Source organism: Bombus bifarius, unplaced genomic scaffold, assembly GCF_011952205.1.
Source record: "Bombus bifarius isolate JDL3187 unplaced genomic scaffold, Bbif_JDL3187 scf7180000008037, whole genome shotgun sequence".
In the NCBI taxonomy this organism is placed as follows: Eukaryota; Metazoa; Arthropoda; class Insecta; order Hymenoptera; family Apidae; genus Bombus; species Bombus bifarius.
In genome coordinates this window covers 28644-100732 of record NW_022884407.1, presented here as the reverse complement: position 1 = coordinate 100732, position 72089 = coordinate 28644, and the positions used below count along the sequence as shown (strand labels likewise).

The 72089-nt window shown below is 32.6% G+C and overlaps 3 protein-coding genes across 7 annotated transcripts; 2 read left to right on the top strand and 1 right to left on the bottom strand.

The window, feature by feature from the left end:
- Positions 1-20080: 20080 nt before the first annotated feature.
- Positions 20081-22966, bottom strand: LOC117207539 (ATP-dependent RNA helicase DDX51). The gene is made up of 6 exons (XM_033447844.1): positions 22810-22966; positions 21904-22637; positions 21452-21664; positions 21156-21366; positions 20595-21029; positions 20081-20514 (listed from the first exon to the last, which is right to left on the bottom strand). The coding sequence occupies exons 1-6, from the start codon at positions 22830-22832 to the stop codon at positions 20148-20150; spliced, it is 1983 nt and encodes a 660-aa protein (XP_033303735.1). The 5' UTR covers positions 22833-22966; the 3' UTR covers positions 20081-20147.
- A 3862-nt stretch (positions 22967-26828) lies between these two features.
- Positions 26829-46178, top strand: LOC117207540 (annexin B9-like). Of its 5 annotated transcripts, none has more exons than XR_004487542.1 (9): positions 26829-27010; positions 28295-28440; positions 29497-29538; positions 32489-32870; positions 35876-35955; positions 39787-40033; positions 44439-44620; positions 45024-45217; positions 45801-46178. XR_004487542.1 is itself a non-coding variant. In XM_033447847.1 (8 exons), exons 3-8 carry the CDS (start codon positions 29509-29511, stop codon positions 45849-45851), a joined length of 972 nt encoding a protein of 323 aa, XP_033303738.1. In that variant the 5' UTR covers positions 26829-27010; positions 28295-28440; positions 29497-29508; the 3' UTR covers positions 45852-46178. The 5 variants fall into 5 exon arrangements, 3 of the variants coding, with proteins under 3 accessions (XP_033303738.1, XP_033303737.1, XP_033303736.1); XR_004487543.1 differs by lacking the exon at positions 45801-46178 and adding an exon at positions 45552-45746; XM_033447847.1 differs by lacking the exon at positions 45024-45217.
- Positions 46179-59916: 13738 nt separating this feature from the next.
- Positions 59917-65674, top strand: LOC117207542. The gene is made up of 2 exons (XM_033447852.1): positions 59917-60186; positions 65394-65674. The coding sequence occupies exons 1-2, from the start codon at positions 59968-59970 to the stop codon at positions 65571-65573; spliced, it is 399 nt and encodes a 132-aa protein (XP_033303743.1). The 5' UTR covers positions 59917-59967; the 3' UTR covers positions 65574-65674.
- The last annotated feature ends 6415 nt before the right edge of the window (positions 65675-72089 follow it).

Genomic DNA, 72089 nt, shown 5'->3' with positions numbered 1-72089 from the left:
ACGTGGTCGAACAAAAAAGCAGCCTTTGGCAATTTCGTAGTTTTGTTATAGCTTTCTTAGACCATTTAAGAGCCCTATGCTTACACAACATTTTCTTCTTAATTTTACTTCTGAAATATGCTGGTGAAGCTTTAAAACTGGAACTATGTTAAGATCATATGAATCGAGTTGAACAAGGTAAACTAAATTTAATTAGTCTAAAGTGGGTTAATTGTAAATCAATTTTAACATAGTTCCATGTTTATTACTGGTTTTTACAGATAACTACAGTGAATATCACAAATAAATAACATTATAATATAATTAATATTACAGATAGCGCGAATAATTACAGATATTTAATAAATCTCACATTACTATGACATATTATGTTGGGACAACTACAAGTATTTGAACAAAAATAAATGATTAACATAAGATAACAAATTTATAAACAATATTATTTAAATCGTATTAACGTATTGAAACTTTGTTAGTTTGAGAATGTACCAATGCAAGAAGCAAGACGTATTTTGATATGTTAATTTAACAAGCTTGCAGATGTTCCCGATCGTTTCAGGAAAAGTTAATTAAATGGTACTGACAATTGCTTTGTAAAACTGATTACTCATCAACGTTTACAATGAAATTGATCTTTAGAAGAGGACAGTCAATGGAAATTAAATTCTTATGGAGACGAAAAAAATATAGGTCTTCCTTGCGTTCGACGTAACAAAGACGAATATATACATATATGTATATTTAGATCTAACGAGATATAGTTATTGTGGCGCGACCAACATGAAAGCGTTTCTCTGAACAATGTACTGTAAATATATGAGTAGTGTTCATGAATTTCAATTTACACATCTGCTAGACTTCAACTGCGTGTAGATCAACAAATTATATTATATTATACACGAACTTCACATAATCGTTAACAAAGTCTTCATATCAAAATAAACATTATTGATATACAAACTAAGAACGTTCAAAACATGAAACAACCAGCTTTAGCGTACTCGATGTGTCTACGCTTTATATTTGCGTTTAAAAAATCTTTTAAATACATTATTTTTCTATATCATACTAATAATTACTTTACGCTAAATTAAAAAGTACATTCGCGCTCATAAGAAAGAAACTACGTGTACATGTACCATGAACCTGGTTTGTTTTGAATCTTCGGTTGTTATTTATTATACAGGATGAAAAATTTCATTACAGTTTGCTCTACTACTATTGTGTATAGAAGTTGATCAAAAAAATTGCACATAACATCTCGACTTTGTATGAAGACTTTTGAAAAATATTCTTACTGCATAACAAATTTTTATATTTTTATTATTTGAACATAAGATACGTGGTCTTTATCGTAGTTTGTACAACGTATAAATTCTATTATGATCCAATGCAATACAGAACGCGTATCATATATTCAAAGATGTATGTATAACTATAATTTTTAAAGTATCTGCCTAAATGTAAAAAGTTATAATGGTTTTGCAACGTGACTAATATCTCGAGCTTCGTGTCGAAACAAAGAGATGCAAAAGTAAACAACTCCATGGGAATTATCCAATTTATTTCAATACATAATTCCTTCCAAATTACAAATTCTTAATTTAAAAATTCAATTAATATAACTCCCAAAAGTATTTTGCATTATTTTCATCGCTTTATATAATTAAGTTAAAAGTTCTCAATTGCCGTAAATTAATTATTAAAATCATATAAAAATTCGTGTTGAGTTATGAACCACGAGCACTAATTGCAAAGAAAATATAGGAATATCAATCTATTACGTACCAAAGATATTTTAACACAAGTTCAACGATGAGGAGTGCAATGTGTGTAGGTGTGTGTACTTATGGAATCACTAAATATCAAAACAATGAAAAATTTTCATATGCGTAAATGTCAAATGAAGCTTATTTTATTTTTAATGCTATGTCAAAAATGCCAGTTCACGTGCAATCTTACCTTACGCTGGTGTACAGATTCGAGTGGGCAGCAAGGAACGTTCAGTGCCATATCACGATATTACTCGGTAAGCAGGGCTCGTAACGAAGAATATTCAAAATCCATACGACGCGCGTGTATCATTCCAAATCTCATCATGTACATACAAGGTGCGACAACTCTATGACATTTAGCGTTGTAAAGTATCGGATAATCTGCCCATTCACTGAAACCCACAGCGACTAATCAAACACCACCTCAAAGGACATTTGAATAGGAAGGGTAAATGTATTCTTTCTTTTTTGCATATAAATCTGCCTAATAATTTTCGTAAATGAGTAAATAATCCTTATGCACATGAAAAAATGCATGTACGAACTGCACACACTGTGATTAGCATATTATGATTATCAACGAGACAAGAAGTATTTCGCATGAAAATAATTCGAAATGGCTACATTCGAACCAACCACTATAAGAATAGTTATGCTGTACAGTGAATCAACTAACGAATCTTCTTGTGTATTTCACTCATACCAATACTTCTCATTCTGAAGCTTACCAAACTGAAATTCAATATCCACACATCGATCACACGTACGTATTTATCGAAGATACCTGATTCTCTCTAATGCAAATAAATGTTCAAGAATAAAGATCGCAATCGAGAAGACATTGCAACGTTAAGTAAAATTTTTCGTAAGAATTCTTGTATCTCAAATATTTATCCCGTTCGCTATTGAATCGCAACGGTTGTGTCGCTTAAGGCCACTATACGCGTTGAGACATGTTGAGACCTCTACATCAGTTTCAGTTCACTTACACAGTACCGATTCCTCTCAGTTTGTGCTGCGATGCCAACATTGGAACACGTGTTTTAAAATGTCTGATTATTTTCCAATTCCAGTATCATTATCAATAATACAAAGTAGGTTGATTATAGAAAATAAAAAGTGAAAAACTAAAAGACTGACTTACATAACTGCAACGACACAACCCAGACTGAAAGGGAATATAAGGCAGGACACGTACAATTGTCATTGTACGATTCCAAGCAGCGATTTACAACAAAATGACTAAAAAGAAATGGGCGAGAAGATGGTTAACTGAGAGAAACAGATTTTCCAATTCCACGTTATTAAAGACGTTAAAAACGAATGCAGCGAGTGATTATAGAGATTATTTGCGTACTTATATTTCTACTCTTCGACATCTGTTGGATAATAAGATCTATTAAATGAACTATTGGCCCAAAGATTGAGGAACAAAATACAATGATGAGAATCTACTACAAATTAAATTTGGTATCGGTGTCACCCTGTACATATTGCAACTAGCATTCCGATCGGACCTCGCTCATCAACTAAGGATTCTGATTGCTGCATCGATGCAATAATCCTTCGATTATTTCCACATCTTAATATCCACGTCTTAATTAATGATAAATTTGTATGATCATGTCATAGCATAGCTATATTTCACGCCTAGCATATATCCAAATATTAATATAATTCAAAAAGAGAGGTAGCCTCAACGCCATTGATCTTGACCATGAGATGTTTTGTAGAGGGAAAGCTTCTGGATGATATGCACTTTGTCCGAGGCGTGACAGGATCGTGGTTCAAAAGTTAGGTTAGGTCTTTCGGGTCTGCGGGCCTTGGCTCCCCAGCTATACATGAAATCTAATCTAACCTAATCTAACCACTATTGCTATGACCCATACTTTATCGCTATTAGAATCGCAATCCTATACAAACGTATATGCAATTTCATCTCTAACCATTTCTATTGAAGTAAATGGAATCTAATAAGTTTCACTTTCTTTTCGTCATAACGTTTGAACGATGATCGTCCCACGCCGCGGACAAAGTGCGTGTTACTCAGGACTTACAACCTGTCCAAAATTCAATAAAATTGGAATTGGGACCCCTTCTTCTGCGTAATTACCAAAAGAGAAAACACTTTGATTTCACATTGCTGCTATATATATCGCACATGTGTTATAATTTGCAATTCCGTAAGTCTCTTTTTTATAACAGTATACATATCTTTCTTTTTGTAACGATATACATATCTTTTTGTGTGACGCACTGTATTATATTTTCGGTATAGTCGACCGTATCTGCGTAAAATGAAACGAGATGTCGCGTGCGTAGGTGGTAAGTATTGTGTGTATCTGAAACTTTTCGTTTGACCTGCTTGCCAGTTAACATCGGGATACGTCGCATCAACATTGTTTCCCGTTTGTCCGAATGTATAATGATTGTATGGATGCATGGATTGAACGAGTACAAGCATTTCTACTACATAACATAAACTTAAATTTTTTATATATCGAAAAAGAAGCCTCAATCGATATTTTTGCAGATGAAATTTCTTCACTGTTTTGATATCTAAGGTTAATCCTGTAAGTAGAGTGCATATACTTTTTAACAGCCGCATAAAACATCTAGTTTTATCTGTACAATATATCTATTTCTATATGAAAATACTATAATTTATTTTTAATTATTTATTAATTTATTATTTTTAATTAATTAATTAATTAATTTTTATTAAGAGGAAACCTTGTCATACTGCTCTCATTATATTTGATTTCGAAACAAAATAAATATGACAAAGCATAACATTTAACATTAATTAGACACAAAAACCCTAAATAAAAATTATATTCATTGAAGATACCTTACAGTTACAAAATAATTTCTATAAAAATTATATTTTTAAGGATACATGGCTATGTGATATCCAAATTACTATCTATACATGACAATTGTGCTACATAAACCACACTGTAATTTAATTATGTTACATAATGCAAACTTTTCAATTAATTCAGTTGCTAATTACTGTAATCATAAGTGTAATTGAATTACAATGTAACTGAATTATAGCTGAAAAGTCTGAAGAAACGAGATAAATATTTACATAATTTATGTATGCGACTTATCTTCCGTTTTTCGTTCGTACGTGACTCAATCTTATGTTTATATTTTTCAGTTAGATTATTCAATTATTTTGTGTAATTATATTTCAATTACAACTACGAATTGCGTTGTAATTTAATTAAATTAGAGATCTGAATTACGAATTACAATGTAATCGAATACAATGTAATTGAATTACTTTGTGATTATAACTCATGGAACAATTTAAATAATTGTAATACTGTATAGTTCTGCTATATAAATCTTACATAAGAAAACTATTATATTGATAACAACGAGAATGACATCGTACAACGCACTTCTAAATCTGTAATTGGTAAGTAAAAGACATGTAAAATTCGTATTACACAAACGTGTCATTCTGGTATAATTTAATTAACACGTCTTACGCTTGAATGAAGCATTTGAGTAAATTTTCAATAGCCATGTTTCAAGTGGCATAGATTGAAATTGAAACCACTGATTTACTTTTGCATCTCTTACACTTCTGTCTGCATTTTGGTTTACATACATTTTGCGAGTTATGCATATTGTTACTAAAATGCAAATACAAGTTTAAATAGATCCTAGTAAATAATAATAGTAATAAAAATAACGATATTAAGTATAATCATCGAGTTGATTATTACTGTATCTTGTACGGTAATAATAATTAAAGGAATTGGTACTGCGATTTTACTTATACGTATAATTTCATCTTATCAATAATGTTCTCCGATATTCTTAAAATAACAAACGTTTTTAAGTTCTTAGAAAATATTGTACACATACACTATGCAACTATTTTAAAAGTTATAATAATACGCACCTATTATGAAAATTATTTATATACATTAAAAGCAATATGTGTAATTTATATATGAACATAACAAGTTTAAATGTAGAAAATATTTTTCACTAGAAATACTATCCCGAAAAGATCAAAGCTTATATTGTTCATTTTTGTCTTTCTTTTTTAACAAAGGAATCAAATATAATATTCATTTCCTCTAATTTCTTTTTTACTGCACCTATTTTTTCATAAACCTTAATAGATTAATTAAACGAAATTTACATATAAAACTATATTACTGAAAATAAGCATGACAGTTTCAAACTTAGTTGCATAATGTATAATATATGTACCAAATTGCGTATAAAATAACTCTTTGAATGAAAATATCTCAGATCTATGTTATACTTATCTACGATGTCATCTTGTAAAATGTTCTTCATTTTAAAACAAATAATCCTTTCCAGTATATTGTAGTTACACGTATAGATACGAATATAAATATTATATGTATTAATTTACTTTTTAAATTTTCACTTTTGGTCCATCCGACATTAGTCATACATTATGCATCTTATGCTTATATTTATATAGCAAAAGCATCATTGAACGTTACATGCTACTCGCCTATTTCGAAGATTTAATGATACGTTAAAAGACGATATTTTTTAATGCTGCTGGTAACATTGAACTTTAAAGAAGGAACTTTAAACAGTTATTAAAACTTTGATTAGATAAGGGTCGATCACTATTATTTTTAACTTGCCCCTTTATTTGAAAATTTACTGAAGAGGATTAGGTGTTTTATTCTTAAAAACTTATTTGTAGATATACATACATAGACTTAATTATAAATTTATTTCAGTCGTTTAGTAAAAAAGTTCATTAGTTGAAGGAAATTATAATACGTAGCAGTTTGCGAAATGAAATGCACGACAATAAGTATAGTATAGTGAAGTTTCATATGATTGAAACTAAAACTTAAAAACCTTCTGGGATATAATATAAACGTTACATAGAAAACAATAATCTTTTATTGTTTGATCATTTATTATCTGTTATTAGTATAATAATCTTCCACTTTTTCAGTTCTGTACGATATCATTTGCTTTTTCTGTATCAATCTTTTCGGACCCACTGAAAAGTGTAAAAGTAGGTTAATTATACCCGTAGGAAAGAGTATACCGCACCGATTTCAATGAGCATGAAATACGTTGTCAAGGTTGCCATTCTGAATAACCTTTTTTTATTCACGTAACCGCCGCTCAGCTTTTGTTTCCAAGATATTTTATTATTATTATATTATTTTAATTTCCAAGATGTTTATGAAAAGGTTTGCTTAAATTTAACTTCACGATGGTCGTATTTTTATATGTAGTTCAATCTAAAGCTAATTCATTGTTGATAATCATTTTTAATATAAATAAGAATATAAAATAGGTAAATTTAATTCCGACCAGACGAGCATGTAGGAATCGAAATTTTCGAAAATCTCGCAAACTAAGGCCATGTATGCATAGCCTCTTTTTTTTTACGTGGAGGAAATCCGCACGGACACCAGGCCGCTTCTGTGAAAAGCGGAGAGCGGAGTGGTAGTGTCGGACTCCAACGAACTAAAACCTCGACGATGACCGTCCCTGATGCGGTCGAGAGCATGTATGCATAGCCTAAACTTGATCCAATACTAACACAACTTTAGAAATACGATATTCAGCGTCGAAAATATTTTTGCCTGTATCTTGGAAACAAAGGCCGAGCGACGATTACATGTACAATATAAGAGAAAGTGTTCAGAATATTGACCTTGGCATCATATTTCGAGTTCATTGAAATCGGTGAAGCGTACCCTTTTCTATATAATTACCAAAATTAGTATAAATACAGTTTAACATTTTACACATTAAGGATGTTGAACAACTTCAACACTAAATATTTTAATATGTTTTACGAAATAAAAATAAATCTATTTTTCTCTATTATTTTCTACATATATTAAAAATATATATGTACGTCAAATTTGTTCCTCTTTCATTTACTTTGTCGCTGAAAATAAAAAATATTATTTCTGATACTGAATTGTAATGCATCTTTACCGTATAATGCTTGATAATTATAAAAGAGTAATCAGTAAATTCTGAAAGTAATACACAAGTTGTTATTTGCAACTGAAACAAATTCTGCGCATGTTTAATATAGTTAAAGTTGGAAAATACATATTCGAAGGCAAAATTAAACGATGTCAAGTGACATACAAGCTATACCAATTAATTTATGTAAATAATATCTTTGATTGTCGAAAAGATTCAGAGAATAGTACTACTTCGTTTAACAGCAAAATATATTTCTCAAGGTCATATCTCTTAAGATTTCACAACCACGAGTATACTTTTTAATAACACAAATAATGCGTATTACATACATTTTGAAACATTTTTTTCTATCTTTCATGTTTTTCGAGATATTTGCCTAAGGCAGAAACACGTTTCAGACGAGAATTGTAATATGTGCAGTAACATACTCGTACATATATGATGAATATACTGAAAGGATAGATGTTAGGATCTATTTAACTTCCACTTCGGAATAACTGAAATCCTTAGTGAAGATTGATTTGAGATTTTTAAATGCCAGCTTTCTCATTATATGTCATTAGCTGATATTATAGCTGGTATCAAAACATTTTCAAAACACTACTTACTTATATACTTTTACTTAAATTAATATTAATATTCGTACACAGCACTATGTCTGTATTTGTTGCTTTGTATAGGAGGCGGTGATGTAAATATCGTGTTGCTTCTTGCAGTTTGAAAATACATAAACAATTTCTTCCTACCAAAAAGAGGTAATAATCGGATATTATTATCGTACCAGGGTACAATACTTCTCCTCATTACAAAAACTGTGCAATTTCTTTATATGTTTTGATACACTTTGTCTTTTATCAAAATACGTAAATCAAAATCATGATACGTAATGCTTGGAAATATTACTTCATACTGAGATAGAATTGTATTCAAGCAGTTTATATAAAAAATGTGCAATTCGAACAGTTTATAAGAATTGTAACAATACAAATCGCAAACAAGCGACCGAATATTAACGCTAAAACTATCGAATTTGTCAAAATGATGGTTTTCAAATCTTTTTTTGCATAGTTACTGAAAACATACAGGTATTTTTACCAAAATTATTGTTGATTTTCATTTAGATAGAGACATAATTATGTCGATCTATTTATCTTATTCGCTCATTCGTTGTTGAATTATACTGATTTATACAGTAAGTGGTTATACATCAGATTATTTTTGTATTTTTTTATTAAATAACGAAATGGAACATTTATAAGCACATGTGTTACATATGCACATTGCAGAATGGTAATTTTAGTGTCAATGCGACATGAAAAGAGACAATTTTTTGTTTAGAATTTATCGTATAATTAAATATTATTGCTAGGAAGAAATTGTTACGAACAAGCAACACGATATTTAGATTATCTCCTCTTATAAAAAGCAACAAATACAAGTGCTGTATTCGGATATTAATGATAATACTGACAAGACAACATTCCGAACCCGCAAATTCAGAAAATTATGAAATTTTGGAGATATATCAGTATTATACGTTATGCAACTTTTTTTTGCTACCCAAAATTTGAGATTGACCCCTGAAAATACGACTATCTCCGATTTTGCGTTATAACTCGCGAACTATGTGAGATAGAAAAGAAGTTGTCAGAGAAAAATTACTCCGTTAAATTAAGGCTATCATTTGGTAAAAAATATATTAATGTTATAGCGAGTTGTAATGCAAAATTGGAAAACAACCGGATTTTCCGGGGTCAATGCCTCCCGCTTAGAGCAAATTTGGGAGGAAAAAAAATTGCGTAACAGATACCTGTATATTCTCTACGTGTTCTTTGTGGACGTGTTTTTTTGTGAGTAACTATATTTACACAAACCATTTTTAAAATATGTATAAACTTTCAGATTGATATAGCGTTAAAGATTATTAGCTACATCTAAAAAACAGATTTTTTTTCATTTATTTATTGTTGCACAAACTTACAGCCACTAGCGACCGCTATTATTTACATTGGTGAAATTTTACTTATGGTATAATTTAACTTGAAAATTGCGTTACAGATAAAGAACTGAGCAGACTGATTGTACAAAGTTTGTCAAATAATAGTATTTACATTGTAATTTTCTTGTCATGGTTTATTTCCCCATTTTTATTATACTATATCATATACTACTTTTATTTCTTTTAAAAATGGATTTTATTGTCATTCAGACAATCTTTAATAATTAACGGTAAATTAATCTCTTCTCTCGAGTTTCTAGTTACGGAACATTCTAATAGTCAGTTTTGCATTGCAACTACTGCAGATGGGTTCTTCCGTTTTTGTAATCAGGTACTGGTAGGTGAGTTTGGTATAGTTTATCTTAATCTCATTAGGATGATTTGAACTTTTCTCGCCACTGAAAGAACCAGATTAGTCGAGTAGATAGATATTATCTCCTATTTGATGGTGCTTAGTACAATTATTGGTCATCCAACTTTGGCTTTACTTATCTAACATCTTTGTTTTAAGAATCTTCCGTGCCTTGTTGATTGGGGTTTCCAGATTTGTAAGATCAACTATTACTTTCCCATTACTTGCTAAGGATTACCAGATGCCAATTCTATTATTGTACATTAAGTTTTAAAAGTAAATTACACTCTGAATTCCCCTCGTATGATACTATATTGGACTACTTTGTTTATACAGTTCAAATCGTAGGTTGTTTATCAAGGATTACAAGGGTTGCAGATTTCGTCAAGTATACTTGGATCACTTATATCAATTACGCTATATAACGATTCTGTGGTCGATTTCTATATCTTCTAATGCAATTAAAATAATGTATACATTGTACGTTTTCATTGATATTAAACTAGGAAAGTTTACTTTCCTTGTGTTATCTATTATTACCGTACCTTCAATTGCATTACCTCTCTCTACTTTGATAGAAATGTGCATATGTGTATGTAGAAATCAAGTAATCCTCAACCAAGCGACTGGTATTTAAAAGAATGGGTTGAGCGAACTTTCTTTTATACTTGAGAAATTTAGTTTCAGTTCCTTAAGAAAGTCTCCTATCGTATCTACAATTGGAGAATATTGTTTCTTCGTTTTGTCGTAATTATCCTGCAGTTTGTTATTTCGAATAAGTTGTCGTAATGCACTGACGAAGGATGCTATCAATTTACAGACATAGTAGAATTCTAGTTTCATTCTTCGAATTTCTGGGGCTAATAATTTACCTTTTGCTTGAAGACTTGCTAAGAGATTGGTTGAAAATATTCCCATTGCTGTGCAGGAGCCCGTATACAATTTAGTGGATAGAATTTAGTAATTTAGATACTGCACTCGCTTAACGTTAGATTCGATGGTGGATTTATAGTTTAATAATGTTACACTACCAGCTCTCCAATTATTGACAGCGAGTATCTTTAAAAAATTAGATTCTTCTACGCAGACGTTTTCATTTATTTACTTTTCATTTCTTTATTTATCTCACTTTATTTATTTATTAATGAGGCGCTCGTTGGTATAGAAGTTGATCTTCTTGATAATTTTGCGATTTTCACTTAACATTATGAATTTGAATTTGTTACTCGACTCCATTCGTAAACTTTGTCACCAGAAGTTTCAAGTGTTTCCTGGATAACTCGAATATTTTTCCCGCCATAAAATAAATAGAAATCGTCTACAGTACACGTTTGACTAACTCTCCTATAAGCGATAGAACTTCGTTTATGTGAACCTGTCGGCGGATAAGTCGATTCACATAACCTAGTCGTTCGTATAAAACGAGTCTCGCGTACTTCTTCCCAACATTTACGAGTTTTCGTTCAGTTAAGAGGAATTCGTGTTCATATAGGGGGATTCCACTAAACATTTGCTCTTAAATACGTAATAATGCTGCAAACTGGTATCGACGGCAATTAGAGTTGCCATCCGTCGTGGTGTTTTCTAATTTTCTACAGCGACCCAGGTTTGCCGATGCTTGCTGCCCAAACCGCCAGTCTTCACCGATCATCCGTGTACCGTGCCATGTGTGCGATGATCTGGCAGGAGTCAGACGCACCTATACTAATGTACATACCGTAAAACAATGCGTTTGTTTTTCTAGGGGTGATCTTTAAATTTCGTGTTTGCATCAGACGCGTTAAAAGCAGTTTAAGTAAAAACACAGTGCTATCTATAATTTATAGAAGTATAATAAGGTTACAATATATAACATATAGTTTCTATCTTACATTTCGTGGTTAACCTAATAAATAATCACAAGTGTCCTTCGGAAAAGTCTGTTTTAATGCTCTCTATCCTAGATTATTGGCTTCTTAAACGGCAATTCTAACTGTGAAGCACGAGAGTGTGTCACATAACGCATGCCCTCACTTTTTTTACATTTTATTTAGTTTACATCTTATAGTTGGACGTTGATATAAATGGATTGACGTTACGCGGTAGTTCAGACAACGGGAACTCGGCTAAAGTTCAGATAACCAGTAAATTTCCTTCATGTAAATAGAGTTCATACACAAATTCCACTGAATCTGACAATGTTATTTGTTGCTAATAGAAACAAACTAACGCGTAGAACGGTACCCTGCGGCGTCTGAAATTTCAATAGAAAGCGGAAAGATACCACTGATGTTAACTTGAATGAACCCTATATTTTAGGAAATTGCATATGAATTTGAACATTTTTCTTTAGTATTAATTTACATATATTTCAAACGTAATAAGGTGATCTACTGTCGAACTATCTTATCCGAAACCACTTTGATCAAGTGGTAATATTTTATGTATTTCTGAGCGAGCCTTGAATATTTTGTTATTAGTTTTCTCCATTAGTTTACATGCATTACAAGTTAAAACTTTTGGACGTAGCTTTTCGCAAAAGCCTGGGAATTGGAATAATTATTATTCTAACCACTGTTGGAAATAAACTTTGCCTAACCAAATCACGTTTAAAGGTTTGCACGAAAATTCTAAGTTTTTTAAACTCCTTTTAAATTTCTTGAAGAGAGAAATTCTATTTTTAGGAATTCTATCGGGATCTGGACTTGAATCCTTACGTTGCTTGCAATTAAAGTTACTTCTAGTTCTTTAATGATTTACGTGACTTCCCTATTTATGTTTCTATATTCTGATTCATCGTCATTTTTTGAGAGCCAAATGTTTACCAGGGCTGCAAATTGTTGGTTTTTATATCTTAAAAATTCTTCGGTGTGGGTCGCATCAAATGGATTCCCTGTAAACGCCGCGTTTCCCGATTTTTAATGCTTCTTCGCATCTACATTCCACTATGGAACTTTCTTTTGGCTTTTATTTTAATTATGGATATAGAATTATTGGGAGATTGTTGGATCAGTTGAACAAAGTTGTTTAGAACTTGGTCGAATTTTTTAGCTAGTTTTCTCTATATTTGTTATATTGTTTTCTATCTTTTCTTAATATTTAATGCAATCCGCTTTTTCAAAGTTCCAACGATCAGAATCTGTTGATCGCAGTGTCGTTTGGACACTAGAGAGAATTATCACATAATATAAACTGTGATAAGATAGAGGCCACTGTCATAGAGCTCATCTGCTACTTCCCATTCAAAGTTTCCTACTACTGACACAGGTGCAATTGTAAGGTCAATTACACTCTCTTCTGCTGACGCTTGATTAAAACGCGCGTTTCCTAGGTACATTTCCGGATTATTTAGAATTTCTTCGATGATTTAGCACTAGAGATTTATGATGGAAACTTTATCTAGCAAACTCCTGAACTTTACTACGTTTCTCCAATATCTTTTCTGTCACTGGGATTAGACAACATATTCTTTATTCATTTTTTATTTTAATAGATTAGTAGAATATTCGCTGACTATCGAATGAGATTATTGAATTTGTTCTTTAAAGAACCTATCTCTTGGATTGACTTTAACTTTATCACTTCGTTCTTCACTTTTGTTATTCTTCGTTGTTTTCTAGTGAGGATTATGAATCAGTGCTTTTGTCCAACTCAGATATTTCATCTGCTACTATATCTGACAAGAAGATTGATTCTTTAATGGACAAGATTAGTCTCTTATTTCTAGTCAGCAGCACTTTTTGGTCTCAGATGATAATAGGAAGACGATAAGAAATATGTGATATTTTGTTTGAAATATATAAAATAGGAAAACTGATCTTTATTCTTTCTGTTAGTTCCAACTTCTTGGATCGTATTAACAGGTTTTCGTCGAAAGAGTATTGCTCTTTTTGCTTACATATGAAACAAATACATGGTAGCTAGTGTTTTCATACTCAATTTGTAATTCAATTTATCGTCTAGATGAATTGACTTGTCTCCGGAAGCTTAAGAAGCGTGAACATCATAGTTCATTAAAAGACATCAGTTTAATCCTGAGTTCCTCTCAATAGTTTTCTCCAAAATTTTTTCGACGGTGTCATACAGAATAATAAGGCACACGTTTCACAGTATTACTCTTTTTGCTCTAGATATAAGTGATATTACTTGGATCTTATCAGTTCGTAGGGTTATTATTTTCAATTTGTCAAACAAATTGTTAACGATTTCTCTGTACATATTTCACACATTTCTTCAACATATTCTTTGGCCGTTAATCCTTCTTCTTGCTTCTTTAGCGTAACCCGTTTTTTGTTCTTGCATTCTATCTAAATTCCTCGAAAGTTGAATATCAGTAGATGGGGAAATATTGTTATACCTGCTGTACTCAGCGTGATAAGGAGGCAAAGGAAACACTTTTAATAAATTGGCAAAAATTAAACGAGCAATTAGATTGTATCTTTATCTTCAAATTAATTTGTGCACCGCAAAAACGTTACTAACAACAGTTAGTTTGGTGCAACCAGCCTCGTGCTGAACACGTAGAATTGTTAAAGTATGTTATACAAAACGGTTTGAGATAAGCGGCCTCGATATTTTTTAATATTTAAATATTTATTGGTGTAAGATTTGGAACAGTGAAATAATACTGTGACACGCATACGCACACATATACATAGTGTATACATGTACATATAGGTATACTTTGGGTTGCTTTATTAATTAGCTAGCGCTGATTGCTAGCGACGTGATTTCGAAAATTCACATCCCAAAAATGGTTGATGCATAGAATGCGAGTAATTGTGAAAACATTTCGATATTAGCGACACTAGTACGTAATGAAAAATGTAGGTTCTTATTTAAAAATTTGAAGTTAAATTTCGGTGAATTTTTTAAAGTCACCGCAAAGTCGATCGCCACAACTTCAGAAATATTCAAAATTAAAATGCAACACGTAAAATAGAAAAATAAGCATATATGTATACATATAGTGTATTTACATATGTATATTTATATGCATTATGTAGCATTGGTTATATGCATAAAAGTGCATAAAAATGATTGTACGTATAAAATTCCTGAGATATGTAAAATGATGCAATCGACTTTATATCTTACGTGGCTTGTTAATTACACTAAAAAGAACGAAACGATTTAATAATATCTACAATCAGTCACAAAAGTCCACATACACCTACAAAATTTTGCATATCTGACTTAACAAAGAAACTGTCTATGTGTGACATCTCAGAGACATTGAGGAAACCTTTCTTAGCTATGTACCTTAACCTAAGTTAATCTTCGTTCCTGGATACCATCCCTTTAAAACTCTTTTGGAATTTTCTGATAGCGCTCGATAAACAAAGGCAAAATACAATGATTTCGACCTTGGGATCTATTTGCTCGAAAATTATTATCAACATATGGATAAGTTTGGCAAACATAATCTTGGAAGAAGATTAAGGGCAGCCGTGAAAGTATACATATATACATATATCCTAACCAATACTATAGCGATAAGGTTTGTAGTGTTAACAAATATCAACGCTTTACAGATCTCTACTGGGTAAGGCAGATTAAATCACACTGTAGACTGTGACGGTGTTTTATTTTTGTCAAGGTTATTGCGGTCTAACCGCCTGTTTTTATTATCTCGTTACAGATATACACGTCACAACAAAGTAATTAAAAGAGTCAAAATCTATAAAGGCCATCACTCGTCGACAAATTGGCTGGAACCAAAAACGCATTTTGTCATAAAATTATTTATGTCTACATATTAATATGTACGATTATTATTGATATATTTCTAAAAAAATTAAAATAATTGAAATATTTAATTCACAAAAAATTTGGGGAAAAATTACGAAATCTTCCATTTTTTCAAAACTTTTTCACCAAAGGGATACCAACATGCTTACACAGGAGTGTCTGAAAGCTATTAATATTAATAATACAATATTAATAATATTAAGTTTACAGTTTCTATGATTTCATATAAATATAACAGGAATATGTAATTTTTGTAACACAGTATTTTATATTTTTATTTAGAGTGAATGGATTGTGTTACATTTTAACATAATTCGTAAAGTTAATGCCTTTACTATAATAATAATAACAATAATAATAATAACTTTCATATTTAAGAGTTGTAAACAGACTTTTGTGACTGACTGTATGTTTGCGATACTCTCTTTTGTGTTGCAACAAAACATCGGAAAAGCGGTAGCACTTTTTCTTATAATCAAAAACATTTGTTTAACTTAAACTTGTTATACTTAATGATATGTTAAACTTAAATGGATTTTCTTGAATATTCCGTATATAAATTAACTCTTACCGTGTAAACGTTTTTGCGATCACCATGAACAGAGGTCATCTATGTCTGACACGTCTTTCGGTGGATAAAAGGTCTCCGAAAAAATTAAAAAAAATTCATATAGCATCTACAAACTTTGTATAGTAAATTGAGATGCTTAAAGTTGCCTACCCTTCAACTTACAGAGGTTATCAGAGGTCCGTTACCTGCTTGTTTGGTTTAAATATTCAGATATGACATTTGAACAGTTAATGCTTTACCTAATTTACATCATAAACACTAAGTAGTATTCAAGCCACAATTACAAGTAAACTAGATATTCCTCATTCCCGTTTATAAAAAGAGATCTCACTAAATCTGTTGACCTGTTATTCAATTCTTTCTTTTCTACAACAATACGATATATAAAGATATCAGGTGTCCCATCTGAGAACGATATTGCTCTATACAACATTTAATTTTGTCTCGTGATGTTTTTTCCATCTTGAACCGTTTAAATGAGGCGACATATTCATGGAACATTCCAATATTATATCACAGAGTATTGATAAATTTAAAAAATGATTTTCCCTGTGGGTTTTTAAGGACAAGGTAAATTGCTTGGTGCATTCCCTATATAGATACGTATATATGCAAGGAAGTGTGCGTCAAATATCCTCTTATCATAATGGTATCATATAAGTGTGGTGAATTTATCGACGTTAAGTATAATATACATACATGTACACGGCAACGACACATATGAATCATATAGGACCATGTTTTGTGTATGTACATATAGTTATAAAAGCACATATAACAATATGTAACATGTAATGTACATAACATGAAAGCAAATATGACATTGTTGACGAAATTTGAAAAGATGATTAGAGTATGAATATAATAAATTATACAATAATAATATTAAATGAGACCTCGTTTTATATAAAATATTAATAAATGGTCTTATAGAGAATGTAACATATTAAGATTAAAAAAGGATGTTTAGACACTTGTTAGATATTTATCACATGTAGTATTACAAGTAAGTTAATGTGTACTTGTTCATTGCATCTCTCACAACGAAAATTCAAACATCAATAATTTCTCCTAAGTGCTTAAAGCTTCCACAGACCTGATACGAATCTTCTGACTTTCTTTATTAAATTAGTTATCTAGTTAAATAATTCTGTAAATTTTAGGACTTTTGATAATTTTTGGTCAATTAAACGCCTTCGCTGAATTATACCCATCGCTATAAACTGTTTCAAATATTGTAAATTCGGAAGAGCTGAATGTAAAAGTAATCTGTACATGTTTTTTTCTTTAAATTCACTTTAAGATGTCCCAATTAAATTAAAGTATACTCAATAATCTTGACGATCAATTGTAATTACTGACCAAAAATTGCCTAATTATTTTGTAAGTCATACAAATCTCTAACAAATTAGCGAAAAAAGATTATTTGCCTTATGTACAAAATATATATATTTTACATCTTTATGTTGTGTATTACTGCGTAAAAAGAAACAAACTACTACATTTATTTAAATACTTTAATTCAAATTTTAATTTATATCAGACATATCGAAATAACACGTTTTATTAACGTATAATAGTACAATAATTAATTGCATAAATATTTTGCAGATACTGCGACATAAATTACTATATGTTTTGTTAAAAATTGTAAGATATGTTCCAATAGCCTTAAATATTCTATAAATACAACTACATGTAAAAATTATATCTAATCTATAAACATGTATTATTAAAAATATTATTGTACGCTGTGACTATCTCCGTATAACAGATGACAGATACGTACATACATACGCAAAGCGAACAAGTTAGACAATTTCACGAAATCGCTAAACTACATACATTTGAAAGCAATTGTACACAATTTGCAAAAAACATTTTTGCTCCCTCTCTCTCACTTTTTGTGCATCTTTTATAGATTTCAGTTACTAATCTGTTCGTTTCCATTGTATATAAAATGTAACCGACGGTCTGAGGTTATAAAGTTATGCACAGCAATAATAATAATATATGCGCTGCTAAATAGAAAGAAGTCTCGCGGCAGGAACGCAGGTCGGATTATTCGGGTTATTTCTGACAGGTTCGACACAATCTTAGAAATAAGCATGCGTGTTGGCTGAGTCGCATATGCAAACAAAACATTATAACAACGCGCGAAGGTGAGCGATAGAGAGCAACTTCCCTTGCCCTTGTGCCGTTCCGCGAGATTTCTTTCCAGCAGTGTACTATATGTTTGTGTCGTTAATCAATAAATGGTCATTTATCTTTTATAAATTAAAAATATGAATAACTTGCCTTTATCAATGCAACAATAATAATAATAATTAAAAATGGTAATTAATATACAATTGAATAACGTGACAACTATCAATAGGACAAATTGCGATAGAGAACGAGCATTACGAGCGTACGAGCATACGAGTGTACGATAATATTAACTTCAGACAATAAAATGTTATTATCGATGTTACTTTATGAGTTGTCTTGTACCCTATTTACGTATACTCATTATTCAGTATTTAATTAATAATATTCTTTGGCATAAATCTTGACTTGCCACGTAACAATCCGAACGCAATATTGCACTATTATCTTCAATTATCGAATACGACTTCTCGTAAAATCATATTGTTTCGACCAAAATAAGCGTGTTAGATGAAAAGTAATAACGCTCAAAGATTCAATTCAGTCTTGAATGATAGAACCAATTTGCCTGGATAGATTGGTATATAGAAATAGTCGATATAAGAAATTATTACGTTTTAAATTATGTTTGCGGTTGTATGAAAACTTCTTCATTTGGCATAAATTTGTTACATATTTTCAGATTCTGTAAACATTTCTACAAAAGAAAGAAAATTTTTAATTTAGACAAATCAGAAAAATATCCGCCGGGCATGTACGTATATATGTACATACGAGTAAGCATACTTGTATATAATGTTTTGCCACCACACCAATCACTCGCCAACTTCAATTTCTCAGTGCTGTAGTTATATGTAAGTGATTTTTAATAATCTATATATGTATAGTATAATGTTCCTCGTATCTGTGCTTGGGATCAAGAATTTGCAATAACCTAGCATAAGAAAAGTTATCACTACGTTTTCGAGCAGGAAATAAACGAGTGAGATTTTTCCGAAGAAAGTAGCTCCAAACGCGATGATACGAGACAGACGAGCAATAGTAGCATGGCGACGAAATATCATACATATTCTCTCAGCATATTTTTTTCGATCTGTACGAATTAAAAACAGTTCTAACATCTTTTCTGAGCGGTTCCTTCTCCAGAAATGTCTATAGAATTGAATACAGTATAAAAAATTTGTCTTAGATAAAGAACTTTTCACAAAAATAATGCATAGAAATTGCGCACATGGACTCTTTTTAAGCTTTGATGACAATTTACTATCACTTGGAACTATAACATTTAACTATTTTTTATATCGATACTAGAAAAATTATCTCTATTTAAAACTAAATCAATCTGCTAACGTTTTGAGCACTTTTAAATATTGGCCATCAACCAAACTTTAAACTATTTAAAACTAGAGATATTAGAGCAATTCTGTATCCGGACTCGTGTTTGGAATTAGGATACTTTACAAGGATCACTCAGTGGATTCTATAGGTTTGAAAAAGGTTTTGATTTATTAGACAACGAATTTTTTCAGTTATAGGTAAAAAATTTCAGTTAAATTATATTTTATTTAGCAATATTTGTACAAAAAGTAATGACTTTTATTTTGCAGTTACTGGATAACTTCGTTTAGCAGCTTTTACACGTAATAAGTTATTCTGTTTCTCTATTTCAAGAGCATGTTTTAATTTATCAATATGACTCAAATAATCGATTTCATTTATAATAGCACTTAGTTCGATTTTTTCAACATGTGGTATTACTTTATGCGCATTATTCAACATATGCTTAAATATTTTAACTTGTTTGGGTGTCAGAATTGATATAGCAGTACCGGATTTACCTGCACGTCCTGTTCTTCCTGCTCTGTGAATATAACCGTTAATATGTTTAGGAAGATCATAAGATATGACTAATTGTACATTTGGAATATCTACACCTCTTGCTAATGCATCTGAACATACAAGTCTGGAAGTATAATAAAATTATATCACAATTTTTAGAAAATATTGATCTTAATTTTCAACGAAATTATAAACAAAACGTACATTTGAATGTTTCCACTTGTAAATTTCGTAAGTATATCCTCACGTTCTTTTGATACAAGTTGTGCAGAAAGTTCTCCAACTACTATATTCTTTTTAGATAAGAGTGATTGGAGTAAAATAGTTAATCTATGAGCAGTTCCTCCAGAATTTGTAAATATTAATGCCTTAGAAGTGATACCATCCCTGATTAATAACTGATATAAAGCTACTGGTTTATATTCTGCTTCACATTCTATTGCTTCTTCTTTTAATTCTTCTGGGCTTGTATAGCGCCCTATAAAATTAACCGCTTCTTTATCTAAATTTACATCATCGTCCTTGCCTGTCACCAAAACAGACGTAAACAATATTGGGTGAAAGAGTCCAAGCCGATTAAGTTTTTCAGGATCTTGTGATAATGTTGCACTGAATAATAATTTTTGAGCTGGAATTTTACTATTTAAAAATGAATATATTACTATAAATTTAATATCAGATAATATAACTTTATATTAATACACATGATCTTGGTAAATGATTATTATATAAAAAATTGTAACTAAATTGTAATTAAAAACTAACCTAGAACGTAAGTTGGAAAGTGTTAATCGTGGTGTTTGATAATGAGGCTTGGGAAGATACTCCAACCAATCAGCAGCTGTATCTGCTTCATCAATTACAAGAAATCTGATATCATCCAATGAAAATCCTGATGTTTTTAATATATGGTCTATTAACCGTCCAGGTGTAGCAACCACTATATCCACTAGAGAGATATATTCTCCTCTATCATCTGAAATATAAAAATTATAAAAAATATTTTGTATTTTATAAATAATATAAATAAAACCTTCTTCTTAAAATTTATAAACACATACTCTCTTTTCGAATATTTCTTTGTTCTTCATGAAATGCTGATGCGCCAGAAAGTAAACCAACTCTTAAATTTGTATGCGAAGTATATGTAACCATCACTTTGTAAATTTGCATAGCTAATTCTTGTACGGGTGCAACAACTAAACAACGCACCTTTGGAACTAATCGAAACTGTAATATTTGGACAATTGGTAGAACATACGCTAGAGTTTTACCTAAAGAGAAAATAATTTCTTAAATTATTTCTTTTCAGAACAGAAAATAATTTTTTAAATACAGAGCTTTAATCTATTCATTGTATGCAATGTTTAATTAAATAAAGACAACTGATTTGAAATAATATTCACTAATAACATTAATTATAATTAGAATTTAACATTGTTTATAAACAATAAAGTATCAAAACTAGAATGTAAATATTTCAGTTTGCTATAAATGACTTGTACATTCGTACCACTGCCTGTAGGAGCAGATACACATGTATCCCTCAACCACCATTTTTGTTGCCTATCTTTATTACACTTCAATAGCCAAGATACCATACTAGCTTGAACAGGAAATAATTTATTAATGCCATTAGCTCTTAAAGCTTCAATAAGCTTAGAATCTAAAATTGAATTCATATTTTCTAAGGTTGGACCACTATTTAAATCAATAGATATGACTTCTGGATTAGCCAACCATTCTGGTAGAATTCTCTTAACTTCACGCTTCCGTCGCTTATTTTTTACACCCAGAATTATGAAATCACTATTCTGTCCTGATATTTTTTCTTGTGTTTCATTTGGATCTGATGATTTATTAGGTATTTCATTATCCTGATTATCTGTATTTTCACTTTGCAATGTTTTATCTGCAGTTTTAATTGTTTCATTAGAACTTTCTTCGCTATATTTCCTTTTCTTTTTATTCTTTCTATGCTCTGAAACATGTACTTCTGCCTTTCTTTTAATGTCACTTGATATACTATTTTCATTCAAATTACTATTTTCTATTGGACATTTATTAAGATCTTCTGCTTTTTTCTTTTTCTTTTTATAATTCGATTCTTGTGCATTTTGAGAATTACTTTCTTGTATTTGATGATTAGTTTTAATAGCTCTTTCTACTTTACGTTCTTCTATTCTTTTTAATAATTCAGACAAATGATTCCTTTCATTTTTCGTTTCTTCTTTTTCACCCTCATATCTATCAACAAATAGTATATGTATATTAATAATATTCTACGGGAAGAACTAAAAACTCGAATACGATTAATATAGTAGAATATTTATTTATATAGTTTAATTGACTAAATTTATTATTCAGTGATTAAGTTTATTAATACATATGTATTATATTTTTTGATATTTTGACATACCTGTTTATCACAAATAAACTCATTTAGTTTTCGATTTTACTCACGTGTTATACACCTTTTATAGGTTATATTCTAACGTGTACTACCTATTCCACGGTTGTATACATGTCCGTGACCTATATTAACCTATGTGTACTAACGCGACTTTAGACTAACCGGCTGTGAATGTGGACGCTGTCATGATCACGATCATCTTGTGGTATTATTTAAATAGATATTTATTTACTTATGCACATACGTATATAAATAAATACATATACATTTTCAAAAAGGCAAATTTAAAAAAAAGATTATTTTAAACTTGATTTCATTAAACTTTAACTATGTGTATTTACTATGTGTAAGAATAAACTTAATAATATTTCATCATTATTACATGTGTACATTTATATAATGTTTAGAAACAATTAATTTCAAAAATATGATTGAAATATATATTAAAATTACATATTACTAATATTAAAATCGTCTGCTTAAATTAGCCAAACTACTTCTCAAGAACGTAATCGAAAGTAATTTGTAATTTTAAATTTGTTACATGCTTACATACGTTGCTTACATAGGTAACATAACCAACAAAAATTACACATGTATATAGTAGCAGGTAATAGTAATATGATAAACGACTATATTTAACAAATTTCAAATAGATATCGTTTTTATAAGTTAAATTTTTAACCGTGTTATTGTCTACAAAAAATTATTAATCAATTTTGTTAAACATCTCAATAATCTTTTGTAACTAATAAAAAGACATACAAAAGACATTCGTACAGTAATTAATTTCAACAAAAATATTGTAAAACATCGTTTATTAACAAAATTTTAACAAATAGAAAATATGTGCATATTCTCACAAGTTTGCAGAATAATTGTCATATAAAGAAGGTAGGATATCTCCATCCTCTGTCAAAATATTAATGCATAATAAGTATTTGTACAGTTATAGTTTAATGAAAAAAGCTAATAAGACTTACATATATCTAGAAGAAGAAATCACTAACTTTAATTATTTTAATGCTTATTGGGATTCCCTTTTGATTTTATCATGGCTTGAAACCTTTGTGTCATTGAATTTATCAAATTAATAAATAACCTGCTTGAAATATTTTTGTAAAAGTAATCTCTTTAAATCATTTCTTGGTAACTACATATTTCACGTTTCAAGTGATCTCATATATTTTCTGTGTTTTTAAGCATTTCTGGACATATACAAATTCCATGTTTGCACATTAGTAGCATTCTGTTTTGGATCGTGATCTTGCATTCAATCTAAATTAAGAAATGATTTAAAGATAGCTCTTTTAGAAGAATGGGAAAATATTTCAAGTAGAATATTTATCAATTTTATAAATTCATATATATATATATGAATTGCACTGAATTTATAAAATTGATAAATATTCTACTTGAAATATTTTCCCATTCTTCTAAAAGAGCTATCTTTAAATCATTTCTTAATTTAGATCGAATGCAAGATCACAATCCAAAACAGAATGCTACTATATATATATATATATATATATTTATGTAACTAAAGGCAAAGATTAACAAAAATGCTATTACTAACTTTATTATTGATAAAAATGGTAAAGAAAAAAAGTGCATACATATATATAAACTTATCTTGTAGAACATAAGAATAAAAAAAATGATCTGTTGGATCTTCCAGTTCATTATATTATATTTCTGTAGTTATTTTCTATAAGATAATAATAACAAAATCTGAGCTATATAATATATATATATATATATATATATATTATATATATATATATATATATATAAGCTATATATCTAGTTAACTGTATGATAAAGTGACTTGGGTTTGTTGTCTAAGAATAATAGAATATTATATAAAAATGAACGATAAATTTGAATGAATCGATACACTGCAATGAACAAATGTTATCAGAGATAGAACTGAAGTACAACAATTACATGAAGGAAGAAAGTACTTGAAATCTAGTAATTTATGACAAAACAGGATTGATTTTCACAAAATTTCATACAAAGTTACAATGTACTACATATTATATAATATGTGCAGTATATACCAATATTCTACATATTATACTAATATACTATACTAATATATTATGTAACATATATATTAGTATGATGTTTAAAATAATGAAACTATAGTAAGTTGAGTTGAGCAAATTAATAAGGTGGCATGTAATAATTGTGTAACTAGAAATATGCAAAAATTTGTAAACCCTTTTGTAATATCGCAAGGTAAGTGATAAGATATACTACTATTGGGCATTAAGGAGGACTACTAATTAATTTCAAAATAATATTTTGAATTACTCTTCTTTTTCTTGGATTATGTATTATATTGAAACAAAAATATAATATTCTTTCTAAAAAATACAAAGAGACATGAAAGTAATCTGGAATAGCTTTAAAACTTCTGAATGAAATATGTTTCCTTCATATTATTATATTTTACATAAAAAACATTCCTACATTTTTTATATTTACTGTAACTTAATAGTTATTCTAAATATACATATATATGAGAATAGTACATAGTGTGTGACTGGTGTGCTATAACATTATTGAAATAATTACAAAAGTATCTATAATATAAGTATATAGATTGCAATAGTATTGAAAGGATTTATAGTTATCCATAAATTATACTTACTTAAAAAATTAAAAAAATTAAATTATTAATATTCAAAAATCTGAAATTAAATAATATTCTATATTTTTCATATTTCACTTCAATTTAAACAGTGCGTTTTATTTAAAGCTAGCGTAAAGAATGCGTTGGTTTACTACACGCACATAGTTTTAGATATCAAAGTAACGACAATATTTTATATTTTCGCAATAGTAATTACAAAATTGATTTGTAAGATTTATAACATTACGATTGATAGTATCATTACGCGTGACCAACATAATACGATTTCGATTTGTTATAAACTTTATATGTATATGTGCACTTATATTAACATTCGGTCATAGGTATGTTGATTCATGCGACAGATATAAATGGTGTATCGTGTATATCATATGACTAATGTGTTTGGATATTTAATTAAAGTGTACATTGTCATAAGATATAATTAAAAGTTGTACTTCTTTTAATTTCATTGCATTGAATTTTGTTTTTCTACATAAATAAATATGGAATATTTATAATATATTTATTATTTATATAATAGTCGTTTATATATGAGAAATTTATTATTTTACAAATATTATATAAAAATGCAAGTTAAGAAAAATTATTTCTGACATTAATGAGTAAAACAACATTATTAAAAAGTTAGCAGTGCGATTTCATAAGCAATTAATTCTTAACAAAAATCTGTTAAGTTTTATTGGAGATAAACCTAATAGTTGTTAAGATATCTTGCTTTATTTTTCAATAATTTGCTGTTCATAATATCGATTTCACCGAAAACTATGGATAGGTAACTATTCGGTAATTATTAGGTTTTTGCTAATAAAACTAGACTTTGACATTTTTAAAAGTATAAAACGCAATACAAAATGCGACATATAATTTAAAATTTATTCAAAGTATGGAAGTTAAGTAGACAACTTCACACACACATATATATATATATATATATGTATGTATATATATGCATATATAAGTTACATCAGTAAAGTAAGATAAATAGAAAGAAAGATAATTTCTAAACGGGTAAATAACGTCATTATGTTTCTTAGTTTTGTAATCATTACAGGCTTTTATCTAACAAGTCAAGGAATCTCGTTTCGTCACCGTTCAAAGAACTTAATGGATACGTATATATGATATTCGTAATACACATACAATGCGATGAATCACCTGACCTTGTTTCTTGAGAATCTTTTGGTGAACGGGAGACCTAGTCGCGGTTATGACGATAGTCTCTCTCTTCGTTACTCTGCAGCATACTTTATATGACACGTCATCGACTTTACGTCGCTCCCCCACCAATTCTCTCTTCTACTGATCCTCTTGTTACATTATAATGTGAAATTGTTTCTTTCAGATACTGTAACCATTTAGTGTGCGCGACTGCATGTAACTACATCAAGACGCTTCTTATTTGTCGATAAGTATTACATACGTTTAATCGATTTGTAAAACCGGTGATAGTGATACGAAAATTGTGTTTAGTGTTCTAGAGAAGTAACGCACTGTTATATAGCCTTTTTAATTGTTATAATCTAAAATTAACATTGTCTAAAGGTGAGTAAATAATTCAATTAGATAATGAAATGTCAAAGTGAAGCAGGAAACTTTGTAATATTGATATTGATTTTTAACGTATTTTCTTTCATTAATAATACAGGAACGGTACATCTTTGAATTAGAAAAAATACTTGTCAATTATATCATATACATATAATCCGTATACAACTAATATACCAATAGTAGAATAGTAATATTAAAATACTCTGTTTGTTAAGTGAAATATATTGCATTTTTTTGCTGCATTTGTTTTACTTTTTTTATTTTGTTTTAAATTGTTGTACTTAACAAATTCAACGGGTGCAGTTAATTAGTAATTCTGTATGTGTAATATACAAATACGCGTGAAACAAATTAAATAGGAACAGTTAACACTTTATTTCATAGTCAATTAGTTATTTACAATACATTAATTTTCCTGTCTCTCTTTGTCTTTCTCTTTCTCAAAGTTTCATTCAAACAATATGAAAATAATGTTATTTCTATATTAAATATGATATAAGAAAATTAAATTTAGACAATGCACATTTGTTTAACTTACATAATAAAGCTTGTGTCTATTAAAAATTCTTCGTTTTGTACTGTATATATTGGTAAAACACAGCAATTTTAATATACATAGAAATATATTATACGGAAATATATATATATATATATATATATATATAGTCTCTATGTCTTCTATATATTTATTTGTGATGCCTAGCTTTAAATACTCAATCTTTGATTAAATAGTTTAACGTTATATTTTGCTAGTAGTATTTCCGTATAATATATTTCTATGTATATTAAAATTGCTGTGTTTTACCAATATATACAGTACAAAACGAAGAATTTTTAATAGACATAAGCTTTATTATATATATATATATATTATATATATATAATATGTAATATATAATAACTATAATATATGTATATATATATATATGTAAATAAAATATAGACTATTAAAATTGATACATTCTTAACGATTCCAATTACTTTATTCTGTGTATCTATATATAAATACATTATATTTTTGCATAAACTAGATACCTGAATCTCATTCTCAAGCAATTGTATATCTAGATAACAATTGTGATTTCAATATTCATGATGTATATTTTTTAGATTAATATATCTTTCATTAATTGTAGAACAACAGAGGCTACATTACAAGGATTTCTTGATTCTTACAACATTTACACATAGTTTTTCAACGCTTAACATTATATTGTATATAGCACAATTTTCGTATGAATTGCGCATTAAGTCATCGTTAAATCTCATTTCCTATAGTAGACGCATACGTTCTCCGTTTGTTGCTCCCACCATTCCTGCAAAGAATATCCGTGACGAGCGAAGGTTCGTTTCAGTTGGTTACGAGAACTGAACGGAACCGGTACCAGAAGAGCGAATAGAACCCGTAACCGCTTCAAAAGAAGGTAAGAGCCACACCCCAAATACTTGTTTATACATAGACACCGATCAATACAATCTTTGGAATTTCACTACGATAGTTTCTTGGTATTCTTCTTCGCGTATATATCAAACAAGGTTAACTGCAGGTCTTCAAAGATATTTATATCAGCCACTCAAGTCATTATTCACCTCAATTTCGCAATGCCGTATACTTATGTATATACTTTTCATCAACACACACTTCCTGATAATATGTTTTCTCACATTTTAAAATTATGTACAGTTAGGTGGGAAGACAAATAAGATACGCGAATGGAAAAATAGGACTGTCAAGATAGAAAACTAACTTATTGTGATACAATATTAAGCATTTCGACTTCATTTCAAATTTATCAAGATTGTTATTAACTAAGATTATATTACAATAAACTTTAAAATTGTTACCTGTTTTTAAACACTAACGTTGCTACATTTACATTACAAGGCTTTGATGATGTTGTTAGAATTATAATGAAAATGTTATTAATATAGAATGATTTTATGTTTTTAAAGCGATATTTTTAAACGCAACTATGTTTTGTATATTACGTTTAAGCAAATTCCTATTTTTAAGGCATTGAAAGGAAATATGTATGATAATTAAAACGTATTATTATTATGGTATACCTAAAGTTTACCATTTTGTTGTCAATATCTCGTCATTAGTAGATTCATTTATTTCTCATGACATTACACCCTCAAATTCTATACGATATTTTAATATTAATTGCGTCTGCAACTGTATTTTATTTTTAATCGCATCTTATATGTTGAACATTGAACAATTATTAATGAAACAAATGTGTAATGTTAATCATTAGGATAGGAGTATGAGTTTGATTAATTAATGCTTTCGATGAAGTGTTTATGAAATGTTATCTAATAAATTTTGTTTTCAGGTAGTAATTTATTTTAATGATAGGTTGATCTTAATTGTGCAAATTTTCCGTGAAATAAGAATTCTAAAATATATCTATAGCATGAATATTATACATATACTATTATTTAATATGATTTTAATATGAATTTGTATTTTTTAGCTGATTCGAATAATGTCGGCCACTCAGTACTATCATGTGCAGGTAATTACTAACTACTTTCTACTTTATGTATACGGTACACGCACAATATGAAAGCCCAAACCTATTTCGTTTTAGAGGAGAAATCTTTTAATGTCGTAAATTAATATTAATATTTCGTAGCTTCGCCTTTTGAAACGATAACAATAATGACATATCATATCAGTTAATTTCAAAATAAAGTTTTGAAGTTCCATTATAGGCATAGTTAAATTTTGTTTGAATGTTTAAACTTGTTTGTGCGATCTTATCTTCCTTCAAATTCTCAATTGAATTTAAGTGCAGAGATGGGTACTTTAGAACAGTTATCCACATTTTTTAAAGCAATTATTTAACCACTGTCTCAAGTGTGTTTTATCTAAAATAATAATTAAATAAAATAAAATACTTTGATAAATTTTTACATTAAATTACATTAAATCAGCAATTCTTTGAATAGGGGAGATCTCTCAAACCATAAGATTTTGTTTACCATGTTTCTATTGTTCAAGTTTGTTATTTTGTATATATCACCATTACATAATACTTTCTATTACGTTCAAACAAGTTAAAATAGTTAGAAATCATTAATTACAATTAATTTCACCATTTTAAAAGTGTGTATTTTGTATGATAATTAGGATCTAAATTACATGCTAAATTGAACATTTATGGGCACAACTAAAACATAGTACAATTCAGGTTCTCAGACACGGTAGAATTACAGTAGAGCATTGTTTAACCTGAATACGATTATACATATCATATTTATATCATATCATACATAACTTGTGATCCATTTATAAATAATCGTGCCGAATCCGTTCCGTGTCCAAACAGTGACCGGACGTTTATTCATTAATATTTGTATACTACCAGCCGGGATATACCCGAGACAAACATGCTAGTCAGACATAGAAGTCAAACTTCTCTACTTCGCAAGTATATAACAAACTGCCGTTTCCAACCAAAGACTTAGCTATAGCAGCGATACGTTTGTATGAAGAAGAGGAAGAAGAAACAAAGCAACAAAGAAAGAAAAGGCGATTCATTGTACATCCGTTATGGCAAACGGATAAAAAGATTTATTAAGATAAAATCATATTTATAGCGTGATACATGGACGAGACATGTTCAGATACGTTTATACAAGCCCATGCGATGGGCTGGCCTCTCCGGTCAGATCGGCAAATAGGAGAAATATAGGAGATTACCAAATGTGAATGCAACACGTCCACGCTGCGGATGATGACTAACACGATACGGATACATATTTAAAAGTATGGTAACCAATTGGGGTCCGGCGCAAGACTGCGACTGAGACACGAAACGGATACAGCACGGTTATAAATGAACTTTTAAAGGTTAGTTCAGACGACGTGATTTCTTGACCAATTCGAAAGCGGCGTTCATACTGTTTCATATCTACACCGAAAATCCAACTCTTACGATTTTGTTCTTCGCAATGTCATGCAAATTTATCTCGTGATCTATCAATTTTATCATTTTGGCATCTGATTCATTTCAATTCAAAATTTGGTCTTCTCCTTCTTCACATGTTAGAAATGCTTGCTGTGATCGTAGTAGCTTCAAGAGCTTTGTATTCCTTATTTCTTTCTTCCTCTATTCTTCATCTGTTTTCTATACTTTCCGACTGATTCAGTTTTACTACCGGGCCATTTCATACATATCTATGAAGCTGAATGTCGAAAGCGACCGAATCGGTAATTTCACACGTATGTGAATCCTACGTAAGTATGTTTTACTACAACTGACAAGTAATTGATTCGGCAAATGAAGGATAAGCTATTATAATAATAGCTATTACACACTGCATGCACTGAATATATTAATTCGTAAGTTTGGAAGCTGAACGTGCGGCGGAAATACAGAAACAAGTGAACACTGTTTTCGGCTATTACCGATTCCGCAAAATTATCGAATCGGTCAAAAGACCGCATCGTTTGAACTGGTTGTAATTAATCGGACCCTATCCAGGGTGATCCAGTATTGATGGTACAACCTAGAGGAAGTGATTGCACATGAAAAATAAGACGCATGCACTTGAGTATGCCATGGTTAAATGGATCATAATACAAATCATATGCCGTAGGTTTATGAGTAATAATAAAGCATGTAATTCTTAAGATTTACTTCATTAATGCAAAAATCGTTGAAAATTTTAGCGACCGTGCTGTATACCAGTGTGCTATCCGAATCAAATTTTCGTGCACGTTTTTTAACGTAATCTCCGTTTCTAATTTTTCGAATGCCAAAATGATCCTCGCTTTTAATTGTGAAGACTCGTTGTCTTCGGAATAAACTTTTGTACTTTAAACTTTAATATGTACGTTTCTACATAAATGGATAAATTATATTTAATATCACATAAATTATACATAAATTATATGTAATATCTATATACACAGAATAATATCGTCTCATTAAGTATAGATGAACCCAATTATTGGTTTTGATTCTGCGACGAATAGAAGACGCAGAATGAATGCGAAATAGCGACGAATTATGAATTTCGGTCAACGTTCCGTGACTTATTCTAGGTTAGGTCCCGATTAGTTAGTAGGTCTTGATTTGTCCGCGTTGCCTTGCTCTCAACGAAGCTGGTTAATCGACGACACAATGACAAAACGTAATAAAAATACTTGTTTTATTATTTGAAGGTTAATCAATTCGGATTGCAAAAGACATGATGACAAAATCTTACTAATAGTGCATGCGGTACATATCATGTTAAAACTATTATATTATAAAATAAAGTCGTATTTCTCCTGTAAAACAAAGGGGCTAAAAAATGTTTATTTGTCGTGCTTTCTGTTTATTTGTAATATTCATATGCAAAATACTCGTTAAACATTTTTTAGATATTTATTATTACATATTGCTTTGAAATAAATAGTGAAAAGTTTTATATATCTATGTAATATGTATTTCGCATTTTATTTTATTCGTTTAGTGCACACCAACTGTCTATTCTGCTGATCCCTTCGACCCAGAAGAAGATGCAGCTCTTCTACGAACTGCCATGAAGGGTTTCGGCACTGATGAACAGGCCATAATCGATGTTCTTGCTCATCGTGGAATTGTACAACGACTTGAAATAGCTGACAAATTTAAAACCATGTATGGAAAGGATCTGATTTCTGAGTTGAAATCAGAACTTGGTGGTAATTTTGAAAAGGCAATTATAGCATTGATGACACCGTTACCGGAATATTTCGCTAAAGAACTTCATAATGCGATGTCTGGAATTGGCACGGACGAAGGTGCTCTAATCGAGGTGCTGGCATCTCTTAGCAACTATGGCATCAAAACCATATCTGCTGTTTATAAAGAAGGTAAGCCTGTTTTTGTTCGAATGCTTTTTTAAATAAATACAAATATTTAGTAGAAATATGGACAACATTGTTGCAAATAATTCAATAGCTACTAAAATGAAATACTATAATCTTCTTTTTAAGGAAGATCCATCATTCATTCTCTTAAAAAAAAAAAAAATTCATGCTCACACTATAACATATTTGACCTAAACAAAGAAAGAAAAATGTTAGAAAGTGGCCATTTTTAACATCACCTGGAATTGAAAAATTCATGTAGGACTTTTAAGAGTTTCTCCCGAGGAACAAAAAGTATCCTTATCATTTTTCTGAAAAAGCAATGGGGAAGTTATTAGAAATGAATCTAAACATTTGATAGCGATCGAACTCACCTATTCCTTATATTTAGTCTTCTTTTTTCTCGGATGTTAAACCATTTCCAAAATAATTAATGAAAAAATCAGCTGACAAGTCGGAAATTAGTTAAAATTTGGAATCCAGCAAAACCAAAGTACCAGAAAATCATTGCTACATGAATACAACAACCAATAACGCGTTCGCTCTTTCCCGTTTTGCATTCAGAGACGAACATGTGTACCAATCAATAACTTAATGATATTCCAAGTAATTATCGGAATATAAGTAGCGGAAAAAATCAGAGTAAAGAGATATTATTGTTATAGTTTCAGTAATCAGAACAGTTACAATTCTTTTAAGTCGCAGCTGTGAACTCTGTCATTATAAGGTCAATATATCTTCTTACAGTCAGAGAAATGTTTATGCCAAGCATCTCATGTTACAGTTAGAATTGAATTCACAACAAGAAATACGTTCTGTTGCATTGGTTATAAAAAGTATGAAATTTATATGGAATTAAATAATGGCATTTTGCTGAAAAATTATATTCTTGATATTTCATTAGTTTAAAATATTTTGTATACATATTGATAGACAAAAGTAAAGTTGGATTGGAAGCTATTCTTGTACTCACATGTGAATGAAAAGTTGGCGTTCGCGTTGTTGGTTGTCCAATTGATTTACCTGCTAATTTCCTTACTAACTACTGTGAAGACGGTTCAGTATCCGAAGAAGGAGATGAAATATAACTCTTAGATGAGTTCGATCATTAGCGTATTCCCATGTTTGGATTCATTTTCCACATTATTTTTTTTCAGAAAAATGATAAGGATGCTTTTTGTTCCCTGGCAGACACTCTTAAATATTCTACATAAATCTTTCAACTCCAGACGATGCCAAAAAATGGCCACTTTCTAACATCCTCCAGTTTCTTCTCCCTTGATATGTTTCTCATGCTATTAAGTATATCTTTTACATAAGATATATTTTAACACAATGCATGTTTTAAATATTAATTGGAATGAATAGTATTAGCAATTTGTCCGGATGATTTAAAGTCATTAAAAGAAAATACGATTGGGTACATTTTTCATTTGAAACGTTTTTAAAACAGAATGTCTTTATTATTCTACAATCTTCTATGTGCTTAAAAATGTTTGAGTTACTGCAAGCATTGTTCATTTTAATAAGAGTGTGAACATTCTCATACTTGATTACGTCAACTTGACTTGACTTAATTGACAATGTGTAAATTTGATAAAAAGTCAACCTCAGGACTTCATTACTGTACTACGTGTTTCTCTATCAGGAAAATCAAATTATAATTTTATCTTACGGTCACAATATATCGTATTTTTTAAATATACAGGCTGAATCAAAACATGTGGGAAGTACGGCATTATTATACGGCAGTTCATATAAACATATACCCGATATGACCTTGCTTTCGAATTGCAGCTTATTTTATGATGCTAAACATTAGATAGATCGACGAGTTCCTGGTAAATAGATAAATCATCCTGTCCTTGTTTGTTGGTTAGCCTACTCTCCAGACTTGAATTGGGAGCATTTAAAATCTCTAATTTATAAAGCATCAGTTGACGACGTTGAAACTCTGTCACAAATCCTTGTAAGCTGTTTGAACAATCTATATTGTGAAGGCAGGTAAGCAACTGTTACAGCACAAAGTAAGCTGTTACTCGAAAATAACGTCACATCGGATGTACGTCTATAGGAACTTTCCTTCTTACTTTAATGTTCAGAATCAGCCGTTGCCGTACTTCCCTCTATATTATTTTTCTATCGAATAAAGGATTTTCAAAAGATTTAACGCATTTATGTAACAGTTAGATATACGATGAGCTTCTATTTCAGTATGTATTTCTGGATCTGCTTCAATAAATCGGCAATCTCTTTTTAATTTTTAACGAGTTATAATATACTTACAGTTATAATATACTTAACTTTGTTACATATATTCATGCAGTGGTTCATGAAAGTATTTGTGCATTTACCATAAAAATCTTTTATGTATATATTGTACATATTATATAAAACATTTTGGAATTTCATTAACGTTATAATGAGAGGCGACTGTTATAATTATATTGACAAAATTTCTTTCTAATTTGAAAATATATGTAGAAAATATTTAATACAAACCTGTACGTATTAAAAAATATATAGTTGAATAATGACTTTAAGCACATGATAAGTGTTAAAAATGAACCGATTGATTGCTTCTACGTACATTTTCAAAATCGTTTAAAATTCTACTAATAAAATCATTTCAGATGGGTCTCGTTACAGTTTCGTAATATGTTCACAAAAGATGTCGATAAGTGTAAGAATACTTTCATAAACCACTGCATCTTTTAACTGTCACGAAATCACATGTTTTGTATGAAGGTATAAGATTCTAAAACATTTTGCGTTGCATGTTTTTTATTTGAAAACAATTACTTGTTTAAAATTGGCATGTTACAATTTTTGATAGTAGTAGTACACTGATATAATTTCTTTCTTATTAAAGCCTTTGTAAATTCATTTAATTCTTAATTATAATATGTATTCTTTAACGTAATGTTTTCTTTTTCAGAAACGTCTTTGTAAAAAATGTAACATATCTTAATGCTACATCGTGATATAAATTTTATATATATTTGCAGTGTATGGAACGGATTTAGAGGAAGATTTGAAAAGCGATACTTCTGGCTATTTTAAGAGGCTGTTAGTTTCACTTTCATGCGTAAGTAAATTTTGTAATATAATAATTACATTTATATGATTTTTAAAACTTACCAAGGCTACTCTTTTATTATCTTTATATTCGTTTAAATTGTAAATTTATCTGAATTATGATATTATCGAAGATCAACATTTGGGACTGTTATTTTAAAAGGAAACGATATATTTAAACATTTTGTAATACCACAAAACATTTCCAAAAGCACAGCATTAGTCAGTCATATTTATGTTTCTAGGGTAATTGATGCATATGATGTCTTATACAATAATTGATAACATACTCAAACTGATAACAGAATGATAAATAAGAAACATGAAACGAAATTTTTCTTCCGAATCTCCGTTCTCGAAAAAAGTAAACTTCTTTTTTCACTTGATAACAAATACATTGAATGGATCTTAACTCGTGATAAATGATAATTATTGGATTTTTAACGCGACAACTTTTACGTTTTTTACATTGAACGGTTTCGTAACAACTTAACACGTTGATCAGCATAATGGATTACAACCAGATATCTATCGTACCAGATACAGAAAATGCCCTAATATGAAGGTTTTTCTGAGATTTCAGGATTATCTCGATTTTCTTTGATTGCTTGTCCTACTTTTCTATTCTAGCGATATAGGGGGTGTTTAGATGATTTCATTCATAGAAAGTCATCGAACAATAAATAAAAGAAGTTGAATGTGGAGAACGAGGTAGTCAGGAAACTGATTCTCATCGATTCCGGAAGATCTTTTTAACTTTAACTTGAACAACTTTACATGCATGCGCCGAGTACTTTTCTACTTCTTACTACGTACAACTATGTCCAACAACTAATATAGGAAAAGTATTACAAGATATGAAATAAGGACTTTGTGTGGCATGTGCTACTATGAATCCGGAAGTGATAACTAGTGCACGGGTTTTGGCAGTTCGATGATTTCAAAGTTATACTAATGCAAACGGGCGCTACTTTGAACGTTTTTTATTTATTGTCTGATGACCTTCTATTAGGGGTTGCTGAAATCAGCTAAACACTCTCTATTCTGCCCGAATAAAGAAGTACGGCAAGCAATTTAAAAAAATGCGGGTGATCTTGACATCTCCGAAAAACCTCCGTCTACGCAAAAATTATTACTGCTATATCATGGTTCCTCCCGTATTGTACGACTTGTAAACAAAGTTTCACCATATCTCTAAAAAGGACGAAAATATTGATCACAGTTATCGCCTCGCTTCTTATATGACGCTGGTGACGACCGTGTTAATGACATAAGAGGGTTTTCATTTTACTGTACTTTTGTGGTGTATATTTCACTATTACAATCTGAATTCTGAATTCTATCGTGTTTGGGTTATGACGTGAAATATATAGATGCTGCTACGTTGACCGGATAGGGGAAAAATAAAATGTAAACATTGCAAATCGATGCACAAGGATAGGTGTTTCAATACTGAATGAAATTTGAAAACGGTGAAACTGATGTTTGGAACACGTGTTCAAAGTAATGGAATTATAATGAAAATGAAGTGAAAATTTACTAATTTACTCGAGTTACTTGTTAAATTTTGTTGTCATAATTTGTACCTTCCACTTTTATCCATTTGTATTGTATATTGACAAATTCATGTTTTAAGTTCACGATTTAAGTTCATACAAGTGCAAAGACGGAAAGCGCTCTATCGAAAAAACGAAAACTTGTGGCTTCAGAGTAATAGCACGACGTCAAACAAATATCAATCTATCTTTCTATATTTAACGCGTGATGAAGATAGAAGTTGATAGCTCACACGCTATTGTCAACGTATTTTAAAAGGATTGAAAGTAAATGACTAAGAGCCATTCTATTCTCATTAGATTCTTACTTACATAGTGTTAAAAAATTATACGTTATGGTTTTGACAAATGATTCTCATTCTACACTTGCGGATCGATGTAGATCTCTTAAAAAGAGATGCCGCAAAATTGACAACCTTAAATTTCACCGTACTTGTTACGAGACAGAAAAATCTCGAAGAAATCACGAGTCACAGATGAGCTGTATTTTCGGAAAATAGCATTAGAGTTCCATTATCTCTTACTTTGACGTTAATTACAAACAGACGCTGTTTACATTTCGCAGTCAGATAGAAAGTAAATAGTGTCATATTAATGAGGAAACAGAAAGATGAGGAATTATTCCTTAGCACATAAGATAAATGTTCCTGTTCCAAATATTATAGAACGAAGCATCTATTTTCAAAGTCTCAAGACTCGATGTCATTGATTTCTTTGCAAATCAATACGTAAAGCAGATACGAAGGAGATTTATTATTTTTGTTTTATTGCAAAAGTACTTTTTACTGAAATATCCCTTCAACATAATACTTCTCTCTTCCAAGTTATTTGTGTTATATCTCTATTAAAATATCTGCTGAACTAACAGTTTTTAGTATGGACTATTATTAAGTATTCAGATGGAACAATGAATTGTTCGATTAACACAATAAGAATTTTGATACCATCCAAAGGAAAACGTAGTTGATTTTCACCTGGTCTCTGCCTGTACACCTGCAAGAAAATAATATCAAACCGTATCATTCTCTGCAATACCATTCGATTCTCGTTTGAAATATTTTATCGTACCGTAAGTAATTCTGCAATAGTTTGAAGTCATAGAGTTAGGTCTTTGTTTTATCGAGAGTGGATTATCTCATGTACTAAGGAATAATTTTTAGTTTCCTCGTTAATATAACAGTGTTTAATTCTTATCTGACTGCAAAATTTAAACGTATTATAAGTAACACCAATGGAACTTTAACGTCATTCTTTAAAAGAACAGTTCATTTACGGCCCATAGTTCCTTCGAGACTTTTGTTCCTGTGACGAATACTATACGATTCAATATAAAACATTTAATTTTGAGATTCAATGTCAAAGTCATTTGAAAACGATGAGTCAGTCATGTGTCTAATGGATATGTTTGGATAATAATTTATCAGATATCTTCATAAAAAATTGGTGATAAATGTCGAGTTCGATTAGCATAGTGTAGACATAACGTGTGATCTACGGAACGAGAAGTAATTGATTTGAGTCGCATAAGAAAAAACGTAGTTGATGCGTTTTATAGGAGTAAGTAACGTAACAATCAATAAAAAAAGTACAATAGATCAGATTTTTTAGTGAGACCTTCGGATTTCTTATGTATGTTTTAAATATAAAAGTTCTGCGAATTAATGTATATGTTCTCTCGTTGGACTCGGAAGTTCAAGATGTAACAGCTCTAGAAACGGTGTTTCAAAGGAACATTCAAATAAATTCAAACATTTTTGTTTACTAAATATTCACTTTAGTCACACGTACGAGATGACTAACGAGAGATTAAAAACAACTTTTAACTTTATTATACTTCGTGGTGCAACTCGATTAAAACGAGGCACACAGCAAGTCACTTTCAATATTGCATCCTTATTTTGTATTCTAGTTACTCATTAATACACACATTTAATGTCGTGTACATGATCGAGACGTATTCAGTGGTCTAATGATCACATAAAAGCGGCACTGTCTTTTCATAATTTATTTTTGCTACTATTTTAAACCGTTGTTACGTTCTCTCAGAACGTTTCGAAAATTCCAAGAAGAGGCGATACACGTACATTATCTCGCACAGTATTTTAATATTTAAACGCGATAATTTGTGAACTAATTATTCGCATAAGATATTTTATGTACAGTGCACAGTTGATATCACAATCTACAAAATTAACAAACGCACAAATATAGAAGTACTATTCTTATTATTATTCTTATTGAGAATAAAAATATATTTAGTAAAATATGTATAAATTATTTTATAGGCCAATAGAGATGAAAATCCTGAAGTTGACGAACAAGCTGCAATGCAGGATGCCGAAAGATTACTTGCAGCTGGTGAGGAACAATGGGGAACAGACGAAAGTACTTTTAATGCTATTCTCATTACGAAAAGTTTCCCTCAACTACGAAAAATTTTTGAGGAATATGAACGCCTTGCTGGTCACAGCTTAGAAGAAGCTATTAAGACAGAATTTTCCGGATCAGTCGAAGACGGCTATCTTGCAGTTGGTAAGAAATATATATTACCTTTCATAAAGAAGTAAAATCGCACAATTTTTATTTGGTATAATACAAGAAAATGTCATTAACTTTTTTTATCAGTAAGTAGCATGCAATTAGTTTTATGTACTTTATCCACTACTGGTGCAAATGTTATGCATATTATTTATGCTTACATTTTTTATATTTTCAGGAATACTCTAAAACATGTAGCTTGTCATCTAATTGTAGTCTGTCCAACAAAACGAGGCAGAGGTAGACAGAAAGAAAACGTGATTGCTGCAGCTACAGCTACACCCATTGGCCGCCGATAAGTGATACACGATTGGCAGTCATTAGCTGTAACCACAGTAATTACGTTCTGTTTATGCCGACCTCTTCGCCTCATTGGACAAGCTTTAGATAACTATACATATATATCTAATCTAATATATACCGTATTATCTAATATATACCATATAATATAATTATATATATAATTACATATGCACATATATGTAATTAGATTGTGAAGAGTTTATCATGTAGAGTCTGGGAAAAATCAAGGGAAACATATCTTGTTGTTTTCTAAATAAGTATCAATACTCCGGTACCTCATTTATGCAAATGCACATATATACTTATACACAGAATAAATAAGCAGGACTTCTACTTTTACATCACTAAAGATCTGGATAATTATGGATGTTTCATTCACCTCACCGATTTCGATGATTTTTTAATATGTGTTAATATCAGAACAACTTTTTCCTGTACATATAACCGCTACTCAGCCTTCATTTTCAAGATATTCGCAAAAATTTGCCGGTACCACTACAGCGAATTCTGTCTATAACTGTTCGTCTATGACAGTGTATTGGTACCAGCCGCCTCACACAGTGATATACTGACGCATAAAATAAAATTGTAGGCAAAATTCACTGTAGTGGTATCGACAGTCTTTCGGGAATATCTCGAAAACTAAGGCCGATTGGTGATTATATGTATAGGAAAAAGTTGTTCAAAATGTTGATTTTTACGATACAACACCGACCTTGCCGGAGCCGGTTTCAAAATTTACTTTAAAATTGTACATTCATTGTTATTTCTTCTGTGTGTCTAACTTTATGTAAATTCTTATATTGACCCTTTGCACCCGGAACTGTCTCGAATGTTACTTACCAGCAACTCGGCGCCACTTTGTTGCGAAAACGTGGACCCAGGAATCGTCAAAATAATGTAAATAGTATAGCTTTGGAGCCAAGAAATGTATTGTAATTTTTGATTTATGTGAATTCGTAGACATTGAGGATCATATTTTTTGCCAAAAAGTCAAAATTTTATTTCTTATAATTTTCTGCAGTATGATAAATTTTGAAGCAATTCCCAATATGCATTGCAGGCTAGTTTATACACGTTTAAGTTGTTTTACGCCTTTCGCCTGCTGTTTTCCTATCAGAACAAACGATACAGTCCCGTTTTCTTTCTTCCACATTGGGAATATGTTAGTTTGTTGTCTAGTCTATTGTCCGACGAAGATGTGGATGGACGTGTTCTAGATTTCCGAAAGTCATCTCTCAACCGATTTATATGACTTTTGACAAACTTGTAACGTGTCATTGGTTCTTTATTTTTTCTTCCTTCTGAGGTAAATTACGAAATTACAAAATGATATTTGCCACAAGAATATTATTTTTCTGATTTTCTGACTTATTGGTGCAAGAACCTATCTGTAACGCTCGACGCTTCAAGACCAACTGAGATCAACTTTGAAAATCTTTCTCTCTAATTTTAGGCTTGTTTATTTACATCCTCAAATTTCACCATACAGTGCGAGATATACTTTTATACCAATCTTTTTCTACAAGTCGTCCTTATCGCTATTTTCAAGTGGAGCAGAGAAGCGCTGGGATCGTTGTGAACTCACTTTCTCACTTTCACGTTCTCACTTTCTCTTCTGATGTAAAATCTACTGATATTTTTTCTATATCTTGGTAATTGTTCCATATTTTGATGTGCTTTCTTGTTCCACTTTAATAGAAAACTTTGGGGAAACATGCATTTCTCAAAAAGTTGCGGTGGAATAAGTTCAGGTGGGACACCCGAGTACAAAAGGTTAATAAAAATTGAGAAATTAATTAATCAGATAGTATAAGAATTTACATAAAGTTAGATGAACGAAAGAAATAACGATGAATGTACAATTTTAAATTAAATTTTGAAACCGGGCCTGGTAAGTTGGAGTTAAACCGACCGCCGTAAGGCAATTCTTGGCTCTTAACTTTCGAGTTGTCAAAAATTCTTCTTGTAAACATCGCTTTTATGCTAAATCCATACTATATAGATTATTTTAAAAACTTCGGCCATATCGAACGTGGTAGGAGAAATAAAGTCAGCCTCCCATAATAATTGCGTATAATCCAATATAGGATCCTTTACCAAAGATTAATTCTTGTGTGATTTGTTTGTGTGTGAATGCTGAAATTAAAATTGTCCGATTGAATATCAGAATTAGGTTATATAAGGTGTTCGAAGTTCAAACAGTTAAACTTGATCAGTATGTTTTATGAACAGAAATAAGAAAAAGATGTTATATAAACATAGGCCCGCAAACGCTTTATAATCATGCTTTATTACATTGAAAAAAACATTGCTTTATGTTTTTATTTCAAAGTGCAGTCTCCCGTTTCGAGTACAAGCTTAACATCATACGAAGTTTGAGTTTATCACTCTCCGATTATTACGTTTATCTTGTTTTAGTTCAGTGAATGACCATTAATCCTTTCTACCAATTCTTGTCGTAAATTGTCTCTCGCACGACTCTCCACACAATCTCTTTCGTTGTTGCCCATAAGAGTCTAATGATGCAGGACCAGGTGATCTTGCGGGTCAAACAATGTGTTCTCCCCGACTAATCAATCTTTTATGATAACGTTCGCCTATTCTCTTTAGGTTCCATATTTTTCTTATAGCTCTTTTTATAAAGCGTTTGTGAATCTTTGTTAGTATGTATAATGTTTTTTCTCTTATTATTTTTTCTGCATTCTATTAGAATGTAAAAAGTATGTAGAACATACTGGTGAAATTTAATTTTGAATGGTTTGGTTTGTTTAACAGAAATAGTATTAATTATTGCTTCAAAGAGAAGAAACCTGGAAGAGAATAAATCAATGAATGAGTGTATATACATGTGAATGTTTGGATTCATTATTAGTATCATACTATATAATAATGATATATAATAATAAATGAATGACAGAAGTAGTGAAGAGAGGAGTCGTTAGAAAGAAACGAAGTATCTAGACAGATAGGATTTTTGAAAGGAGTTCAAACTAAAATCACATTAAGAGAATTCTCGGAATAAATTGGCAGTAACACCTAGTCTCTGCTTTAGGCGTGTCACTAGAGTCGCTACAAAGTTGTTAAAATAGCGAATGAGAAATTCTTCTTCTTTCCTTCTAAATTCGTATTAATTGAACAAGTCCTTTGTTCTATTCATCTTGTTGGATGAATCCAATATTTCCTACTTGCTTTCATTTTTTTACTAGCTCTTTTCTGTATAAACCAAGTGGGTAATCTTTTACTTCAGCATTTGCTCGCGACAGCCTTTGCTAACAGATGTGTGTTGTTTTGCAGACTAGAAGTTGTTACCAACCGAAAAACAAATAAATGATATCTATTTACGACATTAGTCAGATACTGTATCGCATTAGCATCGAGTATCTTATTGTTAGACGCATATCGCTATGTGAAAAAGCTCTTGAGCTGAGATTACGTTAATCGAGTCGCGCTGGATCATGCGATTATATTCTAGTGACTTGATCGGAAATCGGCCGATAATCTACATTATTCCAGTCTTTTTTCGACGATGAAAGTGGTAGACTGTAGTGATAATGAATTTGCTCAAAACAATATATGTACACTTCAGCCAGCACTGTTATCTAAGCACCGAACATTGAAATGCTAGATTGAAAAAGTAGATCTACGACTCAGTCGTTTCAGTGGATTACTTGTCGCGATGACAACACTGTCTAGATTAGGGTTAGGTTGGGGTTATGTTCCAGTTACAATGCAGTGTTAGGCCGAATAACTACATTCGCATGATATCGAATCAGTGTAAACCCAGCTTTAAAGAGACTGTTCCGATCGTCCTTTGTTATACGCTATAATACGCGACATCCAATGCGGATATTTACTTTTAAAACCTCCTAAATATGTCCCATAGATTCCGACAATCTTCTTCAAATCTGAACTAATCTTCACAGCATATTCATTGTACCAAAGTTTTGTAGTTTCGTTGCGATCACATAATTCCAAGTACAATTCTTTGTAATAAGTTTTTCATTGCCTTTCGTGAAAATTCATTTTGTGCTTATTACGAAAATGCAATGCAAAATACAGACTAACAAATTAATTTTGAATTTGTTTCTTTTAGTCAGGTGTGCACGAGATAAAACTGCATATTTTGCGGAGAGATTATACAAAGCAATGCGTGGATTAGGTACAGATGACTCGACATTGATACGCATAATCGTAGCTCGATCGGAAATCGATTTAGGAGATATTAAGGATACTTATCAAAAAATGTATGGGCAATCGCTTGCAGGTGATATCGATGTAAGTCAGAGATACTTCATATTTTTATCTAAATACTTGGGGTTTTTGTAAAAATGTTTCTGTAATATTTACCTTTTCTTTTTTTTTTAACAATAAAACTTGTTTAAAATACATATTACGAAATATATACAATGTCATTTAATGGCACGTATATCAAGTATCCCATAAAAATAGATATTTTAAGTTATAGCAACTAAAAGAATCGTATTGATAGAATTATGAAAATTAAGGATTTCTTTGCAGAAACATTTATACTTGGACTCACTCTCATCAAAGTAATAATGCACAAAATACACGTCTTAATTTTATACACACGCGTGTCTTAATTTTTCATAAATCACTTCATTCTTTAACAAGTACCTTGCCTGTACCTTGGCTGCCCATAATTTTCCATAAATTTCAGGATGACTGTTCAGGAGACTACAAGAGACTCTTGCTTGCTCTACTTGGATGAAAGCATTTCATGTTCAACAATTCTTTTTATTTTTAAATCTTACTTTAACGCCAGGAATATATCTTCGCAACATTCCGCGAAGCTGTATAGATGTCTTAACTTTAATTTGTAGTAAATTACATCAATAATTAGCAGTGATTACGGTACTACATGGCTGGTTTTTGTTTGACTTTATGATGTCGTATATGAGTTTGCTCGTAAAATTAGTTCGTTCGCATCGAAATACACTATACTAATCTCTGTGAGACCTATCGAGTGAATATAAATAAATATTGTCTGTTATAATTGTTAAAAATTACATACCGAAATTCCTTAATTAATAAAGTAATTCATATGCCAGTTAACTAATTTTACTAATTTCAAACTGCTTTCATAATGTGCATGCGTACGTGTACATTGAATCTGTATATAAATATAATATTATTTTGCACTTATTACATTGCTTTAATCCTTCCTACATTCTGTTTGCATTTACAGAGTGACTGCAGCGAAGAGTTTAAGCGGCTTCTGATCGCACTTTTAAATTAGAGAAAATCATGGAGAGGAATGTGTTTATTAATTTTATTTAAGAAAGAAAAGTATAGGCATCTCTAACATAAATGTTAATAATATGCATCTCACATAACTGTAATATATGTTTCGTTTGCAATAAATTTGCACGTTCGCAAACGACTTTTTATTTATCGTGAACTGTAAAACGAAAACACCAGTATCTTTTTTTTCCAGAGTGATTGTACTGCTGAGTGGAAAAGACTTCTGATTGCGATGTTGAATTAAAAATAGATTTATTCGATAAAAGTCGTTGAAACAATACCCGTATATTACGATACAAAACAACAAACTACATATTAATTGTATAAGATTGAGAAGTAATTTGGAGTTTAAGGAATAAATTACCAATGATATTAAAAAGTTAAGGAATTTAATGCAGCCGACATTTTCAACGGATATTAATGTTATAGCGCACAGATTGTAAAATAGAATTATTGAATAACATTCAGTAATTATGTTAGATTGGTAATAATGAAATAATAAGAAAAACGGAAAAATGGTAATCGAGCAGCTGAAATGTGAGTGATACAAAATAATTTTTATAACGTTCAATGTATCTTATTTATTAAATGTTTTTCCTATTGTATAGAACCAATATTTATTTCTCAATACTCTACAACAGAGTATTCGATGACAATTGTCGGATTTGAGGAGTATAAAAAATAAAACGAAAATAAAGAATAATAGAATTGCGTTTCAATTTCCGTTCATTACTTATCAATATTTAAAATCAATTAAAATACTCATTACCCGGTATGAATGAATGTAAAGGATTTCAAACGACTGATTAGGAACGACAAATCAATTGCTCAGCTCTTACAAATTCGCTTAAAGAAGAAGATTATGCAGAAATTATTTACATAGCAAACGACCATCGATTTCAATGACATTGAAATATGTTGTCAAGAGCAACATTCTGAACGATAGTTTCCATTTTAGTACCATGTTTAGTACCATATTTCTTCTTCCACAGTTTGTTTCCCTATCAATAAATTTTGAATTAGGATCGGAGACCTGTAATCAAATGCTAGTTATACGGAATTGTAGCTAATGGGTTTTGTCCTTCATTTTTATTTTTTGACTTGGAAACATATTCCTTCGTTTTTCTAGCAATTGTTCCCAAACATATAGTGCGTATAATACAAAGATGAACAACATCCCTATAATATATTACAACAGTTGGAATTAAGTATAATTTATTTACATAGTACTCTCTATATTAAAAATGTTTAAAGTTTGACAGAATAATATTCATATAAAAAGTTGATTAATTATCTAATACACAGAACTAGATACGAGAAAGATAATCTACAGGGTATAGAAAGTATTCGTGTACCAATGAATTTCAAACGTGACTGCGTGAAATTGTTGTTTACTAAATTTTTCTACATTTTTTAGGAACAATGAATATGTACATATTTTGAGAAACCTCTAGAATAGATACAATCCAGAAAATATTAGTTACTTGTACAACTTATGGAATGAGCAAGAAAAAGCAAAATATCAACAGAAATATACAAGCAATAAGTATTCCTACAGTTCTTATTTCAAACTGCTCACCGGAGAATGCATAAAGTAAACACATGACATTATTGCTTCGTAATCATGATTGATGTTGGGGACGTTATCGGCATCAGTAGCATTAACAATTTCGATGTATTCAGAATTATCGTTGGAAAATGGGACGTAAATGTGCAGAAACTACGATAGGTGAAAGACAAATTATTATCAATGTGCATAATAACGTACAGCGTAAAAGTTTAGCAGAAATTTCACGGATAGTAAGCAGACCTCGATCTACTATACAAAGCATAATTGATAGGTATGGACTAGGAAAAAAACTGGAAAATAACTGAGGAAGTGGAAAAACTAATCAGTATACTGGCCGAATTATTATTAGAATGATAAGATAAAATCGAAAAGTAAGTGCGATAGAAATAGTTAGGCACCTTAAAAATAATTTCGATATCGATATATTTGTTAGTACTGTCCGTAGTTTTGTACAAAATCGAGGATTTCACGATCGCGTGGCCCGCATAAAATATTTTGTAAGAGAAACAACGGAAAGAAATGATTACAATTCGCAAATAATAATATCCGTACGCCAATGAAGTACCGCAACGAAGTAATTTTCACGGACAAAAATAAATTTAATATTTTCGCGACCGATGGACGCTGTAATATTTGGGTGAAAAAAATGAAAAACTAAAACCAGAAACTTACGGTCTGTAGTGAAACATGGTGGAAGTTCCGTAATTGTTTTAGGTTGCATGAGTGCAACTGATGTTAATTCGTTACAATTTACGGTTTATGTTGACATTTTAAAATGCAATCTTTTTCTAGTGAGAAAAAAATGGATATGAAAGGTAATTTCGTTTTCATGTATGATAACCGGCATATTTAAAATCTCCAATTATAAACTCCATAAAAAATGGAAATTTCCTCACAAGAAAGCTAAAGGATGCTCTTTTGAAGAAGTGGAACGAGATCCAGCCACACATAACATCAAATTTTGCTAATTTAATATCTAAAATAATTGCAGTAATTATAAAGTCGGAAGGATATCCTAGGAAATATTAATTGTCTGTTTACACTGATTTTTCATTATTAAATTCACTTAAATCGCGTTTCTTTACGAATAGTTAAAAATTTAAGAATTGTACGAATAAATATTGCGTACATATTTTTGCCACTGTTTGTTTTTTCTCGTAAATTTCGCAAGTTATACAAGCAACTAATTCTTCTTTGTATTGTATCTATTCTACATATTTTCTACAATATTTACTCACTCGTAGTTTATAAAAAATTAGTTGATACACGACAATTTCACGAAGTATTGTTTCAAATTGATTGTTTCACGAATTTCTACGCTCACTGTAAATATCTCTGCCGGAATTGAATAGATATGAAAATGTCTGAGATACAGTTTTTTTTTAAACATTTTTGAGTACATTTTTGAACATGTCGAAAGCTCAACATTTTAAACAATTTTTTGCTATACATATAACCGGTGGCTAATCTTGATTTCCGAGAGATTCGCAAAAAGACACTACAGTGGCACTACTACAGTGCATTCTACATGTGTCACTATTGATTACTAAATCTAACTTTTACCTTCAAATGTATATATTTTGTAATAAATGTGTCTAGTAGAAATGCGCATTACACATACAAAATGAACCCAAGCAACACTTTAACACGTTGACTGCCACGATACTCGTATTCGGGTGTCAGCAAAGTTTCTGATCGGGCCACGTAACCCATATTCCAGTGTCGCTTATTTGACTACTTGCTAAGGATCATCGTAGGTATTTGAAAAGATATTCCATAATAATAAAACTGTTGAATTGTTATAAAATAAAAATACGAAAATGGTTTATTAAAAAAATTATTTAGAATGTAAAACTTTAAAGCATTCTATACATAGCTGAGGTTGGTCGGGACAATTTAGACAAGAAGTTGTTGTTTTCTTCAAATTCTTTTGTGCCTTTGTTTGGTCCATTCGACGTCTTTTATTTGCATAACATAGTTTGCATGCGCGTCTAACGCTTCTTCCGGAATCATTTTTCCAAACGGCGATATTATGCTGACTCCGTCGAAGACAAGGATTTTTTGTATTTTCAGACAACCCTAATAATTTTGCAACTAATAATTGTCTAAATATTCTAATGTTTATATTTTTCCTTGTTGCAATTTTGTAAACCGTCAAAGCGTTTACAACAGAAATTCCCAGAAAGAATTGAATGCCAAGTTTTCTGTACCATTTGATTCCTTTTCTAATTGTGGTGGAATAAGAAACCACTTGGTCGGAATAATCTATACCACACTTTCCTTCGTTATATTCGACAACAGCTAGTGGCTTTAATGTTGCGAACAAACGAAACGATCATTCTTGAAACCACCACTTGAGCGACTCGCATTACTAAAATATCGATGGGAGCACCTAGCAGAGAACGCTTGGTACTGCTGTACGCGTGGCCTGACGGAGATTTCTTTGAAAACACGCGTGGCAGTCAATGTGTTAACTTAGTATTTTCGGTTCTCGGAAAGTTCTTCTTCGACTATCGGAGTGATTCTGTTCTAGTGTCTTCCTTTAAAATAGTTAAAACATGGCAATGTAGCGATGGAGAGTTCATTTTGAAAGAGAAATTTACGATACTCATCGCCAATGCTTTCACCTTCTTTGTATAACTCGGAATTATCCAACAGTCATAATATTGGAAAGTTTCTTTTGAAAGTAAAGGTATGGTATCGAGGAAGCGAATAGATAAGCAACCAAATGTGTTTAAAAAAAGCGCAAACCTATTTTGTATAATCTTCAAACTCTACATAGTTAGAGATTGATTCATATTTCCTATTTACCAGATGATTCTTGGAAAGGGGCATTTTCTATTTACCAGATGAGTTTCGGAGATATATCGTTCCTTCAAGTCTTAAATAATAGCCAATAAAGCAATAAAAATATTAGAATATTGACTTTAGTTTTTATGATTGTAACTTGTTTTAAGAGCGGAAAAAAGAGCACAACTATCGCATTTATTATTTATTTTGAATTAACCGTTGTGACTATATTCGTAGAATAACATAAAATATTAATTTGACATTTTGTGATGAAAAGTGAATATTTACCGGAAAACTTAAAGTCAGGTTTTCAACAGTTCCTTCAAGATGTATACGTATACCCGTAAATCGGCGAATTCTTTGTATTCTTTGTTATTTTTTAAATCTTTCTTATTTGATTCCAACGCAAGTAATTTGGGCGTGTAACATGTACAGGGCGTTTTGTATCTGTCGTATTCATTGTGTATTTCGTTTGCAAGAAAACAGAGACTATATCGAACATTTACTGTAATATAAAACGATTGCTATTTTGGGTGGGATTTTTCTGTGAACAGTTTGGACACTCGCGTGTGTGATTCTTCTCTGTACACCCGCGGATGGGACTATGGTGAAATTTGTATAAACATTGTTTATGTGCACTATTATTTATTAATTATTTGTGGAGGCAAAGACATGGAGAAAACATTAATCCTCTCTATTCGCAAAATTCCATGAAGCGGTTTTTGATATGCTGTGATGGATTTTAACGAGTAGGCAGGTTTAACGTTTAATCTACGATTTTTCTTACGAAACGCCGCACACGATTACCGACCTTAATAGGAGCAGGATGGTTCCTATCCAGAACCTCCGACAGCATCCTTCCCCTTCTGTCGGTCTTGGTGCCACCTCATGCCTTAGATTTTCCATTAAAGTCACATAGAGTCTGTGAATTGTTATAAAATATTGGTTTGTTCCTGTATGTAATTATTATGGGTGTATGATCGGAGCTAAGCTCGAGGCTGGATGCTATATTTAGTTTATTTGCGTTTAGTCCCTTTGTAACTGCAAAATCAAGTAGGTCAGGTATTTTGCTCAGGTCTGTTGGCCAGTATGTCGGTCTTCCTGTGGATAATATATTGAGGTTATTGTTTCTAATGTATTTTTCCAAGGTTCTACCTCGAGGTGTAGTGATTCTTGATCCCCATAGTGTGTGCTTAGAATTGTAGTCTCCCGCTGCGATATACTTGTCACCTAAATGTTGGAAGTACTCTTCCCACATTTGCGATGTAATTTTGTGTCGCGGTGGTACATATACTGCTACAACTGTAAATGGTTGCTGCTAGTTTGTACTGTAACGGTGGTTGCTTGGATATATTCCTTACTAACTTGGTTGTGTAAATGATGTTTAATGCCGTTTCTTATTATTACTGCTGTCCCTCCGTATGCTTTTCCTGAGGGATGCTTGGTAACATATATGGTGTAGTACGGTATTTTTATATAAGTTTTTATGGTGAACTGTGTTCCTGAAACAAGTAGTATATCGATATTATTGTTATACAGGAATGTTTTAGTTTCTAGGGTCCTTTGTTGTAGGCCGTTAGAGTTCCAGGCTGCTATTTTAAGCGTGCTCATTTTTATTTTTTGCTTAGCATGTTTGTAAGTAGTTGTAGCATGACTGTGATTTGTTACGTTTGCTGTCTGAGGATTGCGTTTTGTTCGCTTATCATTTTTGTTAGCATTTCCGTGTTTTTGATGGATTGTTTTAGTAGTTTTTTTTATTTCTGTAGCGTCGTCGATGTTATTGTTCCGGTTTTGGTTATCTAAGGGTGTTGATTGTTTGGCTACTTGCGCGTAGCTTCGGCTACCAAAGGTGTTGGTATTATTGTGGTTGATGTTCATTACATGCTGTACATTTGTTGATGTCTCAGTTACTGCGCTGCCCTGTTGTGTGTGATAGTTATTGTATGTTCTGTTACGAAGCGGCGGAAACAGTTTACATTGAAATTGTTTTCTGACTAAACAATCTTTGTAGCTAGCTGGGTGGTTTCCACTGCAATTGTAGCATTTTACATCATTTATTTTTCCCGTGTGTGGGCAGTTCATTGTTATGTGCTTTCCTGCGCATTTGACATACGCCGAGTTTTTGTTGCAGTAATTTTTTGTATGTCCGTATTGTTGACACCGCATACATTGCGGTATGTCTTTTTTATGTCTGGGTGGCTCAACTGTAATTATTGTGTTTAGAACTTTTTTAATTTCGAAAATTTCCTTGTTATTATTTTTAGGTTCAAGTTCTATTAGAAATAGCGGTAATGGTTGTTCAGTATCATATCTGGTTATGTTATTTATTGTTCTTACCTGGTGTCCCATTTTGGCTAATTCCTCGCATATGTTACTTGTATTTGTCTTTGGGTGTAATCCTTTGATTACTGTTTTGTAACTTTTATCAGTTTTGAGCTGGTAAGTATGATACCCAGCGTTTTTCTCTTTTAGTGCTTTTGTCACTTTTCTAAAAATTTCTGGGATATTAGTTTGTACTTTTACCTGATCCAATTTTAGTTGTTTAATGCCGTAATTTTCTTTTCCTGCCGTGCTGTTTAACAGTTCAATGAGGGGGTCTATTATTTTAGCATCTATGTAGATTGGTGGTGGTTTGGCAACGTGTGTTATTGGTTTTTCAGCTGGGCCTGATTCCTTCTCTTCTGGAAGTGCGCTGAAGGAGTTTTGGAGAGGAATTTCTTGTAGCCATTGTTGCCTTTCTGTTTCTATAGCCCTCCTAACATTTGTATTTGATGTTATTTTTCGTTTTATGCTGAGAGTTACAGTCTTCCAGCTTTCATTCTGGTGTAGTAGATCGTTGTTGATATTATTCTTCTCGTCATTATTTTGTGTAATTTCCATTTCTATTTCATTTATAACTGAGCAATCCTGATCTTCGTTTGTTGATTTATTTGGGTTTGTTTTATCTACAGCTCTGTTTATAGAATATGTTTCACCTTTGTTTAATATTTTTATTGGTGGTACTTTTTGCATGTTTTCCATCATTTAGCGATTGGTTCTATTGTAAGTCATTTTGTTTTCCCACTTGTCGCACTTACGGAAGCACTGATTCACACGTCCGTATAGCTCGGCTGCTCGGGCAGAACTGAATTTTTTTTTTTTTTTTTTTTTTTAATGTTACATCGAATAATTTGAATTTTCTAAATTCCCAACAACTATTAATCTCTTAGGTACGATGCGCCACCATAGTGGCTTTCGTCAATGTCATCTTATATTACTGTTGAAGTAATTACTTCAATAAAAACTCTACATCTTTATTCATGTATATCCGTGGAGACCGCTATTACGCAGAAAATAGAATTTAGCGAAACAAAAATATTCTAAATAAGGAGAGGTCCATATTATTGTGCTCTTGAATATAAATTATGTTTTGGGTTACAAGATCTAGGAACAAAGGAACTAGTAAATAGAGTTCTATTTATGTTTCTTGTAGCCTTTAGCTAGAGCTATAAGGTTAATTTTTTTGGTAATGTCCTTTTGTTACAAATAATACATGAACGTGCTCCTTATCGATTCTATTGTATTGTAACAGTAGGAGAGTGGGGGTCTGGATCACTATGAAGTTATACGTTATACTTATATCTATACCTTTATTTATATAAATATATTTTTCTATTACAAGTTCACCTACTCGTTCTTCAATCAGTCAATCTCAACAATTACGACGCGCCACTATAGTTGCTCACTCTACCAGCTCATTCGCTCACCGTTTAAAATAAACAAATTTTTTCATTTGTCTTGCTTCACGCTTTTGTTGCCCTGACAACGTTTTATAACAGAATTAACAATATTCAAACAGAATATATAGTCTTTGTTTTTGATACGCCAGTATCAGGTATCGATTGTTGCTTTTCATTAAGATAAATATACCATTATTAGATGCTCATTTTAAGATGTCGATTTGTATTCTTATAATTTTTTAGAATCTTTAACTTCAAATATGTCGTTTCAAAATAGAAGACTAAGAGTAATTTGAAATCCACCCCAGTTTTTTCTCCAGGTTCCTTCCTTTATTATGGTGGATCAGTTCTTCAAATAGTTCATGGTTTGTTTTTCCTTGCAGGTTTGCTAGCGTCTTACAATTTTTTGATCTGTTTCTTCCCATTATGTTTCTTTTGACTTTTTCTTCTCTATGACTGTACCTTTTTTTGTCTCCCCATTTGTTAGTGATGCTCTATATGTCTACATTCATGATGTCTAAATGTCCCGAGTTCGGCGTAGGTTCTTTACCTATTCACATGTATTGTATTGTATCGTATCCCTGCTTTCTATCTCCTGCTAATTATTTCATACCTATTTTCAATTGTTATATCTCCGTTGTCTGTCTTTGCATGTGATATTCTGTCATCGACATATTTAAGTTTATCCAGTTACTTTATCATATTGATCCTTTTTAGGTTTGGCTAGCGTGCCTGCATTATCATATCATCTTTTTCTTCTGGGTTCGGTTCTCTATTAAAAGCTGGCATATTCTGTGTTACCTGGCTTTTGGCTGTATGATAGCCAGAACCTAGAAAAATTTCGAGAAAAAATATTGCAAATACTGTTTTAAATATTCGTTGTTCTACAATTTAAATAAAAACTATCTTAAATAGATAGTAAAATTCTGCCAAATAAAGGATTTTAATTTTGATAATGCTTTTATTCCACGAGGAGGGTAAATGCATTACGCATATCCAACAGCCTGTACTGTTGAGTTAAGTGAGATTGGGTTAGATGGTATGCGCCATACTCAATAAAAACCTTTCTTCCTTTCCTAGCCTTCACAAGGTACATGACGACCAACCCCGGAACCACCATGGGTATTACTTAAGGATTGGTCTCCTTATTTGTTCGTACTTTAGTAATCAACGCGTGAGAAAAACAGTATTTCTCCCTTTTTACTATCATCCTTTCTTAGAATGTTGTCAAATTTCCCTCTAATAGATCTACTCGTCGGCCATCTTACTTATCTATTTAAACCAGCCAATCGCCTCTACTCGTGTCATATATGTCCAGTCTTCATCTGTGAATTTTGATTATTTTAAGTCAGTATGTCTATTCTTCTTCGTTTTGTAATTACTTCCTGCTTTTTATTCTTAAAAATGCGTTCAAATTTTCCTCAAGTTGATCTTCCTGCTGGCTATCTACCTTTTCTACTTGATCGGCCAATCAGCGCACTTATTCCGCGAATCAATCAGTCACCTTCCATCAATTTCCGCAGGCCAATTAGCGCGCACCGTTATGGCGGCGGCATCTCTATCGCACCGTGCGCATGCTCGTGATCAATCTCTCCAAGATAGCCGCTTATTGCTCGTGTTAGCACGTATTCGTCATTACATCACATCAGATACATCCTGAACGTCGTCGTTTCTACACGTCCCTACATTATCAGTCATCACCTGTGAGTTTTTATTATTTTAATTATATTATTATTTTTATTATTTTAAGACGGTATGTTTACTCTTCCTCATTGTCTCATTATTTCCTGTTTTATTTTCTGGGTTTGTCTGGCTTTTGCAATTTTCTTATCAACAATATTTTGGGGTGTAAGAGTTTCTCCTACCCGATTTTTCGATGTCACTTTTCCGCACCTCACTTAGGACTGTTGAATGTCCTGGTCCTTTATTGCAATCTCATCACCCGTCACTAATATCTTTATTCATACGTTTACGTTATTTTAATAATCTAAAACATAAAATAAAATATTTTAACTTTGCATTAAATATTATTTCAAATATTTCTTGATGACAAAAATAGATTGGGGAAAGAAATGATATTAAAATGCAAGAAACCATAATATTGAAAATAAATTTAGTTTCCTCTTTTAGTGGCTATTTGCATGTAATAGAGTGAATCGTTCAAAGTTTTCGTCACTTAGGCTACTCCTTCGCTGGCACAGAATCAATCCAGCGAAGCTAAGCGATCTTTCAACTGCGATAGACGACGAAATTGTTTCGTATATTTGCACTTTGTGATATTTTGAATTCATGCGACGTTATAGTCCCAGTTTTTCAACGATTCTAATTGTACAGTGTTACTATCATTGTCAAAACTCACTCGGTTTTCCCATGAATGAAAAGAAATCGTCTAATTCAACTATATCTTACACTTTGCATTGCGAGAGTGAAGAGGATTGATTTCATACACCTTTTAAAGTTTTCAGCACTATTTCTTTGATATAATTACGTCTATCTTCCATCTTGGTTACAATCCACCGTAATTTCCATCTTGGATGACTAACAATCGCAATTGTGTAATCAGATGTTCTCTAAGTCTTCGGTTTCCAAAAACTCGTAAAAATGAGAAAAATAAAACGCGTAGATAAATTGTATGGTAGAAAATATATTTTAATACAGAAGTGTAAGTATAAGTAGGAATATAATTTGAGCCTGTCTACTGTTTATGGTGTGTCTTCGTCCCAGTCTATTGTCTATACGCTGTGGATAGCTTCAGTGCTTGAGAAAGCTAAAAAGACCAGATGTTACGTCGCGTAACCCTCTACCTAGCCCAGGCCACACACCGCGGGCAATATGGCAACCAGATGTCTTCGGATACTCGCAGCGTATCCTCCATAGTTTCAAGTACCTTCCATAAATCTCATAGATTTCCTAGAAAAGGTCCTTCAAACGAAACAAACATCTGTTTCCGAGGAATTTCTAGAGACTATTGTCTACCACGGCGAAAAAGGGAAGTTAGTTTTTCTCACGTACGCTGCAACTTTCCTCCCACTAACCACTTTCTCTCGAGCGCGGTTAAGACCCTTCGTCTAACCAATTAACGACGAAGCCTACTCCCTCACTCTCCTAACTCAAATCGTCACGAACAAATCCGATGGTCCCGTGCGCTCGACACACCCATCCTTAGCTTTCCTCCGACACAGCATCGTCTCCCAAGAAAGTACTGATTTTACATCCTTCGAACGGTCAACATCCTTCCACCGGGTATACACACCCGCAGATCAGTCACTCACTCATCTCGTACATACGCACCAGCGTAACTGCCTTCATTATAAGTTGTTGGAATAAACGGTGAAATATAACTTACTACTGTGTCATATTCATTTAACCACCTCTGTTATCTTAACCGAAACAGGGGAACGACTACTTCGCGGCGTCGATTCACCGAATCGTAGCGAGAATTTACGCCTCTCGCTGACGCGTTTTCCTCGCGACCGCGTCTCTCCGCGAACGGTCGTAACACCAGATGTAGAGTTTTCTTAGAAATGGTGACCACTTCAACATGTATAATTGTCTACGCCATCGATATTTTGAAAACTATGTTCTGTCTATCTAAAATCTATGGAAAAATATCACCCATATAAGTTTTGTCATCTTGCAATTTATCCAAAGCGTATGCGATTGATCCAAATATTTATTCTTATCTATATATCTTCGATAAGCACCAGTTTACTCACACCGACACTCGAAATGCATCCCCATACAATCACAGAACCTCCGCCTCCGTGTTTTAAGGTAGGTTTTAAATCTTTGGACTTCAAAACTTACTACTTACATTCACTATTCGCCATACTATACTCTTTTTCTATCTGAATCAAAAATGCATTATTTACTCTCGTCGGAGAATACGTCATTCCACCAATTTTGAAGTTTCTTCATGAATTCTTTAGCGAAAGTCAATCCTTTTTCCTCTGTTTATTTCGTTTATATACGGCTTTCTTCTTTCTATTCGACCATTAAATCTTGTACTGTTTCTACACTGACTTGTTTCCTAGTTTCACGGCCAACCTCTTCTTCAACTCTCCATATTATTATTCTTTCGTCCTTTTCATTAATAATTCGAGGTGGTTTTTTCTTAAATTTGATACAGTCTTCTTCTTTATATTTTTTAATAATATTCGTAACTGTGCTCTTTTCCATTATTAACAATTGTGCGATTTCACGATAATTTTTACCTTTTTCTTTATGATAAATAACAAGATGTCTTTTATCGAAACTACTATTCTGTCCTTTATGTGGCATGTTACAATTCAGACACTAATACTTCTCAATATAGCTTTGTACTGAGATAGAATTATATTGTAGCGGTTTGTATGTAAACAAATCTATTTTGGACTTGGAATGGTTTTTAAGAACTACTAAAATGCAGAACATACCATAGTGTACAAACATTAATGTGACGTGAAAATGTGACAACTTTTTGTTTAAAATGTGTTATACGATTAAATGTTATTGTTAGAATGGAATTGTTTATATATTTTCAATCTACAATAAATGGTTTATCTTTAGTAAAATAGACAATATAATATCTAAATTATTCTCTTACAAACAGCAATTACAAATAAATACGCAAATTAAAGAGTAACGATAGTTATCACTGATAAATAATCTGGCAGACATGAAATATTTACTTGAACAAATTCTCTGTGTTCATTGCTTCGGCTACTCTATTTTACAATTTGACTTTTCGAAATTTGAATAAACGTGGCGTACACGACACTCCAATGAATTATCGATGTATACGTACCAATTGAATATTTTACACTATGTATGTATAAAAAAAGACAGTATGAGAAGTTCATCGTCGGATGCGATAATGTTCAAGTAGTACACAAAAAAATTTATATTACATTGGGAGAAAATAGTCTAACAAGGTTATACTTTCCACATAATAGAAAATTTCAAAGATGACCGAAAAATATTCCGCCATTGAGAGGGAAATATCGGAGAAAGAAAGTTCAATTAAAATTAGCAATTCTGTTTTTCAGAGATTAACGTCAGGTAGATGGTTGATATTATACGTATAAATAATTCATTTAATTTTTAAGAATTTCATTTCATACTTCAGTTTGTGTGTATGTGGAAGAGAGATGTACGCGCGTGTGAACTCTTTTTATATGTCATAATAACATCATATTATTATCATATTATTTTTAGAGTAAGGTTACTTTTTATTCTTTTCTAGTATAATTGTTCTATTATAATTGTTTTCTAGTAAAATTGTTGTTATTAGAGATCAAATGTGTACATTTATAGCAAGCTGTTTGCTATATACACATTTAAGGAAACAAACTATTTGTTAGTTTAATTATACATTATAATATGTTAGATATAGTATAATTATATTAGTATTATTTAAAAATGTATAGTGCAAACTATAAATTATAATATAGTTAATATATCAATATATTATTTTTCTTTGTTTTCTTCTATTCGCGTACGAATAAAGAAATAAATCACATCACGTGTGTATTACATTTTATTTTTTTATACAATATTTGTATATGTTATGTATAAACAATTCAAGTATATTGTATGCGTAATTTGAAATATATGAAAGGAAAACGATTATAATCATAAAATAGCTAGAATGAAATTTTGAAGAAATTGCTCTAACTAATTAATTACAGTATTGTTTTATCAATCGAACGTCATCTTATATCATTCAATTGATCGGTCGTCACTCTCACCACTTCCCCAAAGATTAGTACGACACACTGGGAAGCTTGGCTCAGTAGTATGAATATCCTAATCTGAACTTGAATTTCAATGAGTGACAGTAATAATATGATGAAACTTTTTATTTTTAACCTTTTTTCAATTAAACTTTTACTAACGAATTTATGGAATTTTTTGGGTTAAAATTAGAATATGTGGTTTAATTAGAATATATTTTAGATCACATTCAAATACACATTTAATAGGCGAAAGAAAATAGGCGGATGTAATTAAATCAGCGAATATGTCGCAGATTGTATCGTGGTTTGGTCTTGTTTTAATCATAAAAATCTCATTACATTGGTAAAAGTCTCACTAAAAAAGAAAAAGAAAATTAAAAATATAAAGGCTTCATTGTTATTTTGGCATTGTGTTACCGAGATATATTTTGGATTAAGCCGACTTTCTAATTTTTGTTTCTTCACTCGCGGTTTCTTTCCCTACGTTCAGCGAGATGGTGAACCGTAATACGATAATTCGTCACTGAGAGGGATCAATTAATGAGACAGTAGTGTATTTAACAAATGAATATGTTCAATAAAACAAATAAATTTCAAGGTATTGTCAATGAAGAAATCTGTACAACTGATGAAAAATGCTGGCTCGATAAATTAGTTGCTGTTGATAAGGATCATACCAGAGAAGCTGGTTTACATATAAATGAAATTGAAAGACTTTTAAACGACATTGATACATATACACGCACAAAACCTCGACGCGGTTGTCCCGTTGATTCTGTTAAAGTAAGTCTTTCATACAGCTGAAACAAAGGTTTTAAAACTTATAAAAAAATGCAGTAATCCATTAAATAATATTATTAAGCATTAATAATAAAATAATAATGTATAACTCCGATGTAAAAAAATGGATTACTTTTTACTTCTACAAAATTTTCTTACATACAATAAATAGGGCTATTCTGAGTAACCTTCTTTACGTATAATTCGAATCAATTATACTAAGAAAAGGTTTACTTTCTACGTAGCACAATGTAAAAGATACTTTACGTTTAGTAAAAAAAATATTGATTCTTCAAGCATGTTTTAAAAAATGGCTGTCTCTTCGTTGGGAAAATCACTAAATAATTACTCACAAAGCGGTCCATCTCACCGATTTCAACGAAGTATGTTGTCAAGGTCAAAATTCTGAACAACTTTCAATAGCGTTATCGTCGTTCGGATTTAGCTTCCGAGACATACATTTTTGTCGCGCCTAATGAAATAGGCTGCGAATTCGATGCATGAAGGATCGTGATTCGTTAGGTTGGGAAGTTATAGCAGTGTTCTTGTCTTTTCCTTTCTTCCCTTTCCTTCAAACATATTGATTCACCCTTACAATTTATCTATTAACTTCATAATTTACAACGCCATTATTAATAAATTGGTGTATGCATAATGACAAACAAATTTTCCACACGAACCTATATTTCTCGCATTAACAGTAAAATTTCCTCTATGATAATTATTCAATTTTATTTATATTTGTTAAACGGTTATAATAATGTAACAGTTCTATTTAACAATCGATAACAATCGATCATATATGTAACTGTGTATATCAGAAGGTAAAATTTTCATAGCTGAAAAGTTTATAATTTTCTCGTTACGTGACTCTCGCGTATCGCAGAATGTAGATGCTGATACGAGTTTGGATTAAACATTCCTCATTCGAAATCAAATGTTTCATTCACGCAGGGAAAAGGCATATCTGATATTGTCGTTAATGTTCATACTTGACATGTACATCAATATGACAACATCATGCGTTACCATGGTATTTTCTAAAAGAACTTTTTATTTTAATGAATTTCCTTATGTACAATTTCAAGTCAATTACATACATACAAATTTCTACAAATTATATTATGTAACATAAATTCTGTTATAATTTGTGGAGAATTGGTCGAGGATATATAATGCGTAACGAGTGTACTGTCGCAACCCGTCAAATATATTTCGAATAAGTTAAATAATTAAATAAATAAAGTACAAACTGTCGTAAGACGCTCGTTTACTGTATTCGTAACGATAGTATATGTTCGCTCGCGGAAAACCCGAATCGTAGGTAATGATGGACTAATGTGTGTCACTCGGTATATGCGTCTGTATATTTATACTGGTCGGGGGGAATCGGAAAGTTTGAACTTGTCTAAGATCGACGATTGCCCATAACGGTGACTTTGTTTTTGTCTATCGATATGATTCAAGCGTCAAGGTTGTATCCGTGTTCCGAAGCACAACAATAACATGAGACGCTCTCGATCCGCCTCGTCCTATGACTCATTTACCGCTACAAATTTATTATTTTATTGTAATATAAAATTTATGTTATATAATTTTTTATAAAAAGCACAAAAGACTGGCTGACGTGCAGTGATGACGATAGAACGCGAAACATCGCTATTACGAAATTCAGTCTAGTATTAAATGCGATTCCAAATTCTCTCCGTGAGAATCCGATGAGGAATATTCCAGAATGCTTTAGTATTATCGAATTATACAAAAGGCCTTGTAGTAGTAGAGGAGAGGAGAGTAGTTCAATCTGTTTTCCAGCGAAAAATGTTCCTTTCAAACAACTGATCCGCGCCGTTAATACGGTGAATTATCTAATAAACATCATGGACTGTTTTCGATTATGGAGTTCCCAATACACCGAAGATGTAGTCCAAAAGCATTTAGATCAATGGCAGAATAACAGAAAAATTGTTCAGAACGTAACACTCTTTTCAACTCGATACTAGACTTACAACAGCGGAAATCATAACACAGTAGAGCCTCGATTATCGCAATTAATTCTGTTTAGAAAGTTCGATAGTAAGAAAAGGTGTTGTTGCGCCAGGGCGACTTGCACGACAATATAATAATATCGGTACAGTAATAAGCTCAGAAACACAGTTTCCACGCTTATGTACAACGCAAGCTTAGGCGACGGATGGACGTGTAGGGTGGCAAAGAAATACTCAGCGTTTTATTTAACAATGCGTTTGTTAATTCTGACTATTTATTCACAACTCTTGTTGACAACTGTCGCAATCGCCACTATTCACTTACGACTCTCGTGTCACGTCGGAGACACAACAAATCACGAGATCGATAGATCGCCGGTGATCTTTTCACGTAAAAATAATGGGAAAATAATAATAAAAAATGTTGGGTTCTTGAACCAGAGTTCGAGATACCTTTATTCTATAATAGGATTACAAATGTGCGATTAGACTGTTACCGAAAGATTGAAGCTTCGATCAAGATCCAGACCTTCTAGATGTTCGTTTATCTTATGCCTACGTGTCGAATTTATATTGCTTTATCTTGGGAGTCGGTGTCGTGTGCAAAGCGGTTCAGGTTTCCTGAGTCGGTTGGAGATATTTGTCGACGTTACAATCTCCTCGCGTCGCAGTTCGAACGTTTCACGAATAAGATGAAGAAATTGAACTTTGTATATGATAATAGGATTTTCAATAGGCAAGTCCAACCGAGTGACGGTTCAAAGTGTTACAAAAGACTGGGTCAAAATGTTTTAACAGGTTGATTCGAACGTTTAATTTGGACGGCTTTTATATTGTGGTTTTAGTCCTTCTGGAGAGGTTGTCGTCTGGCGTATCTCAGAGGCGCCTATTTCGTTACTATTTGGTTATTGTTTCGATGTCTGTAGCTTATCCTATTACTGTTTCTGAGCTGGTGGTCTTCTTGAGCGTGTGACACTCGCTTACGACTCATCTCTCAATCCGCTTTCTTTCCTTTTGTCATCTCTCGATATCCCCACTACGCATGTGTTCGTTAGACGTCTGCGAACGTGGTTACGTATGCCTTCTTCCGAGTATTTGGCGGAAGGACCGGTAGGGATATCGATGTCCCATTGGGCCTGTCGGCACTTACGCCGCCCATACGTGTTCCATAGAATTTAAGTCAGGTGATTGTGAAGAAGTTACTAACTCTCTATCGCTACATTGCCACATTTTAGATATTTCGAAGCAAGAGGCTAGAGCAGTTGAAAGAACAGAATTATTCCGACAGTCGACGAGAAACTTTCAGAGAGCTGAAAAAATTAAAGTAAAGTGTTACTTGGACGTATTGTTACTTGGGTGTGCAGTGCGCGTTGTATGCAGTGTAGTAATATTTATATCGCAGCCATTGTGTACAAAATGTATACATTTTTGCTACGATGCGACGGCGGCAATAGCACAAAAGCGCTATTACGTTCATACGGCGAAAGATATCACAATAGGACTATGATATTTAAAGTAAAGTAAAGATATTTTGCAAAATAGATAAAAGATTGCGGGATACTGATACGTTAAAACCTGCTGAATCTAGCGAACGACCCACATCTGGGAGATAGAATACTGCACCGTATTCGCCCGAGACAATCGCGATGCGTGCGTGATCGCTCTGTGGACACTCGTGAACGGAACAATAGCAGTTTACGTCTCTGAACACCATGGTATTTTTTGTACGACCTGTAAAAAATAAGTTGCTGCCCATGTGTCATTCGGATTGAGGATCACTGTGCACCCTGTTGCTTATGCTGACCTCCTTTCGTTCGTGTAAGGGTATTTTTTCCGATTTTCCATTGTCAAAAACTAAGAAATACAATTTTTTTATTCTTAATTTTCGTCTTACTTCGGGTACAAGAATCATCCCTTAAATTTCCTGGCATCTGTAGCGGAACACTCTGTACAAAGTGTTATTATATTTCTCAGTATAAGATAATTTCTAACAGCTTCATTAATAGCACGCTATGTAAACTCTGTCTGACTGCAAGAAGTAAATATACATAATACAAATAAAATCAGTTATACATATATATACAGGATTTCTGTTTCATCTCAGTAAAGTGAAATATCTTTTAAGAAAATGATGATACGAAAAAAGTGCTGTAACAAAAGTTGTTTGGTATAGAGGAGGATGTTATGTTGTGAAGATATTTTTTTCATGTCTAATATGGTGGCAGAGATTTCAAAGTCAATTTAATTTTTTTAACGGAATATTGTATTTTTGTATAGATAACACTATAGTGCATATCGATACGAGATCAACGAGCTGGTAATGAAGTCGTTTGCTTTCACGGAAGGTCCTAAAATTGCGAAAAAGCTGAGATTTGAATTACCCGTTCCTCACTGTCGTATTAGCCCGCTAAGGCTATTTTGTAGTGTAATGTGACTGGGCTCAAACACACACATCTACTGAGGAAATCCTGTTTTCCTCAAGAAGTAGTATCTATAAATGGAAGTTTTCAATAATTCAAAATTGAACACATTGGTAGATATAAACGTATAGTACATTATCTATGTCATTTAGCTATTTGCTAACTTTGTCCGATAATAACTTCTCCTGAGTAGGAGAATTTCTTTAATAGCTGCGTCTGTTTCGATTCGGCTGCATACAAGCTTAAATAGACTTAGAGCACCGGTGCGGTAGTGAGGAACAGGTGACTCGAATCCTAGTTTTTCTCAATTTTACGATCTTCCATGAAAGGAAACGATTTTGCTAATAGCTTGTTGATATTCCCTTATAAGTAACACTTGATATTATAATTTAAATGAAATTGTATGACAGGCCCAGGATAAAAAGGGACAATGTCATGTTGTAGCACTTTTCAGACAACGAAAATTTATTTTTCAATATGTAATGTCACAATTTTATATTTTCTCATAAATATTCTATCAAAATAAGACATTTCGTTCTTCATTTCATTCTGCATCGTTTTCCAGTTTTACTTGTAATTTTAGGTAATATATAATACAGGAAACAGTAATAAATGAAAAATACGTTGTACACGATAATTTAATTCGAATTAACGCGACATAGCTAGTGATAAAGAGCACACACAGAAATATATGAAAAGATGTTAAATTCAAAATTTGTTGAAATTGACATACCTTGTTTTTCTCGTCGACCTTTTATATAATAAGAAATATCATATATTCATGTATATTATATACTAATTAAAGGTGTCAGATTGTTTAAAAGCAAATAAGGGAAATACGTTAACTTGTGAAATAGAAGTAGAAAGCTTTAAAAAGTGCATCGATAAATCATTGCATGCTGCTGTTGATAGAAATATGAAAGGTGTACGTAGAAGCAAGAAAGGAAGTTACTTAGAAGCATTTGAAAGGAAATATCAGTTTTGATTCTTTAAAATAAATATAAAATCTTGAATATCACACATCGTACGTACAATATTATTAAGTTTACCAAGAAATTTTTTATGAAATTGAAGTATATTATAAAACAAATAACAATAGGTAAATATTTGCTAACAGCACATATGTATATTATAAGCAAATTATTTATGTATTTCAGATCGACACCGAAGTTAAATAAGATGGTTTCTATTTTCTGTTGAAAGAAATTTTTTGTTGATAAGAGATTAATATATATGACAAACAAATTCAATTCTAGGACCGAAAAGCGCGTGCATAGAACTTTGAAGTTTAATATGTACCAAATACATAAGTGGTAAAAGAAGTTATTCAGCTTTACTTAGTTTTTCTTTCTTTCTTTTATCTGTTGGTAGACACAAGATTTGGTAAATAAACTTTTTTTTTGAAATAATAATTATGTATATAAATGGTATTTCAAATACATATTTCAATATTAACTCATACAAATTATTATGAAATGAGTGTTTCATTGAAATATAAGATAAAAGTATTTCAAATAATAATATTTCCATCAATTTCTATTTCAAATAATACTGTATCAAATAGTAATACTGCTATTTTTACTTAAGTAATACTGTTTCGACCGTTCGCGGAGAGACGCGATTGCGAGAAAGCACGTCAACGAGAGTCGTAAATTCCCGTTAGGATTAAATAATCGACGCCACGAACTGATCGATCCCCTTATTTCTGTTAGGTTAATATGGGGTGCTTCAATTGAGTTTACACTGATTTGACAGGTATAAATTAATGTTTATACCAACAACTTCTTGACTAGAGAGATATAAATTGATAAGATATAATTAAATTTCAATTGATAGACAAAGTGTGGAGTACGCGACGTAAGCTTAGATGAGAACGGTTCGAGATATGTATTAAAACTGACTTTCTGTGAAGATGATGCTGCGGACTAAACTTGGGTGGGTCTAAGGACACGAAAAGAGCTGATTTGTTAAGGACAAGTTTTCGTTGCTAGAGCGAGGGAATAGATTTTGCTGTTAATTGGTCATTTGACAAGTTGGTGGGTGAGGAAGAGTACTAAGGCGCCCGAGAGAAAGTTGGTAGTGGGAAGCATCATACGCGAGAAAAGTCAACTTTCCTGTAAAGTAAAAGGATATTTGTTTATCAAAGGATATTGTTGTTTAGAAAATTCCTGAGATTTAGGGAGGGTACGCAGTAAGGATGTATAGACATCTGGCTGCCGTCTTGCCTGCTGTGTGTGGCCTGGTCAATGCAGAGAATCACTAGACGTAACATCCTCCCCCGAGGAGAGGGTACCGATCAAAGTTAGCGAGGTGTGGTGTTGTTTGAATTCTCATCCTATTTCGTCCCGGTCGTTTGTTATTCGGATTTCTCGAGATCGGGTTGATTCGGCAGTGGAACAAGCCTTTTGACGCTCCGATCCAAAATGCTCTTTGCCGTCTAAACTATAGCTGTCCGGATGATACCATCGGCACCTGGCTGGATCTTGATAACTCGACCCAGAGGCCACTGCATTGAGAGCACGTTGTCCTCTCTGTTGCCATCGAGAAAGACGGTTGGATGGAGTGTTCTTGAAATCTCGCTCAGACAAACTCATTAGTGAATCATTAGGAAATTCATTGTTTGCGCCGATAAGGTTTGTGCCGTTATCGGAGTGGATGGTCGAGCAAAACCTTCGCCGAGCGATGAAGGTTTCGCTCGTGAGATCTCCAACGAGCTCAATGTGCTCCGCCTTAACTGCTAGGCATACGAAGATGGCCACGTATACCTTGATCTGACGGCGGTTACGATTTCGTTTCTCCTTGATGTGGAATGGCCCACAATAATCGACGCCGAGGTTTGTGGATGGGCGAGATTCCGTTACTCCGGCAAATCCCCCATTATGTAATCCACCCGTGGTGGTTGAGCGTGACAGCAACGGACGCAGTCTCTTATGGTACACCAGACTTGACTTCGGCCGCCGACGGGCCAGTATTGTTGTCCTACTACATATAACGTGGCCTGCGTGTCGGAGTGCACGTGGGCCTTGTGTTCGTGTTCGATAATGCGTTTTGTGACTGATGATTTAGGTAATATTATAGGATGTTTTTGGGTAAAGATCACTGACTAAGTCGGCCACCAAATCGCAATATTCCTTCCTTGTCTATGAAGGGGTTGAATCGCGTGAGTTTCCCTTTTACTGCCGTGTTTCGATCCTTTCGGAGTGTACGCATTTTTCCGGAAGAATGGATGTTCTGTAATAATTTTATTAGCTTATCGTGTGTTAGGTTCAATTCGGTTACAGTTAAGGGCGTCGCTCGGTTCTGTTTTTGTTTCCAACGGAGGCAACGAGCGATGATTCGTATCAACTTGGGCCACGGTGAGTATCTTTGTAACAAGCTATAATGGGCGGGAGTTGCGGACGGACAAATGACCCTCTTCTGTTCCGGTAATTCGATTTGTGGTGTTGATGTGTATATCTAGCAGCAGTCTTCAGACCAGTGGAGCTACTCAGGACCGTGCTTCCAAATGGTCGGGCGTAGAAACTCTTCGGGCATTCTTAGATCCGCGGGATTGTCGTTGGTGGGAACATGACACCAATCACGGATACTGGTTTTTTTTTGGATTTCGGAAACTATGTTGGCGACAAATGTTTTGAATCTTTCCATGCGATGTGTTCATCCAGTGGAGTACGATGGTGGAATTGGTTTATCTTTTGGATAGTTCAAGTAATGTTGTGCAATAGGGTCTGCTGTACTGTCGATATCAGGGACGTGAGGAGGAGTGCTCCGCTCAACTTGAACCGAGGAATGGTTTGGGATTTGAACAGAGCTGACTTTTGATTTCGCGGCGTAACGATAAATTGAGGGAAACTGTAACGATACCGCATTTCGTCGGTTTTGTTCGTGTGTCCGCGGATCTTGCTGCGCGGATAAACACAAGTGTCAGCACCGGTGTGCACTAAATACGAGATTTTCGTTCGTATATCTTTAACGAAAATGCGGCGTGTCTTTAAGCCGTCAGCGTTCGCCGCGTTTACGGAGAGCTGGTCGCGTTTCTCTGTTTCCACTAACACGGGAATCGACATCTTCTCGCACATTCGCGGAATACTTCATGATAATAACAGAGGCCGGAATCTTGCGTCCTTTGTCGCGACCTGGAACGGCTCCGACTTCTTGATCGCCAGTGCCGACGCGGAGGATGATTAATATTCATCGCACTCACCTCGACCCTTAATTGGTTCATCCGGTCGTTAAATGTATTAAAAAGCGTGAGCCAGGGAGCTTCAGATGGTTCCGAGTGCGCCGGGTGGTCCGTTATCATACCTACCTGCGAAGTATGTCCCGTATCTCATTTGAACTCCTCCGCGATGAGGTCCGCTGATGGCATCAGTTTGTCTAGGTCGGAATCGTCGACGGCAGCTAGTATGCGCCTGATGCAGGTGGGGAGCCGATTTCTCCACAACGATCGGACAAACTCATCTGGTGTGGGGTAGCTGGCGAGCTTTCTCAGATGGTGGTACAACTGGGACGGTTTCCTATCGCCCATTTCTTCATTCTCCACCAACTTTTTACGCGATCGCTATCCGAGTCGGTAAGATGTGAATAAGTTCGTTCTTTAATTTCTTATTTTGTCTCGGTGGTGGCTGGCGGGTCCGTCATGACGCTCTCTACCTGCTGGAGGAGCTGACCGTCGAGGCTCTTTGCAAGGGTGGTGAACCTTACCTTATCGGACGTAACGTCCACCGCGTCTAGTTGCGTTTCCAATAACGCAAACCAGACAGTAATGTTGGAGGGTTGCAGCGGAGGCATTGTAACCGCAACACTACCCGTAGCCTTAACATCGTCTTTCGTAGTCGCCATGTTAGTGTTTTCTTTTACATCGAGGTCACGAATGTGATGGATTAGTAGTGAATCGTTATCGCGAAGTAATGAGGGCGAAATAGTGCTGTCGCAGTACGTCAAGTATATTCGAAATAAATAAATATGCCTACAGTGAGTCGTTGATACAATACAAAACTCGGAATTGATACTCGTTATTGTTCGTCGCTTAGATACTCGGAAATGCTCGTTAATACTCGTTGATACTCGATATGAACTGTTCGATACTGTGTCGCACGCTATCGCGTCTGTTTCTTTATACTGTTCGAGGGAGAGTCGGAAAATTCAAATTCGTCTTCATTCGACGGTTGCATGTAGCGATGACATTGTTTTGCCCGGAATTTATTTCTCCTTACATTACTTGTAATCTAATGGTCTCGATACTTCGAGGCAAAACAACGACATGATTTGAAATGTCTTCTGACTCATGTGCCGCCGCAGATCGAAGTGTAAGAGCTTCGCTCTTCGTCTCAGCTCCGGTGATAGCATTGTCGACGTAGAAATCTCGCTGCAGTACTTGCGCTGCACGCGGAAATCGATGTCCCTCGTCTTCTGCCAGTTGCTTGAAGCACCGAATGGCTAGATACGGGGCTGCGGATAAACCAAACGTTACTGTGTTGAGTTGATGTGTTTCGGTTTCTCCACTCGCGCTGTGCCATAATATCCTTTGATATTTTCGGTCCTCTGGTCATATGAGGAATTGCCGGTACATCTTTTAAATATCGCTAGTGAGTACGTATTAATAAGAGCGGAATCTAATGAGCGTGCAAAACAAATCTTTCTGCAGCTTGGGCCCTGTATAAAGTGCATCATTTAAGGAGAGTCCGGTGGTGGTCGTTGCCGAACCGTCGAATACGACACGGAGTTTGGTTGTTTGGCTCGATGTCTTGATCAAGCCGTGATACGGTAGATAGTACCTGCTGTCGTCGGCGGGGCCTGTGATGATTTTCGTCATGTGTCCCAGTTCCAGGTATTCTTGTAATACTGCTCCATATTCGGCTTCAAAGTGTTTGTCGCGTTGGAATCGGCGGTTGAGGGATGCAAGTCATTTCATCGCCAATGCTTTGGAGGATCCAAGCGACTGAAGATGACCGTTGAATAGGAGAGCGACGATGTACCGTCGGATTAACCCTGCGACCGTCGGTGCAGGCGGTACTCATGCAAATGAATGCCGAGACGGTGCAGGGAATAATCGACTGAAAAGACAACCTGCTGCGACCGAGCTACGTGCTGGTAGCTCCGCCTCCTCGTGGCCCCCGTTGGTAACGGCGCGGCGAGATGCGTCCATCGCGCCTCCTACTCTGTTTGAAGGGGCAGAAATCTTCTCCTCCCCCCCCCCCATCTCTCCTCGGAATAGCCGAGATTGTCACGTCATCACTTAGCTTAATATCAGAAACCATCCTCGGTTTCTCTTCTCCCACTATCACCTTTTTTGCCTTGATTTTCTCCTTCTCTTTCTCCTTCTCCCCAGTAGCTCTTACCGTACGAGGGGGTGCCTGGGGGTGCCTACCTCCCCCCGCCGTTCTGCCAGTAGCCAGATGACTGTCGGGTCGAGCCTGGACAGCCACTCGTTTTCCCGACGGGTTCGGGGGCTCCAAAACCTCCTGCGCCGTAAGTTTATATCCCTTATTCGATATCCATAGATTATAATAGAAAAAGATAAGTCCGTGGACATCACCAATGTCGTCATTGTCCAAAATCAGAAAACCGTTCAAATGTATCCAATCATAACCATAAAATTCGCCAAGTCGTCAACGAAAGCCATCCAAAAATAAATCTTAATAAACACATGAATAAATAAATAAATAATTACATATAGTCTAAGCGCCCATCGTTCTATTTAAGACCTGATGATGCGTACGTAATCGCTACATATATAATAATAAAGGTAAAAATAAATAAATAAATAATAATAATAACAAATAAATAAATAATAAATACCATACAGTCAATAATAATGAATAAGTAAATAAAACAAACCGCATTAAATAATAAATGCAGTATGGTTGCGTTTTACTTGTGTCGTCACGTGCTCCAGGTTATTTTACAAAAATACTGTGATAAATAGGTGAATCGTTAGTCTATTAAATAAAATACCTCGTTAATAGCGTCTTCCGAGTATTCGTCATGTGTGATATTTCGCCGCGTGTCTTTAGTTACTGCCAGTTAGTTGCAATGGATATTTTATCCGCGTCTCCAACCCTGCACATGGTTTTATATCCGATAATCTTCAGCGATATTTAACTGTAATCATTTATATAGCGCGCCCTCCGGTGTCGTTTATTGTGTGAATGGTTTCGCCTCGTTTTATCATCGGCAGTGAGAAAATCACGGAAATATTACCATGTGTCGCCATATCTGCACGAGGCTACATAACCTATCGTTTGTGAGTAATTTTCTAATTATTTTATATCGCCATATTTCTCTTTGCTTATACTGTTCTATCATCATCACACGGGGTTTATCGTGCTCAATATTCACCGACAGTGGAAAAACTCTTGTGGCGACATTGGTTTGTCCGGAGTTTGTTTATTACATTTCGTACTTCGTAACGGTGTTAATACTCCGAGGCAAAACAACAACATTAGTCACTCTCGATTCGAATCGTCCTATGACTCATGTGCCGCTACAGATTTTACATTTT

Bases quoted from the DNA above. Each gene is read 5' to 3' on its own strand.
- LOC117207540 (XM_033447847.1), top strand. From the start codon at position 29,509: ATGTCGGCCACTCAGTACTATCATGTGCAG. The intron at 29,539-32,488 runs GTAATTACTAAC...TTATTCGTTTAG, and splicing joins CTCAGTACTATCATGTGCAG to TGCACACCAACTGTCTATTC. The intron at 32,871-35,875 runs GTAAGCCTGTTT...ATATATTTGCAG, and splicing joins ATCTGCTGTTTATAAAGAAG to TGTATGGAACGGATTTAGAG.
- LOC117207542 (XM_033447852.1), top strand. From the start codon at position 59,968: ATGAATATGTTCAATAAAACAAATAAATTTCAAGGTATTGTCAATGAA. The intron at 60,187-65,393 runs GTAAGTCTTTCA...TACTAATTAAAG, and splicing joins GTCCCGTTGATTCTGTTAAA to GTGTCAGATTGTTTAAAAGC.
- LOC117207539 (XM_033447844.1), bottom strand. From the start codon at position 22,832: ATGAGTTTATTTGTGATAAACAG. The intron at 22,638-22,809 runs GTATGTCAAAAT...ATTTGTTGATAG, and splicing joins AGTTTATTTGTGATAAACAG to ATATGAGGGTGAAAAAGAAG. The intron at 21,030-21,155 runs GTTAGTTTTTAA...ATTTTTAAATAG, and splicing joins CTTTCCAACTTACGTTCTAG to TAAAATTCCAGCTCAAAAAT.